Here is a 72,089-nt window from a genome sequence, read left to right as displayed (position 1 = left end):
TGGAAAGCATTGGGCTAGTCAATACATATTCTCCCATGGATAGCTTGATATTATGGCACTTTCCAGAGAAATTTATTGTTCCTCCATTTGCAATCATCACTTGACACTCTGGTGCTGGATATAGGAAGCAATTCAATTCTTTTGCTACCCTACAATGAATAAAATTGTGGGTGCTTCCTGAATCAATCAACACTATTACCTTTTTCTTCTTGATTTGTCCTTCTATCTTGATGGTTTGAGGAGTGGTAATTCCCGCCAATGCATTACAAGATATGGTCGGATTTATTTGTTCTTCATCTAGGCTTTGTTCCTGGAATATATCTTCTTCTTTTGACCTTTCTTGCTCCTTTTCTTCTTCCTCTTCACAATCTATGTAGAATAATTTCTTCTCAGCACACTTATGACCTTTAGTGTATTTGCTATCACAACTGTAACAAAGCCCTTTTGCTCTTTTTTCTTCCAATTGTTGTGGTGTCAACCTTATAGGTTGTGGAAGACTGGGGCAACAACACTTCCATCTTTATAGTTGTGAGTGGTATGCTTCCTGGTTGCCATAATTTTGCTTTCCATTTTTCTTGCTAACCTGAATGCCTTCTCTAATGAATCAGGTTCCCAAAGGCGAACATCATGTTGGATATTATCCTTTAAAGACCCTATGAACACATCAATCCTATGCTCCTCTGGAATATCTTTTACCCTTATGTTCAATTTTTGGAACTCCTCAATGTGCTCCATTATTGAACCCTTTTGTTTGAGACTTATCAATTGGCTAAAAAAAGTGTTGCTTTTTGTATCTTCATAATGTGCTATCAATTCTTCCGTAAAAATTGCCCAAGTGATAAATTTTTTACGAGAGAAAAGCCATTGATACCATACAAACTGATTTGGTTCCAAATATACAGTTGCCATACGTACCTTTTGTGTGTTTTGCACATTATTGAGATCGAAGAACTGCTCCATCTGTAATATCCATGTGGCGGGATCCTTGCCATCAAACTTCCTCATATCGATTTTTGGAATATGGTGGGTCTTCGATCCAACATTAGAATCTATGGAATCATGATTAACATTACTTTTGTTCACATCATGAGTTTCCTTTACAACCTTTTCACCATTAGTAAGTATCTCTTGTAGAAAATTTTTCAAATCTGTCTTCAAATCTGCCATGTCTGTTTTCAAATCTGTCTTCAAATTTGCCATGTCTTTCTTCAAATCTTTCTTCAAATCTATCTTCAAATCATCCATCTTAGCTTCCACTCCATTTATCTTAGATTCCACTCCATTTATCTTAGATTCCACGCCACTTATCTTAGCTTCTGTTAGCTTTTGTGAGCGTGACATTTGTTGCACTTGTTCTTGTAATTTTGATATATCATGTAGCATTTCTTCCTCTTCTTCATGAGTCATGCTAGAGCTTTTAGGTTCCTTACTAGGTGTTTGCATTTTCTTTCCTCGGGGCATCAGTTAGCGATAATAATGCTTTACTATGCCCTTTGAATTCCGTTAAACCAAGCTTACACAAAAATTAAAAAAAAAAACTACACACCTTTTTTTCACTTTATAGAAGCCTGATATTGAATCTGATGTATCTCTGTAATTTCGAATCATCCAGTTTTGAAATTGCAACCTGGATTAGCTTTCTGTGTCCTCTTTCCAATGCCACAAGTCTGACCCAAATTGGATTCTCCAAGGAAGAGTTATGTGAAATCTCCCACAGTGACTTGCTTTTAGACTAGTTCAGTAGAGCGAACTTGTACGACGTGCCACGAGTCACTGTTTCAACCTTTGAATCTCAAACATGCATACAAGAAACTACAGTCCGTCCTCTTTCTGTACCTTCTTACAAAATTTCAATCCTATCCCCAGAGAGAAAGTTATGACGATTTTCCCCAGGTCACCTGTTTTGAATGTAATTCAGGAGTCTGCAAAAAGACCAACTTCCTCAGATCATATCTCTGCAAATATCGCCCGAAAATATTTGAAATTTGGATCCAAGGTTCAGAGAAATTTCTTCTCAAATGGGTTTTTTTTGCGACTTCTTAAACGTCACAGAAAAAAAGTTATAGCGAAAATTCCACGATGACCTATTTGGAGCAGCGAAACCCTAGAATCCAAAGCTCTGATACCAAATGTTATGAAACCAGCTCACAAAAAGATAGAAAAGAGAGATCCATGCCTTAGAATTCAGCCTCTTCGAGGGGGCAACCTCCTTTAAATTACATAAATGAACAATTCTTGGATGATACAAATGACAAAACCTCCTTTCTATATATAGGAGTCTATGGAGTCACAATATAATCCAGCCGACCTAACAATAATAATATAAAGCCACAAAAATAACAATAGAGGGATTCTATGGGGCACAGAAATAACAACATGGGGGTAATAGGGGCACAACAATATAAATAAGGGGTCTAACTACAATAGTAATGGGGTAATCACTAGTATTATAGGGACCCAACATGCATTCCATATAGTATTTGGAATGTACTTGTCCATGTGTTTCTATTAGGTGAATCAATACATGAAAGCTTAGCATAAGCAAGTACTTGATCCCATTGTTTAGGATGTTTACCACCTATGTCTTCCCATCTATTTGTGGGTGATATGTTAAACTAGAATTCAAGTTAGTGACTAGTTTTTTCCACATTGTTCTCCAAAAATGGCTTATAAATATTATGTCTCTACCTGAAACAATAGTCTTAGGTAAAAGTGATGATAAAACCGATACTTGTTGTTATAAGGTTAGTATTATTACACTATGATTATACTTAGTTGTATTTGATAAGCCATGCAACCTTAAAGTTTCTCTAAAGAATAAATTAGCAACATTAGTTGCATCACTAGCCTTTGTATAAGCTATAAAATATGTTATCTTTGAAAATTTGTCTACAACCACATAAATAGAATGTTCAAAATGGAGCAAGAAAATCTAGTTTTGACTCTACCTTGGTCAAACTAGATTAAAATTAAAATTTCAATTTCAATAGAACACTTAGAGGGATTTAACTGACGTGACATGCCTCTTGACACTCAGTTAACTCAGTAAACTTGGTTGGAGAAGCTTGAGTTCAGTTCTACATGATTGATTGCTAATTTGTATCAATTTATTTCAGTTAATTTGAGTTATTGTCAATTTAACTAGTTATAACTATTAGAATAACTAATGGAGGTCAAGTTGTGGAAGTGGAACTTCAACCACACTCATTGATCAACCAATTAATTGATCAATCAATCCAAAATAATTGTTGCATGCAGAGAATTTGATTTACCCAATTGAGATGGAGATTCCAAGGGCAGTGTACTATCAGTTGTAAACTATTCCAAGTTGTACAGGTCGTGGATGTAGTCAGAGAAGGACCTTTAGGAATTTTGCAATCCAGATTGAGGAATTTCCTAAATAATAGGGGCTAATTCCTTGAGGAAAAATGCAAGGAAGTGGAATCTTGGAGGCTCGAAATTTTGGCTGAGTATTGGCCAAGGTTAGTTAGTTAGGCAGAGAATAGAAGATACAGGTGCAAGTTGAGCTCAAGCTTGAGAAGAGCATATTGTATTTATCTAGATTCTTTGATTAATGCAATACAAATAATAAGTGGTTTTGAGTAGTTGCTTTCCCCTAGATAAATCTTTGTGTATGTGTGTTGAACCTTGATGCATGATAATGATTTTTGTTCTCGGTCATGAATTTTCTTCCATATATTAGTAGAGTAGCTTCTAGTCTTGTGATTTAGAAAATTTCATGAGAAATTTAGAATCTACAAATTAATTTATACATGGTATCAAAGATGGAATCATTATAGAGGAGATATTTCTAAGTTTTCATTGCAGGAGATCGAATTTGAAAATCAAGGTTGAAGATTTTCTTTAAGAGTGAGAAGACGAATTTCAATGGACTAAGGCTTGAGTATGCCATTGAGGGAAGATTGAATTATGTTGCATGAAATGGTTGCATGGAGGAAGTACTGGAGGATAAGGGGTTGAATAAATTCATTGATAATGATATTATGAAACTAGTAGCATCAGATGCAAAGGACTAGTAGAATGGAAGGTGTGTTGCTAAGGCGAGGAGGATCATATTGGAAGGAGTACGAGACCATATTATCTCTACTACCCATGGGAAATAGACTCTGTATGCAATGTGGTAAGAGTTGACATATTTGTTCAAGAATAGTAGTGACCACAGAAAATTGACACTCATGGAAAAACTTTGGAATATCAAGATACAGAGGAACGAGACCATTCCATAGTACCTAAGTAGGTTCACAGAGTGTCATGATGAACTTGGTAAAGTTGATGTTACTATAGTAGAGGATGATTTGGTGAGCCTATCCCTTCTAGGCCTTCCCAAGAGTTGGCACAACTACCAAGATTCAATGAACAGGAGGGAGAAACTACCAAATTGGGAATTCTTATGGTCTAATTTGGTATAGGAAGAGATAAGGAAGAATACCAAAGATGGGAATTCATCCAAGGTTGAGGATGAGGAGAATTTTTCCTTGACTAGAAAGGCAAAGAAATGGAAAGGGAATAAATCCCAATCTAAAGCATAATCGAGTCATGGGGGTAAGAAGAAAGACTTATCCATAATCAAGTTCTTTCAATATCATGAATTTAGGTACTATGAAATGAAATGTCCACACAAGAATGAAAGCAAGAAGACCGCAAGAGGATAAGTGGGTGAAGCCTTGGCTTCACAACTCACGCTCATTTTAATCTCATTGCATGCATGACCAACATGGTGATGGGAAGCGTGTGGTATATTGACAGTGCTGCCTTGTTCCATATAACAAGGAATATATATTTTTTAGTGATTTGGAGGAGAAGGATCTCCATATGCACATCAAGATGGGAGATGATGGAAGGTAAAACATGACTGGGATTGGTACATTCAACTTTCAGAGGGATTCAGGCTTCCCTCTCAGGCTCAAGGATGTGATGATTATACCAGGTCTAAAGAATAATCTTGTCTCCATTACTGTGTTGGAAGATCATAGCTACAATGTGGTCTTCAACAAAGGATAGGAATTCTTGAGACATAGCCACGAGACAGGTGAAGTAGATTGGGTTTCGTGTGAAGAAATTTTACAAGCTAAATGTGGAGGATTGAGTTGCATTGAGCACAAAGGCAGAGAAGGTGCAGAGCCACGATGTCAGTGAGCTTTGGCATAGAAGACTTGGTCATTTGCATCATGGTGCTTTGAAGATCATGGAACAAGTTACCAATGGCCTCCCCAAAGGAGCACTAGAGAAGTAGCACACATGAAAAGGGTGTACCTTGGGTAAGTATACAAAAGCCACTTTCCATGATCGGGACAATAGAGAAAATGGAGTCCTTGAAAGGATCCACTCTAGTGTTTGTGTACTTTTATAAATAACCTCCACTACCAGGCACAAGTGTTTTTTTTATCTTTATTGATGATCTTTCAAAGAAGTGTTGGATCTTCTTCATGTAGAAGAAGGATGAGACTTTATCCAAGTTCTTAGAGTTCAAGGCACTAGTAGAGAAAGAAACAAGAAAGAAGGTGAAGGCTCCCACGAGCGTTAATGGAGGTGAGTACGTGTCGAATGAGCTTAATTTTTTTTGTGAAAAAGAAGGCATTCGACAAGAGTTGACAGCACCCCACAACCCACAACAGAATGGGGTGGCTAAGAGGAAGAAAAAAAAACATTTTGGGAGCACCACGGAGGATGTTGCATGACCAAATCTTACCTTTTCACTTGTGGGATGAAGCATGCAACACAACGGTCTGTTTGCAGAACAAAAGTCCACATAGGATTCTTGGCCTGGTGACACCAAAGGAGGCTTTCTCAGGGAGGAAGTCAGATGTGTTTCACTTAAGGATCTTTGGAGACTCTTTCTATTTCCAGGTCTCCAAAGAGTCAAGGAAAAATTTGGAGCCGACAACATAGTTGGGGGTATTTGTGGGTTACACAGAAACTCCCCATAACTACCATGTGTATTTTCTATCCCTTAGAATGATAGTTGTGTGACGTATGTCAAATTTGATGAATACAAATCCATGTTGTGCTCTCTTTGAGAGGGAGATTCAAATCCAACCATAGGAGGAGCTTTTAGCTCCAAAGGAGGAGCCTCAGGGTGTTGTAGAGCCACATTTTGAGGAGCATAAAGTGGACACATGCACTCAAGCAGAATCATCTAGAGAAGGTATGAAGAGAACCATTGAACATGAGAGAATTGTGCAGGATGCGTGGGAGAATGTGGGTGCTCCTTCAAATCAACGCAGCCAGAGAAGGTCACCATACGAGTACACTCACTACATGGCTCTTATGAATGAGCTAGTAGAGACTTATCCATCCTATTTTGAGGAAGCAGTAGAACAACCAATATGGGTTGATGCAATGCTGGATGAGTATGAATCCATTGTGAAGAGCAGTGTTTGGGAAGTGGTCGCAAGACCGGAAGACAAATTAGTTGTGGGCTTGAGATGGATCTTCAAGGTGAAGCAGGAAGTAGATGAAAGCATAGATAATTACAAGGCCAGATTTGTGGCCAAGGGGTTAACTCAGGTGGAGGGGATTGACTATGAGGAGACCTTTTCTCCAGTAGCAAGGTACTCATCCATTAGGTCAATTCTAACTCTATCAAAGCAAATGGGCTGGAATATCCACCAGATGGATGTAACTGCAACATTCCTCAAAGGATTTATTGAGGAGGAGGTGTATATTGAGCAGCCAAAGGGGTTTTATAATTTTGATAGAGATTCACATGTGTGCAGACTCAAGGGAGAATTGTATGGAATCAATCAATCACCTCGTCCTTGGTATACTAGGATCGATAGTTATCTCACCAGTTTTGGCTTCACTAAAAGTGAAGCGAATGAAAACCTTTATCACATTAGGGTAGAAGGTAAATTATTCATTTTTTTATTTGTTGATGACTTGATCCTTACTCGTGATGAGCAACTAATCATATCTTGTAAGGAGAAACTTACAAGAGAGTTAGAGATGAAGGACATGGGACTCATGCATTGTTTCCTCAGTTTGGAAGTATGGAAAGGAGATGGGGAATTGTTTGTCTCTCAAGGAAATTATGCCAACGTGATACTGAAGAAGTTCCACATGGAGAGTACCAAACCCATGGACACTCCTCTAGCAGGTAACTGGAGGAAAGAGGATTCCATTTCAGGTGAGGAAGGAGAGGCTACCATTTATAGGAATATTGTGGGTTAACTCATGTATTTGGTGAACACATTACCAAGCATGTGTTATGCAGTTAACCAACTTAGTCAAGCCTTGGTTAAGCCAACCAAACTATATTAGAACGAAGAAAATCATGTGTTGAGATTCCTCAGAGGCACCACTTAGTTTAGTCTTTGGTGCAGACAAACAGAGGGAGTGAAGCAACAAGGCTTCATAGATGCAGATTTTATGAGGAGTCCATCAGACAAGAAGAGCACTTTAGGAGAATTTTCAGTGTTGGGTCAGCAATAGTTTCTTAGTACAATAGGAAGCAGATATTTGTGGCACTTATCTCAGTAGAAGCATAATACATGGCTGCAAGTAAAGAAACATGTGAGGCTATCTGGATGAGAAAGATTCTTATTAGGTTATTTTGTCAGAAGATGGATCCTATAGTGATTTATTGTGAAAACAATATTTGTACCAAACTCTCTGATAATCCAATATTCCATGATCGATCCAAGCATATTGACATCCAATATCACCATCTACAATATTGTGTGTAGAGGTGGATTATGTTGTTGTAGTACATTCTGACAGAGGAAAAAGATGAATATATTTTGACAAAGGCCTTGTCAAGAGGAAAATTTGAGTTCCATAGAAGTAGGATTGGGGCATCTAATAATCCTTTCTTCTTGAGAGGGAGGGTTGAAAATGAACCAAGAAAATCTAGTTTTGACTTTGCCTTGGTCAAACTAGATTAAAATTCAAATTTCAATTTCAGTAGCATACTTGGAGTGAGTTAACTGAGGTGACATGGATCTTGTCACTCAGTTAACTCAGCAAAATTTGGAGAATCTTGATTTCAGTTCTAAATTATTGATTGTTAATTTGTAGCAATCTATTTTAGTTAATTTGAGTTATTGTCAATTTAACTATTTTTAATTGTCAGAAGAACTAGTGGAGGTCAAGTTGTGGAAGTGGAACTTCAACCACACTCAATGATCAACCAATTAGCTGATCAATCAACTCAAAATAATTGTTGCATGTAGAGAATTTGATTTACCCAGTTGATATGGAAATTCCAAAGGCAGTGTACTATCAGCTGTAAACTATTCCAAGTTGTACAGGTCATGCATGCAGTCAGAGAAGGACCTATAGGAATTGCGCAATCCAAATTGAGGAACTTCCTAAATAATAGGGGTTAATTCCTTAAGGAACATCGTAAGGAAATAGGAACTTGGAGGCTCTAAATTTTCCATAATTATTGGCCAAGGTCAGTCAGTTAGGTAGAGGATAGATGATACAGGTGTTGTTTGAGCTCAAGCTTAAGTAGGGCATATTGTATTCATTGAGATTATTTGATTAATGCAATGCAAATAGTAAGGAGTTTTGAGCAGTTGTTTTCCCCTAGATAAAGCTTTCTGTAAATGTGTTGAACTTGGATGCATGTTAATGATTTTTGTTCTCGATTGTGAATTTTCTTCCGCGTATTAGTAGAGTAGCTTCTAGTATTGTGTTTTAGAAAATTTCATGAGTAGTTTAGAATCTACACATTAATTTCTATATAGAATCATTACCTCTATGAGTTTGAAGAAACCCCAAAACAAAATTCATTCTCACTAAGTCTCATGGTCTACTTGGAATAAAAAATGGCTGATATAAACATGTATTCTAACTCCTTCCTTTAGTGTGGTGACATGCTCTTCACCTTTCAATAAATCTCTTCATATCATCCTGCATACTTGGTAAAAAATAAAAATCATTCAACAAATAAAATGCCATATCCCGTCCAAATGTCCTAATAGTCCTCCACTATGCTTTTCCTTTGTCAAATTGTCCCTCATTGAGCATTTTGTGATGCAAATCTTACCATCCTTGAACAAAACACCTTCTTGAATCATGTAACTCAACAACTAGTTTCTATCCATGCTCACTAGATTTTCACATGCTACCAATGCATCCTTAAAATGTACATCATCTCTATACATCTCCTTTATCTCATCAAATCATAAGGAATTTACTTTCAATTCATGTAAAACTAAATTAATTATAATTAATTCATCAACTACCTTATTTGATGAACTACTTCTGTGCTTGATTACAAAAGTGAAATTTTGAATAAATTCTACCCATCTAACATGTCTTTGATTCAATTTTGGTTGACTACTGACAAACTAAAAAGCATGATTGTATTTATACAAAGAAAACTCCTTAGGCATAAGATAATGCTTCCATATCTTTAAATTTTGAACTATAACATAGAATTCCTTGTCATAAGAGGAATGGTTCTATTTTTCCTCATTTAATTTTCACTTAAATAAGCAATCAATGTTCTCTCTTGACTTAAAACAACTCTAATAGTAGCTCCACTTGAATCTATCTCAACTTAGAAAAAAATCTTGAAATATGGTAAATATTAGACATGTTGTTATATTATATTTTGTTTTCAACAATTTTAAATTCCTATCAACCACTACTTTCCATTCAAGTGGTTGTTTTCCTTATTTGATGGTATCTACAATAGGATCACAAATTCTATTAAGCTCTTAATAAAATTTCTATAAAAAAATTATAGATCATGAAAAATTCTCACCTCAAAGACATTTTTAAGAACAAATCAATTAATAATTTATTTTAAATTTTTCTTGATCCGTCTTCAAAATATCTTCAAAAATCACAAAACCAAAGTATGCCAATTCCTACTTCATAAAATTGCATTTCTTTAAATTAATTAAACGTTTCTCTTATTGTAAGGTTCTGAAGACTAACATGAGATGTCTTAAATTGTCCTCCTTTGTTTGATTCTATACCAAGATATCATCTAAATAAACAATGAAAAACATAGTAGTAAACCTTTTCAATATCTCATTCATCAGCCTCATGAAAGCACTATGGGTATTAATGTGACTAAAAGGCATCACTAACCATTCATACAATCCACGTTTGGTTTTGAAGGTAGTTTTCCATTCATCCCTTTCTATATTAATCCGCTTCTAATGGTATCCACTCTTCAAATCTATCTTAGAGAAATACTTTGCACCACTTAAACATTCAATTAAGTTTTCAATGCATGGAAGGGGAAATTTGTACCTGATTTTAATTATATTTATGGCTCTAGAATCAATAAACATTCTTCATCCACCATCGTTCTTTGGGTTGAGAACTATTGGAACATAACATGGACTCAAATTTTCCTTGATGAGATCCATATCCAACAATTCTTGAACTTGTCTCTTTACTTCTACATTCTCTTATGGAGTCAGTTTGTACGCTACTTTATTGGGAGACTTGATCCCCAGATTAAATCTATATGATGGCTAATGCTTCTAATAGGAGGAAAACTACTTGGAGATTTCATCAACAACGATATCAATAAATTCATCCAATATAAATTTGACTTCTTTAAGTAAATCATCTAAACTTGTGCTATTAAGAATTACCTTGGTCTTCCCAACCAATGAAAAATGTACCTCTACCTTTTTTACTTCTTCTAGTAACTCCTTTCCACTGATTAGCAAGACATTAGGACCAACTTCTTCCTTCACTCCTTAATCTTGCAAAAGACACAATGTGTGTCTCTAACCATTCTTTTAAAGTGTATAGGTGTTCCTTCTACCGTCATGAATATCCTTTTGGTCATATTTCTATGGTATTCCCCACAAAAAATGAAAAACATCATGTTGTAAATACTAAGGGCTGGGGGCTGAATTAGTATTTTGGTCAATTTCAACAACTACTATAAATTTTTAACTTTCAATTTGTTTCTCAATCTATCATATAATAAGTATCATAAAACATACAACCACATCATAAACATCATGCACATATGAAATATAGATTTGACATGAAAACCCATAAAGGGAGAAACCTTCCAATCTTATTTTCTTTGTTTTCAATCTTCGATTACAATATTTCACCAACACCAACCAGTAGGAGACTTCCATCCCATTTTGTTAATTTTCAAGCATTGAATTAAAAGAGAATCAACCTCTAGTTGTTTTTACTGGAACCATCCAACATGAAGCACTCACTCCCTATATTTAGTTGTGCTAGCACAAACTAGCAAAAAACACTTACTCCCTTGAGCTCCTTACATACCAACAGATGACCCTTTCATCGCATTTTCAAAGTGGAACCTGGAAACCTTCATAGAATTATGATCAAATTAATTTCTCTAGCCTGATATCTGTAGTATATACTCAATACTACAATCTAATAAATACATTTACAGTAACCAAATATTTCATTTTGCTCAACAGTCAATCATTCCACCATACAACCTTACTCTTGATTCAACCCACACACTTCTGAATCTATGACAATCTTAGCCCATATACAAACTTCATTTCTATAGTTATTAGCCTTATCAATACATTCTTTAGGTAAAAAAAAATCTTACACAATCTATGCTTAAACATTCATTAGAACAACCAACATTTTCACAACAATTGTTATGTCTTTTATAGCTTCCATGCTCCCAAATACCATGTGCATCGAATATTAGTTTTAACCCTCGTAATTTCATCATTGGTGGTATCAATTGGAATCGGTGATTAAATTATGGTTTTATTCTTGGTAATATCATTCATGGAGCCATGTCTGGGAAACTTTGTGTCATGTGTCGTGCCCTTTCAATGGTTCTCTAGAACATAAGTTTCAAGAAATATCTTCATGGTGCACCAGGAAGTTTTCCAACAAATGATGAACCATTTTCCATCTCCCGGTGATAGTCAACCACCACACCACAACATTGATAAGCCTCCACAAACCTTTTTACTAACCTTCCATAGTGCACTATGAATTTTCTCATCCAGTAATTGACATATCTCTCTCTCCCAGGTTCCATCGTCACAACTATTCTCAACACAATACATTTGTGAAACTTTTTACTAGACCTATATGGTGCAGTGACATGTCATGCTATATCATCACACTAACATGTGTCACCCTGTGAGTGCTGCCATGTGTCATCCGACAAAGGGCAACTTGGACACCCAAAAGTGAAACATTTTCATGCCATATGTCACTTTCCATGTCATTCCACGTCATATCTATGCTGAGTTGTCCTCCAACTAGTTTTTATATCATTCTTGTCATCCAATCACATACCACTAGGTGTCTTTGCAACTGTGTCCTCTTAGTATGAAAGAGAGGTGCAAGGACTCTGTGTTTTTCACTATTTTTCAATGTTATTCAAAAATTTCCAAGGCACGTATTTCCTGTTGAATACCATACTTCCTTTGTTGGAGTATTTATTCATCACATGGCTCTCGTCAACTATGGGACTACGACTCTTCTTATTAAGACTTATGATTCAAAAACTATGTAGCAGACTTTCGATTTTCACATTAAACAACACACACATTTGTTGCCTCATGCCTTCTATATGTTGGTGGAACCAAGAGGCTTTGGAACCTTTCCAAACTTAAAAGTTCCATAACTCCCTATCCCTTTGGATATTTTGAAGCTTCCATATATTGTTCTAAAGTTCTTTCTGAGGACTATCCAATCATGCACTTTGAAAGGGAACTTGAGCTAATGTATTGGAGACAAAAATATCTCAAATATATACCTTCAAATCAATAGTTTGTAAACACCAAATATACATCAGCGATAATTACTTGACCTAGTGACAATTGCCTTCCCGCTCAACACTCTCCAACAAGCTCCCTCTTAGCTTGACACTCCTTTACTAGGTTATTTTTTAAGGATTTAGTATTTTTCCTATATATAGTATTGTAGATGACTATTCTGGTTTGAAAATTCATATAGAATGTAGGTGAATATTCAATAAAAATCATGTAATCTACTATTAAAATTGGTAATTTTTTAGTGAATGTCATATCTTTAATCATATAAATGTTAAAAATAGGTGAATTTTTAACCAAAATTGTGAATATTTTTTTCTTCAGAAAATTTCCAAAAAATAGCCCATTTGTGAAATTTCACCCCTAAAATTTTCCCTATCCTTTACATCAATGAATACTCCTTTGAAATCAATGAAAATACTTTATGTAACAATTTTCCCCTTTGGCATTGATGGAAACACATCCAAATATTGTTGGTCATTGATGACAACAACACTTAGTATTACTCCTCTTGACACTTGGACACTACTCCTTTTGATGTTTAGACACTTAACCCCATTCAAAATCAATGGTACAAAGGGTAAATAACTGAAAGTTACCCCCCTAGACCACATGTCTAAAAGGAAATAACAACACTAATGGATGACAAGGTATTCCCCCTAAGTTGATGCTATAACTTATCTTGGAGTTGTGTGCATACAATAATCCAATCCTCATGTGGGCTACTACCATCAAGCCTAGATGAGAAACTTATGGAAGATATGAGGAGGATATCATCCCCAATCTCTATCTAAGATACTCAAATGATTCTCATGGAAGAGGCTTAGTAAATATGTTTACAATTTTCTCATGTGTAGGAACATATTCCAACTTGACTACGTTATCTAACACTTGTTCTCTAAGAAAATGATATTTAATAGGAATTTGTTTTCTTATTGGTTGCATCACTATAACCTTTGATATATTAATAACACTAGTGTTATCACAAAATATAGATATAGGTTGAGTACAATCTAACTGAATGTCTTTTAGACTTTGAATCATACAAAGAAATTGTGCACAACATGATGAAATTGCAATGTACTCCACTTTAGTGGTAGATAAAGAGATTGAGCTATGATTCTTATTAAGCCAAGAAACTAAGTAATTTTCTAGAAATAAAGCTCCACCACTAGTACTTTCATGTCATTAATGTTACTTGCCCAATATGCCTTAGTATAAGCTTGTAGAGTAAAATTTGTATTCTTAGGTTACCATCGTCCAAATAAATTTCCTTGTAGATATTTAAATATCATTTTAAGTAATTTGATATGAGTTTCCTTAGGGTTAGATTCAAAACATCCCATTATTCCAACAACATGCATGATATTGGGTCTTGTAGTTGTGAGATAGGGTAGACTGCTAAACTTTGACCTGTATTTAAATTGATTGAGTTCTAGAGATTTGTCACCATTGTTGAGGCTATAGCTTGTTACCATGGTATTATTTACATGTTTACAATCATCCATTGCAAATTTCCTTAGAATCTCCTTGAGGCACTTAGTTTGACAAAGAAATTTTCCTTTATTTGTTTATTGTACTTGTAATCCATGAAAAAAGGACAATTCACCAAGTACAGACATTTCAAATTCCTCTTGCAAAATCTTGGCTCATTGATTCAACATTATTGCCAAAAATTATATCATTAACATACACAACAACTACCATATATTATCATCTTCAACTTTGACAAATATATTTCTATCAATTGATCCTTTCTTAAAACCTTATTGTTGCAAGTATTTTTCTAACTTGTAGTACTAGGCCCTAGGATCTTGCTTCAATCCATATATCTATTTCTTAATCTTACATCCACAATCCTTATTATTTTTTATTAATAAACCTTCAAGTTTCTCAATATAAACCTCTTCTTCTAGATTTCCATTTAATCAAGTAGACTTAACATCCATTTCATACACTTCAAATTTGCGGAAGCATGAAAATGCTAAGGACATTCTAATGAATTCAATTCTTGCAACAAGGGAAAATGTTTCTTCAATAATCTATTCATTTTTTCTGAGCATAACCTTTATATACAAGTATTTCCTTTTTCTTGACCGCATGTCCATATTCATTTAACTTGTTTTTTAATATAGATTTTGTCCTTACTACATTTTTATTCTGTGGCCTTGGGACAAGGTCACGTGTTTTATTTTTCTCTATTTGATTCAGTTATTCATGCATCACTTTAATCCAATGCTCATCTTGGATTTCCTAGTGAAAAATATGAGGTTCAAGTGTAGATAATGAAGCTAGATTTTCATGACTATATGAGCCTATAAGCTTCCTTTCTGTTCCTTATTTTTTTATCTCCAAGAATTTATCTTTCAAGATGATGTTTTTTTACATACCTAGATGGAGTCTTTTGTTGTTCTACTTCTTATTTGTCTTCTTACTTTGAGTCTTCATGTTCTTCTCGATGTTCATTCTCTTTCACCTCCTTTGTTGGTGACTCATCGTCATTGAATTCATCATGTTGTAGCTGCCTTTTGGGGAAAGCAATTCTTTGATCAACTTTTACATTTATGTTTTCAACAATTTTGCATAGTCTCTTATTATAACATTTTTACCCCTTGCTTCTGGAAGAATATCCATGCAGGATACCTTCATCTCCCCTTGGTTCAAACTTGTTGAGTTTTTCCTCATTCCTTTTGATATAACATTCACTTCCAAAAAATTTAAAGTGTTTAACTGAAGCAAATCTCCTGTACCATAATTTGTAAGATTTTTTATCACTGTTTAACCTAACATGAGCTTTATTGAGAATATTAATTGTTGTTTGTGTAACCTCTCCCCAAAATGTATGAGTTACTTTTGATTCATCGAGCATGGGTCGAGCCATTTATTGAATTGTCTTATTCATTCTTTCAACTACCCCATTTTATTGATCAATTTTAACTATCAAAAAATGTCTCTCAATCCCATGTTGTTCCCAAAATTCATAGAATTCGTTCGATGTGAATCACCTCCTCTATCATATCTCAGGAACTTAATTTTCATATCCATCTGGTTTTCCACTAGAGCTTGAATATTTTGAAATTTTCAAAAGCTTCATCTTTAATAAGATGAGCCAAAAATTTAGTTTGTAGTCATCAATCAACAACATAAAATATTTCTTACCTTATGGGGATTTCTTCCTTGTTGGTCCACATATTGTCAGTATGAAGCAGTTCAAGAGGCCCTTTTGTTGGATATTACTTTTCATTTAATTAAATTCTTGACTATTTACCAAATTGGCAAGATTTGCAAGCATTGTTTTTAGGTGCAACAATCTTAGAAATGTTACAAAAAACTCCCCTTTTACTCTGTATAACTAGTTGATGGAAATTGAGATTCCCTAATCTCTTGTACCACAACTAACTTTCATCATTTTTTCATAAATAACAGTTTTTATTATCTCCTTCCAACACATAGATGTAACTTTGAGTTCTAACTACTTTAATTGTGGTCTCTCATGTTTCCAACTCTTTGACCACATACTCATGAGATCTAAAATTTACCTCATGTCCTTCATCACACAACTTACACTTAATATATTATGATTAATACCATCTACAAAAAAATATTTTGAGCTTGGGTTTTTCCTTTCTTTAAGGCAATTGTCCATTTACATTTTATACTTGTTGGAGAATTATTGCCAAAGGTAACATTTCCACTTCTGATGTCATTGAAGGATATAAACTCACTTATGTCTCTAGTCATGTTTTTTGAACATCCACTATCAATGTGCCAATAATTTTCTTGATTTTTTGCATATAATATCAGTCACATTTTTCTGGATACGAAGTCTTATTTGTTACCAGATTTTTTGAGTTCCTTCTTTCTATCGTTCTGATAAGAATACATTAATATGGTTTTGAATTCATTGGCCTAATGTCCAAATTTGTTACAAACAGAACACTCAATTTCATCCATAAGAGGATAAAATGCATTATTGAATGGTTTTCTAGTCCTTGTCATTTTGTTTAGATTTTACTTCAACTTTTCTCCTCTAGATCCGATAGCTTTATATGTTGTGCAGTGAAATTATTTGTGACCAAAATTATGAAAAATAAAACAATGACCATAAAAAATGCATGGGTGCCTAGGTGTGAAGAATCCTCTTGGAAGAATTAGTCCTTGATTGTGGAGAGAATGAGAATCTAATCTCTATTTATTTCTTACTTCTCTGTAACTTGCGTGAATTGGCTTATTCTTTTTTTTGGTCATTAATTCCATTGTTGGATTTATTATGTTGGCCATTAGTTCCTTTAAGAGAATTAACGTATCTTTTCAAATCGTCATATTTTTAAGTCTAGGGATCTAAATCACTTGTCCGAAAGTAATTTCAAGATCACTTGTCTTAAAGAAATTCCAAGACCATTCAAAAAATGTAACATCCAAATGGTGTATCCTAGAAATGATAGAGAACTAGAACTTGAAACTTTAGTCAGTTCTGATTTGAGAAAGCTCCTCATACTTTTAAAAATCCCATGGCATGAAGCTTCTTGTTGGGTGTGGAGCATGATTATCATCCTAATTTAGAGGTCTTTGTTTCAGCCGGATGTATGCCCCAGGAAGATTGTACACCCCTCCATGCGGGGGTGACTTGTCCCCCCAGCAGGGGTTTGGGTGGGGGGCCATCCCCCTCGGCTGGAGGGTTCGGGGGCCAGCGGTCCCCTGGGGGGTATTTCGTGGGCAGTGCCCCCGAAGCTAAAAACAAATGTAAAATTGCCTAGTAAAAGTATAGTAATTTCTAGTCAATCTAGGTCGTTCATTAGGCAGATGATCTGACAGTAGAATTTATGTTTAGTTTAGGGTTTTTTGCCCCAGAAGGCAACCCCTCTCTTTTTATGAGGGTATTGTATTGAGGTTGTGATATATGTGTATTTTCAGAGCGAGAAACAGAGATGTGAGACTGTGAGAGAAAACAGAGGATATTACAACGGATTTGTTGTAGGTTGTGTCTCTTCATTTTGCTAGATAATAGAAAGGAAGGACTGGCTGTTTGAGGTGTACATAACCCAAATTGGGTGAACCATGTATATCTGTGTCTCTCTTGTTTTATGTGTTTTCTGTGTTTATATTTCTGCAATATTTTATGTGTTCCATTGCTCTATAATATATAATTTTCTAACACTTCCCACAAAATACAATGTAGAAAAATTACAATGACTTATTTGAAGTAGAAAAATACTAGGTTCATATGTTCTGATACCAAATATTATGAACCATTCATATTAAAAATGGTTAAAATATAGTAATTGTAGTCCACTTCAAGGGGAAACCTCCTTTTCTAATGTATACAATGTATGATACAAAATATGATGATCTTAAAACTAGGTCTACTTGGTATGTATATAGGAGATAAGGGTTATGGTTATAATAGAAGGGTATGATAAAAGGTTCTAGCCTACATAACAATATAACAATAGAAATGTAATAACTTAATATCTAGGGCTTAATGTGGTCGTTTTGGGATAATATGGGGTTTGTCTAGGGATTAAATCAAGATTTCAATACTCTTGCATTCATGGCATAGCTAGGACATTTGACTAATCTCTACACTTGAATTTGGGTTTCTCTGTCTCAAACAACACAATTCAAAAAAACTTTACCTTTCATGACTTGGCTTTTTTCATAAACAAAAATTACAATCAATACTCATAATCTTGACTTTACTCATAATCTTGACTTGACAACTTTGTTAACTTTATTACTCTTTACATTAATAAAATGTATTTACTTTAGGATGTTATTATCTTTTGCAATTTAAATATTTTATTACATATTTTCCCCCCTTTCTCTCCAATGATTATTTGGATGTATATAATAAAAATTCACTTTGTAATAGCTCAAAATAATAATAATAATAATAATAAATTCAACCAACCTTGGTATACTGCATTAAGCACCTCATTTTCACATGGAATTTAACTTGAGTCATATCTTCAACCTTATTTTCCAACAACAAAAATTGTCAACACATTTAGGCCAACGTGAAATGCCTCTCATCTTTTCTATCTCTTTAACTTTGTAATTATGATAGAAATCAACACATGTGAAGAAAACTAGATTTCACTACAAAATTTATTTGGATCTTCCTTTCAAATAGCTGACTAATTTAATTATATGGATTGTTAAATAACTTTTAAGGAATTCATGCATGTTGGCTTCATTATGGTTAAATTGGGAGAACCACAATTATCAAAAGATAGGGAAAATTTTAGGGGCTAATATTCGCAGGTGAGCTAATTTTCCATGCTTTTTCCAAAAAAAGATTCGTCAGTTTCCATTTTTTCCAAAATGATTTGCCCAAATATTATAGTATAGCATTATTTTACGTTAAAAATTTCCAAAATATTATATCCACTAATATAAAATCATTGGAAATCTAAATATTTCTACAAAATATCACCAAAAAGTTTACAATTTGGATATTAGGGACTAGCAAGATTCACCAAGGTTTATAAACTTTAAGATAAAATTCCATCCTTAAATTTTTCCCTGTAGAAAGATGCACCCACATTAGAAAAATTCAAAATTATCAAAGGGTGAATGGAGAGACCATTGGAAGCCTTTGTTGAACTTTGGATTGTTAAAGATCCAAAGGATTATAATCCACATTCTCAAGATTGGGGGTATGGGAGATTTAGCATCAACATATTCACCTCCCATGAGAACCAAGGTAGGTTTTTTAACTTTTTCTCATTGTTTCAAATTTTCATCATGGAGGGACCATAGATAGTTTACCAATTCCCTTTGAATCCCCTAGTAAATATTTCAATGTTTTGTTCTAAAGGGTTGTAGGAAGTATATCATCGACTATTACACAAGAAAATAAATATACCAAAACATCCACTACATCCAAATCATCTATTGATTTGAGAAATTTTCTAAAACTTTTGTTAACTTTCTCAAGTTTAAATGGATCAACATAATAGAACATACATGCACCTAGTTTGGTTCATTGATCAACATGACATACAATTTGTTCTACTTCACTCCATGCCCACAGTTTTGAACATATTATAGTTGAAGCATCCCTCAATTTTGGAACTTCTAGAATGATGAGAGTCATGGTGGGTCAAGATGCTCTATCACCCCTCTCACAAATCCTATCATGCAACCAACAATCAACTTGGAAAGAAAAGTGTGGAGTTAGAATTAGAATCATATACACACAATTTTTATTTTTTTAAATAGCATCAATCTTTCTCAATAGATAAGACTCTTTTCTCAACATAATATTGGAGATGAGCATCTCTTATATTTTCCAAACTGGTCACAAAAAGTACCATATGTCAAAACCCTAGGCTATATATAGCAAGCATTATAGTAACATATCAAGGTAGATCCAAGTGCCAAAATTGCTATAGGTGATTTTGTCCTCTTGCAATTTTCTTTTTCTTGCAATTGTAAAAAAAATGACTAAAATAAAATTCACAAACTTACATGCCTATTTTTATTGTAAAAAGAGCAACACTCCCATTGAAACCTTAATCTGAAACAGAAAAATGACCTCTATAGACCTAGTTTATACATTCTCTTCACGACCACCAGATTTTTGTTTTGATTTGATTCTTTAGAAAATGTACCTCGGTCTTGTGCTATATCCTACATCCAAAATTATTTAGTCTGGAGTTCGATAGGTGTTGTGATGTGATCATGAAAATTATGGTTTGAATTTGTTCCAAGAGGATACAATACAAACATGTGACTATGATCTAGGCTTCACCATGGATTTTACATCTAAAATACCAATCTCCTTGATATATCATACAATCTCTATCAAAAATTGCATGCCCTTCAAAACTCACACAAACCTGAATTTCATATCGTAACTATCTTAGACTACCACTAACCAATTCCCTCCTTTTTTACCCATTGGCATGCCTTAAAACACTTTCATACACATGGCCCAATAGACTCAAGGAATCCATGGAAAAGGAATCTTACTTTGCTTTAAAGTATTTTACCCATAACTTGTATGGGAGCAAGTCCCTTTTTCCTGACCTTCAATTTGCATGATTTCCTATACCAATATGATCGATGTTTTTTCCAAGTGTGTACTACCGCAAATCAACATTTCTGCCCATATTTGATATTTTTTTTTATGTACGACCCTGCATCATGATTCTTGAAGTGGTTTCTCCTTACCACAAATAATACATGATGAAAAGTGGTTTTTGGTCATCCAAAAACCTTCACTACAAAGTGGATTTTAGACTTCATGAAATTTATGGGGTTACACTTCACCTCATCAAGCAAACAACAACATATCACTCAAGTACATAAAATTTCAACTTTTCATTTCCTTAATGAACACATGACCAAGGTTATTTTCTATCCCTTAAAATCATTATCAAGGAGGAGGAATAAACTTTTAGAGATGTTATGCTTCTTGAATTTATTGTATCTACATCTCAAAAAACACACAATACTTTTATTTATACCCTACTTCACTTTTCTTTCTTCTTTCACTTTTTCTTTGTGTCATTCTCTTTGTTCTTGCATCATTCTCTCCTTCCTTTTATCCTTTTTATATTTTTCCTTTTTTTTTTTAAATCCTCTTTCTCATCCTTTTTTCTTAAATTTATTTTTAATTTGTTTCTCTTTCCTTTTCTTCATTTTTTCAAATCTAGGAGTCTTCATTATACTTTCTTTTCAACTCATTGTTCCTACATCATCTCTATCACATTATGCTTCTTTTTTCACCTTTTTTTATGGAATTTTCCTTCTACTAAGACGTTTATTAGTCCCTTCCTTTCCAAGGATTATAATATTCACCTCAAGATCAAATTGCATTGACTGTGCATTATTTTGTGGTTTTTTGCAGTTTTAACCAAAGTTTCAGGAAAATGCTGAATATTTATATTTTCAATAAATTCAAAAATAATTTTCTAATTTTATGGAAATATTATTTCTAATTTTCTATTTGCCTAGAAACTTCCACTAGGACATAATTCCCTTGGTGGGGATCGTTTTATTTTTGGTATTTGTCAGTGCCTGACAATCGATGTAAAAATTAAAAAAAAAAGTTAATTTTTTGAGTGGTCATTTCATGTGTGAGTGCTCTGACACTAAAACTAACATGTAATCTATTATGTTATTTATCTTCCCAATGATGATAGAGCTAACATGGTTGCAAGTTCTTTTTGTAGGTAGGGTGGGGGGTTACATAATTCTCCACTTAATATTTCATTGTGCGAAGATACTTTTACGAATTTCCACATCTTATATCATATGAATGTTTATTGAGGATGGGGTATGTGTAGGAGAAAGAGGAATATTATTATGTTTTATTGTGTGTATATTTTATTGTGCACAAGGATGGGGTATGTGCGGGAGAATAAGTGTGCATAGGGAAATTTATTCGGCAATGACAAAATTAATGTTAAATGCTTTCCTTGTGTGGAAATTTTACTGTGCAGAGGATGAAGTATGTGTGGAGAGAAGCTGTGTAGAGCTATGCTTTTATATCTATGAATATTTGTGGAGGACGGGGTATGTGCAGGAGGACATAATAATTAATATTGTATATATGTTTCAATGTGTGGAGCTTTTACCATACGTATGATGGGGTTTATGCGGGAGAACGGGTGGTGCATAACGAAATTAATGTTAAACTATTAATGTTAATCTATACGATTTTTGCACATAATAGATTTTCTATGAAATCATGCACATATGCATTAATTTTATATTGGAAGTATACAGGTTTCCTATTTATCAGAGGAGAAACATCAAGTTGATAAAAATCTGGAAAATGGGGTATGTGCGGGAGAATGAGGGGTTTCATGAGTGCTTTGAAAATTTTTTATTGCTCTAAGCATTGGTTTTAGCATTGAATCTTTATGGAGGATGAGGTATGTGCAAGAGAACATAATAATTAATATTATTGTGTTTCATTCTGCGAATTTTTTATTGTGTTGATCTTTTATATTCAGAACTTTATTCGGCTAGGACGAAATTAGGATGGGGTATTTTTGGGAGAACGGGGATGTATAGAGAAATCAATGTTAAACTATTAATGTTAATATTTTATTATTATTATGTTTCATCGTGAAAAGCTTTGATTGTGTGCAAGATGAGGTATTTATATCGATTTCCTGAATTATTTTCCCAATGATGACAGATCTAACATGGTTGTAGGTGCTTTTCATAGGCTGGGGGGGTGGGGCTACACAAATATCCACTTAATATTTCATTTTGTGGAGATACTTTTACAAATTTATACATCGTACATGATATGAATGTTTAGAGAGGGAAGGGTGTGTGTGGGAGAACAAAGAATATTATTATGTTTTTTTGTGTGGAGATTTTATTGTTTGTAAGGATGGGGTATGTGCAGGGGAATGGGGGTGCATAGGGAACTTTATTCGGCAAGGAGGAAATTAATGTAAAAAGCTTTTCTTATGTGGAGAGATTGGGTATGTGCAGGAGAACGGGGGTGCATAGGGAACTTTAACTACAAGGAAAATACCTTCTAGTGGAGGTTATAACGGAGGTTTTTAGTGTTATATATTTAGAAAAGTTGTCAAGAAAACCTCCACTACAACATCCATTTGTGGTAGCAGATGTTTTTGTGGAGTTGATAACTGAACTTAATCACAACTAAAAAATCTGGGTGACCAGAGGTTTTCAAATATTTTCTTAGTGGTGCACTTACGGGACAATTCACATCAGTGCGCTACTAATATAAAAGCATTGGTGTTGTAAATTTAAATAAAATCACCAAAACTATAAAAAAATGTTTGGAGAATCAGTGCATTAAATTTATAAAAGCACCGGTGCGTTAATAAAAAAAAGGCATTGAATCGTACAATCTATGATACCATGCATTGGGCCGATGAATGAAAACAACATTAGAACCTCAAAAGTATATCATCTCAGTGCTTATGTCTTGTGAAAATTCCTTCGGCAGTAAATTTTAGGAATGGCACTAGGGCAGGCAAAAAATTCTTGCAGCCCTAGTGGTTTCATCTTCTCCAACGCACCAAGTAGTTATGTGTAACAATGCACCGATGCTGATGAGTTTCATAAAAAACACTAGTGCTTCAAAAGTATAATGCCTCGGTGCTTATGTGCTTGTAAAAGCCCCGATGTTGTACATTTCACAAAAGGCACAGGGGTAGGAAACAAATTATTGCAGTACCAGGGCTTTTACGTAATCTAATGCACCGATGTGTTAAAAGTAATGATGCACTAATGCGTTAAACATGAATCACACTGGTGCATGAAATGTATCTTCCTGGTGTGCATTTATTTTACAAACACACTGGGATACTACTTTTTATTATTCTGTGTATATTTTTACTTGTAGATTCCACAACTTATGTGATATGCTAAAACACAAGACAAGAATATACTCTACTCTTCAGCAGAAACCAAAATTGATTGATGAAAACAATAAGCAAAAAAGGATGAATATCAATCGCACATAACACAATATTTCTCTGGGGAAATCAACTGCTAAAAACCCCGACTATCTATATTTCATTAACTAGAAGATCTAAGAAGAAAATACAATGCTTGTTCAACCCGAACAGTTCATGCACTAGTACAATCTATCTCTCTGCCTTACAAGCTAGCTCAAGCCAACACTTAGCCAATTATGTTGCCTGCCAAGACCCTACTTCCTTGTGCATTTCCTGAGAGAATTATCCCATATTTAGTTGGTAAATCCACTCTCCATAACTGCACAGTCCAAATATAGGTCCTCAACTGATTGCATGCACTATTTGTATAACTCAGAAAATTATACAACTGATAGTACATTGTCCCTAAACTCTAATCTCAATTGGGTCTTCCTCTGAAATGACATGGATGATTTATTTATGATTGAATCTTCAGTTAACTAGTGTGGCACTGAGGATGCATTGGTTCACTTCCCCACTACTAGACTCCTACTAGTTCCTCCAACATTTAGAACGAGTTTAATTGATTATAACTTGGTTAGACTAAGTTATCTAATTAAAACTCAAAATAACTTAACTTGGGCGCCTAAAATTTAGCGATCACTCTACATGAATTTAGATAGAATTCCAACTTGAATTTCTAAGTCAATTAAGTCAATGTAACTTAATTAACTATTACAAGTTGCTATGAGAATAGAATTTCGATTTAATTCATAATTTAATTCAAGGACAATTCAAATTGGAATTTCTTGTTGCTATTTTTAACACTCCCTCTCAACCACAAAAGGTATTATCAGCTACCCCGATCTTGTGTCTATGAAACTCGAATTTTCATATTGACAAAGCCTTTGTCAAAATATTTGCATCATGCTCCTTTGTGGGAATGTACTCCAACAACATAATTCTCCTCTGCACACAATCTCGAAGATGATGATACCAGATATCTATATGCTTGGACAAATCATGAAAAACTAGACTTTCAGAGAGTTTGATATAACTTTGACTATCACCGTAAATCACAGTTGGATCCATCTACTGACCAAACAAGCCAACCAGAATCTTCCTCATCCAGATAGCCTCACAAGCTGCTTGACTAGCAGTTATGTACTCTACCTCTACTAAACTGAGTGCAATTGATCTATGTTTCCTGCTGTGCCAAGAAACAACTACTGACCCAATACTGAATATCCCTCCTTATGTGATCTTCCTATCAGATGGACTCCCTGCCCAATCTACATGAGTGAATCCTTGAAGCTTCACTCCCTCTATCCATTTGTACCATAAACCATACTGAGTAGTGCCTCTGAGGTATCTCAACACATGCTTGGTTGCCTTCCAATACAACTTGGTCAGCTTAACCATCGCTTTACTTATATAAGCTGGGTAACTTCATAGCACATGTCCGGTGAACCCACAAGCTGCTTGTAAATAGTAGTTTCCACTACTTCATGGGAAGTAGCATCCTTCTTCCTCTAGTTCCCTGCTAGAGGAGTCTCCATGGGTTTACTTCTCTCCATGTAGAACCTTTTCAGTATCTCATTGGCATACTTTCCCTGAGAGGCAAAAATTTCCTCATCACCTTGCCATACTTCCATACCCATAAATTAGTGCATGAGCCCCAAGTCCTTCATTTCGAACTCTGTTGCAAGATCCTCTTTGTAAGACTATGTCAACTTATCATCACCTATCAGAATCAAATCGTCCACATATAAAACAATAATCAACAATTTACCTTCAACCACAATTTGGTAAAGGTTCACATCTACTTCACTTTTGGTGAAGCCCAACCCAGTGAAGAAGTTATCGATCCTGGTGTACCAAGCATGAGGTTCTTGCTTCAGCCCATACAATGCTCAATTGAGCCAGCACACATGCAACTCTCTATCGAAGGTCTCAAAAAATTTAGTATTCTCAATATACACCTTTTCTTCAATCATGTCATTATGGAATGTTGTCTTTACATCCATCTGATGTATCTTCCATCCCATATATGCTGACAGTGCCAACATGGATCTGATTTATGAGCACCTTGCAACAAGAGAAAATGTGGCATTGTAATCAATCCCCTCCACCTAAGAAAATCCTCAATCCACAAACTTGGCCTTGTGTTTCTCCACACTACCATCCGTTGCTTGCTTTACCTTGTAAAGCCATCAAGAACTCACCACTGACTTGTCCATCGGTCTTGGGACCACATCCCAAACATTGTTCCTGACAATGGAGTTGGATTCCTCAACCATGGCATCAAACCAAACCAGTTGTTGCACTTCTTCCTCAAAAGAAGATGGTTCAGTCTCTACACATCCGCTCACAAGAGCCATGTATCTAGTGTACCTCTCAGGTGACCTCCTCTACCTACACTGTGATGTGGGTTATCTAACATTATCTCTAGCATCATGCAATAACCTTTCAGCCTCTCTAGTGCACTTTCTCCCATCTCTAGAAGAATATGTAAGAGTGGGTGTCTCAACCTCGTGCTCATTTATATGTGGCTACTCCACATCATCATGATGTTCCTCCTTAGGAGCTAAGATATCCTCAACCTCATGTAGTTGTAGCTCACTCTCAAGGGAACATCTCATGGCCTTCTCTTCATTAAATTTTACATCCCTATGAACCATTTTCATCCTGTTGGTCAATAGGTACACCCAATAGTTATGAGGTGTATCAATGTACCCCACAAATATCCACAACTTTGTTGTTGGTTCAAGCTTCTTCCGTGCATATTTGGTTACATGGCAGTAGATGCATGAACCAAAAATATTGAAGTGTCCAACATCTAGTTTCTTCCTTGAAAAATATTCTTCAGGTTTACTCATCCCAAGAATTCAATGAGTTTTTCTGTTCTACAAATAAATAGCTATGTTGCATGCCTCAGCCCACAAGTGTAGTGGTAGGCCCTAATCATGCAACATCACCCATTCTGAACATTATACAACTGATAGTACATTGTCCCTAAACTCTAATCTCAACCGTTTCTTCCTCTGAAATGACATGGATGAGTCATTTATGAGTGAATCTTCAGTTAACTGGTGTGGCACTGAGGATGCACTGGTTCACTTCCCCACTACTAGACTCCTACTAGTTCCTCCAACATTTAGAACAAGTTTGATTGATTATAACTCGATTAGACAGAGTTACCTAATTAAAACTCAAAATAACTCAACCTGGGCGCCTAAAATTTAGCGATCACTCTACATGACTCTATATAGAATTCCAACTAGAATTTTCTAAGTCAATTTAACTTAATTAACTATTACAAGCTGCTATGAGAATATAATTTCGATTTAATTCACAATTTAACTCAAGGACAAATTAAATTGGAATTTCTTGTTACTATTTTTAACACTCCCTCTCAACCAGAAATGGATTATCAGCTACCCTGATCCTATCTCTATGAAACTCAAATTTGCATCTTGACAAAGCCTTTGTCAAAATATCTGCATCCTACTCCTTTGTGGGAATGTACTCCAACAACATAATTCTCCTCTGCACACAATCTCGAAGATGATGGTACCGGATATCAATATGCTTGGGTTGATCATGGAAAACTAGATTTTCAGAGAGTTTGATACAACTTTGATTTTCATAGTAAATCATAGTTGGATCCATCTACTGACCAAACAAACCAACCAGAATCTTCCTCATCTAGATAGCCTCACAAGCTGCTTGACTAGTAGCCATGTACTTTGCCTCTACTGAACTAAGTGCAATTAATCTATGTTTCCTAATGTACCAAGAAACAATTGTTGACCCAATACTTAATATCCCTCCTGTTGTGCTCTTCCTGTTGGATGGACTCCTTGCCCAATCTACATCGATGAATCCTTGAAGCTTCACTCCCTCTATCCATTTGTACCATAAACCATACTGAGTAGTGCCTCTGAGGTATCTCAACACATGCTTGGTTTCCTTCCAATACAACTTGGTCAACTTAACCATCGCTTTACTTATATAAGTTGGTTAACTACATAGCACATGTCTGGTGAACCCACAAGCTGCCCATAAATAGTAGTTTCCACTAATTCACTGGAAGTAGCATCCTCCTTCCTCTAGTTACCTGCTAGATGAGTCTCCATGGGTTTACTTCTCTCCATGTAGAACCTTTTCAGTATCTCGTTGGCATACTTTCCCTGAGAGACAAAAATTTCCTCATCACCTTGCCATACTTCCATGCCCATAAATTGGTGCATGAGCCCCAAGTCCTTCATTTCGAACTCTCTTGCAAGGTCCTCTTTTTAAGACTAGATCAGCTTATCATCACCTATCAGAATCAAATCGTCCACATATAAAACAATAATCAACAATTTACCTTCAACCACAATTTGGTAAAGGTTCACATCTACTTCACTTTTGGTGAAGCCCAACCCAGTGAAGAAGCTATCGATCCTAGTGTACCAAGTATGAGGTTCTTGCTTCAGCCCATACAATGCTCAATTGAGCCAGCACACATGCAACTCTCTATCGAAGGTCTCAAAAAATTTAGTATTCTCAATATACACCTTTTCTTCAATCATGTCATTATGGAATGTTGTCTTTACATCCATCTGATGTATCTTCCATCCCATATACGCTGACAGTGCTAACATGGATCTGATTTATGAGCACCTTGCAACAGGAGAAAATGTGTCATTGTAATCAATCCCCTCCACCTAAGAAAATCCTCAATCCACAAACTTGGCCTTGTGTTTCTCCACACTACCATCCGTTGCTTGCTTTACCTTGTAAAGCCATCAAGAACTCACCACTGACTTGTCCATCGGTCTTGGGACCACATCCCAAACATTGTTCCTGACAATGGAGTTGTATTCCTCAACCATGGCATCAACCCAAACCAGTTGTTGCACTTCTTCCTCAAAAGAAGATGGTTCAGTCTCTACACATCCGCTCATAAGAGCCATGTATCTAGTGTACCTCTCAGGTGACCTCCTCTACCTACACTGTGATGTGGGTTATCTGACATTATCTCTAGCATCATGCAATAACCTTTCAGCCTCTCTAGTGCACTTTCTCCCATCTCTAGAAGAATATGTAAGAGTGGGTGTCTCAACCTCGTGCTCATTTATATGTGGCTACTCCACATCATCATGATGTTCCTCCTTAGGAGCTAAGATATCCTCAACCTCATGCAGTTGTAGCTCACTCTCAAGGGAACATCTCATGGCCTTCTCTTCATTAAATTTTACATCCCTATGAACCATTTTCATCCTGTTGGTCAATAGGTACACCCAATAGTTATGAGGTGTATCAATGTACCCCACAAATATCCACAACTTTGTTGTTGGTTCAAGCTTCTTCCGTGCATATTTGGTTACATGGCAGTAGATGCATGAACCAAAAATATTGAAGTGTCCAACATCTAGTTTCTTCCTTGAAAAATATTCTTCAGGTTTACTCATCCCAAGAATTCAATGAGTTTTTCTGTTCTACAAATAAATAGCTATGTTGCATGCCTCAGCCCACAAGTGTAGTGGTAGGCCCTAATCATGCAACATCACCCATTCTGAACATTATACAACTGATAGTACATTGTCCCTGAACTCTAATCTCAACCGTTTCTTCCTTTGAAATGACATGGATGAGTCATTTATGAGTGAATCTTCAGTTAACTGGTGTGGCACTGAGGATGCACTGGTTCACTTCCCCACTACTAGACTCCTACTAGTTCCTCCAACATTTAGAACAAGTTTGATTGATTATAACTCGATTAGACTGAGTTACCTAATTAAAACTCAAAATAACTCAACCTGGGCGCCTAAAATTTAGCGATCACTCTACATGACTCTATATAGAATTCCAACTCGAATTTTCTAAGTCAATTTAACTTAATTAACTATTACAAGCTGCTATGAGAATATAATTTCGATTTAATTCACAATTTAACTCAAGGACAAATTAAATTGGAATTTCTTGTTACTATTTTTAACACTCCCTCTCAACCAGAAATGGATTATCAACTACCCTGATCCTATCTCTATGAAACTCAAATTTGCATCTTGACAAAGCCTTTGTCAAAATATCTGCATCCTACTCCTTTGTGGGAATGTACTCCAACAACATAATTCTCCTCTGCACACAATCTCGAAGATGATGGTACCGGATATCAATATGCTTGGGTTGATCATGGAAAACTAGATTTTCGAAGAGTTTGATACAACTTTGATTTTCATAGTAAATCATAGTTGGATCCATCTACTGACCAAACAAACCAATCAGAATCTTCCTCATCTAGATAGCCTCAGAAGCTTCTTGACTAGTAGCCATGTACTTTGCCTCTACTGAACTAAGTGCAATTAATCTATGTTTCCTAATGTACCAAGAAACAATTGTTGACCCAATACTTAATATCCCTCCTGTTGTGCTCTTCCTGTTGGATGGACTCCCTGCCCAATCTACATTGATGAATCCTTGAAGCTTCACTCCCTCTATCCATTTTTACCATAAACCATACAAAGTAGTGCCTCTGAGGTATCTCAACACATGCTTGGTTTCCTTCCAATACAACTTGGTCAACTTAACCATCGCTTTACTTATATAAGTTGGTTAACTACATAGCACATGTCTGGTGAACCCACAAGCTGCCCATGAATAGTAGTTTCCACTACTTCACTGGAAGTAGCATCCTCCTTCCTCTAGTTACCTGCTAGATGAGTCTCCATGGGTTTACTTCTCTCCATGTGGAACCTTTTCAGTATCTTGTTGGCATACTTTCCCTGAGAGACAAAAATTCCTCATCACCTTGCCATATTTCCATGCCCATAAATTGGTGCATGAGCCCCAAGTCCTTCATTTCGAACTCTCTTGCAAGGTCCTCTTTTTAAGACTAGATCAACTTATCATCACCTATCAGAATCAAATCGTCCACATATAAACAATAATCAACAATTTACCTTCAACCACAATTTGGTAAAGGTTTGCATCTACTTCAATTCTTTGAAGCCCAACTCGGTGATGTCGTTGTCGATCCTAGTGTACCAAGTATGAGGTGCTTGCTTCAGCCCATACAACGCTCACTTGAGGCGGCACACATGCGACTCTTTGTCAAATATCTCAAAAGCTTTAGTCTACTCAATATATACCTCTTCCTCAATGATGCCATTGAGGAATGTTGTCTCTACATCCATCTAATGTATCTTCCATCCCATCTGCGCTAACAGTGCCAAAATGGATCTGATTGATGAGTACCTTGCAACAGGAGAAAAGTCCTATTCTAATCAATCCCCTCCACCTGAGAAAATCCTCAATCCACAAACTTGGCCTTATGTTTCTCCACACTATCATCCACTGCTTACTTTATCTTGTAAAGCCATTGAGAACTTACCACTGACTTGTCCACCAATCTTGGGACCACATCCCAAACATTGTTCCTGAGAATGGAGTCGCATTCCTCAACCATGGCATCAACCCAAACTGATTGCTGCACTAATTCCTCAAAAGAAGATGGCTTAGTCTCTACACATCCACTCACAAGAGCCATGTATCCATTGTAACTCTCAGGTGACCTCCTCTACCTACACTGTGATGTGGGTTCTCCGACATTATCTCTAGCATCATGCACTAACCTATCATCCTATCTAGTGCGCTTTCTCCCATCTCTAGAAGAATCTACAAGAGTGGGTGTCTCAAACTCCTGCTCATATATATGTGGTTGCTCCACATCATCATGATGTTCCTCCTTAGAGCTAAGAGCTCCTCAACCTCATGTAGTTGTAGCTCCCTCTCAATGGAACATCTCATGGCCTTCTCTTCATCAACTTTTACATCCCTGTGAACCATTTTCATCCTATTAGTCAGCAAGTACACCCAATAGTTATGAGGTGTATCATTGTACCCCACAAATATCCACAACTCTATTGTTGGCTAAAGCTTCTTCCGTGCATCTTTGATTACATGGGAGTAGACTGATGAACCAAAAATCCTAAAGTGTCCCACATCTGTTTTCGTCCCTGAAAAATCTTCTTCCGAAGTACTCATCCCAAGGATTTGATGAGTTCTTTTGTTCTACAAATAAACAACTATATTGCATGCCTCAACTCACAAGTGTAGTTGTAGGCCCTAATCATGCAAAATCACCCATTCCAATCCCACAATACTCTCGTTATTCCACTCAACAACCCCATTATGTTATGGGTTATGAGGTGTTATCAACTACCTCCGAATTCCTTTTGATGCACAAAAAATTTTAAACTCATTTGAAACATACTCTCCACCATTATCACTCCTGGGAGCTTTAACCTTCCTTCCAGTATCTTCCTCGAACAGTGCCTTAAATTCACAAAACTTTAAAAAAGTCTGATCTTTTTTCTGCATGAAGAATATCCAACACTTACGATAAAATCATCAACAAATATAATGTAATACATGTGCTTCGTCGTGGATGTTGTCGAGAATGGTCCACACACATTTGAGTGGACTTGATCAAGGATCATCTTTTCTCGACTATCTTTGTCATGAAATGAAGCCTTGGTGTACTTTCCCAATGTACACCCTTTGCATGTGTGAACCTGCTCAAGTGTACCCTTGGGAATACTGGTAGAAATTTGTTGCATGATCTTCAAAGTGCCATGATGCAAGTGACCCAATCTCATGTGCCACAACTTATCGATGTCTCAGCTCTGCACCTTCTCATCTTTCATGCTCAAGGTAGCACAATATTCTACTACCAACTTGTAGATATTCTTCACTCGAATCCCTATCCTCTTCACCTATCCCGTGGCTATGTGATGAAGGAATGCCTTTCTCATATTGAATATCACATCATAGTCTCTATCCTCTAACATGGCAACATATACCAAGTTCTTATTCAAACCAGGGAGATACATAACATATTGCAAAGTGAGGGGAGAACCTGACTCCCTCTAAAAGATAACTATATTGATCCCAGTAGTGTTATACCTCCCGTCATCACCCATCTTGATATGCATCTGGAGATCCTTCTCCTCCAAGTTACTAAAGAGTTCTTTGTTACTAGTCATGTGGAAAGAAGCTCCACTATCCAGGTACCATACACTACCCATCATTGATAACACCATACAAGTGATGAGGGTAAATTCCAATTCGAATTGCAAGGCAAGAGCCTCACCTGCCACTCCTCCTGAGGGCTTCTTATCGGCCTTCTTGAGTGGACATTTTGTGGCAAAATGTCCCAGCTCGTGACAATGAAAACACTTGACTTTCAACATGACCTTCTTCTTTCCACTATGACAAGAATTTGATTTAGAATGGTATGACTTCCCCTTCCCTTTCTTTGCCTTACCTGCTAAGGCACAATTCTCCTCATCATCACCATTTGATGAGGATTTGCCTCTGGTGTTCCTGTGTATATCTTCTTGTACCAAATATGACCACAGTCGCTCCCAATATGGTAGCTGCTCCCTCCCATTAACAGAGTCCTAGTAACTTTTCTTGATCTTGGGAATTCCTAGAAGAGCTAGGCTCACCATATCGTCTTCGGAAATAGTAATCCTGACACTTCCAAGCTCATCCTGACAATGAGTGAACTTAGTTAAGTACTTCATAATTGAGTCGTCCTTCTCTATATTGATCTTTCTAAGTTTGTCCTCCAGTGCCACTTTCCTATGGTCACTACTATTTTGAAATAGGTTTGTCAATGTCTTCCACATTTCATATGGAGTATCCTTACCATGGAGGCTCGAGACAATGTGATCTCGAATTCCTTCAGGGATAATCCTTCTCACCTTTTCCACACACTTTCTCCATTCATCCAGACCTTTAACATCTGATTTTCGTGGCTTAGGAATGTCATGATCTATGAATTCCTTGAGACAATTGTCTTCCAGTATTGCCTCTATCCTGTCCTTCCAGGCTATGTAATTCAAGCTACCCTCCAAGGCATACTCAAGTCTCAAACCGCAGAAAGCCATATTTCTGATTTTGAAGTATGAACTGCAAATTTGATTTCACCTCCACAAAAAAACTCAAATTATCCTCTTCTATATTGTCTTCATCTCTAATACCATGCAAATTTTTACTTGTATATTCAACATCTTATGTGATATGCTAAAACACAAGACAATAATCTACTCTACTCTTTAGCAGAAACAAACATTGATCGATGAAAACAATAAGAAGAAAAGGAGGAATATCAATCACACATAACACAATATTTCTCTGGGGACGGTAACTGCTAAAAACCCCAACTATCTATATTGCATTAACCAAAAGATCTGAGAACAAAATACAATGCTTGTTCATCCTGAACAATCCCTGCACCAATACAATCTATCTCTCTGCCTTACAAGCCATCTCAAGCCAACACTTAGCCAATTCTGTCGCCTTCCAATCTCGTACTTCCTTACACAATTCCTAAGAGAAATAACCCATATTTAATTGGGAAATCCACTCTCCATAACTGCACAATCCAAACATAGGTCCTTAACTGATTGCATGCACCATCTGTACAACTCAGAAAATTATACAATTGATAGTACATTGTCCCTGAACTCTAATATCAACTGGGTCTTCCTCTGAACTGACATGCTTGAGTTATTTATGAGTGAATATTTAGTTAGCTGATGTGGCACTGAGGATGCACTGGTGCACTTCCCCACTACTAGACTCCTACTAGTTCCTCCAACAGTTAGAACTATTTTAACTGACAATAACTCAGTTAGATTGAGTTATCTAATTACAACTCAAAAGAACTCAACCTGGGCCCCTAAAATTTAGGGATCACTCTACATGAATCTAGATAGACTTCCAACTCAAATTTTTTAAGTCAATTAAGTCAATTTAACTTAATTAATTATTACAAGTTGCTATGAAAATAGAAATTTAATTCATAATTTAATTCAAGGACAAATTAAATTGGAATTTCTTGTTGCTATTTTTAACATTCTAAATATCGTTGTTGAAAAAATCGTATTTAGAGTGACGCACATTAATATAGGATGCCCCTGTATTCGTTTTCTCTTTTCTAGAAACATCGAACTATGAGAGTGCAATTATTGTGATATATAAATCCGTTAGTCATCAAAAAATCAACATATATCTTTTAACAACATTCTTATAAATTTAATTTTGATTAGTGCATTTGTATATTTTGTTGGGATTAATTTGTTATATCATCATATTTCACATCCCTTCATTATAATATTTAATCATCCATATATTTAATCAGTGGTGTAACATTTCACAGTGACATTAGACAATGCAATAAAATAAATTAAAATGTATTTTATTATATATGAATAATAGGCTTTTTGTCATACAAAATGGGATAGTTATTGGTAACCCCTTGTCTTTCAATTGGGACACTATGTCCATTACATTAAACAAAATGTCTTATTTTCACAAACAATTATTTCAAAAAATACAATAGCTTGCATTGATATCCAAATATATCATCATCCTTCAGTGGAATTGCTATCAATGCTCGAGTTGCTTCCATGACTTGGGTTATTTGGATGAATGTTTTGTTGATTGCATTGATTGTTTTCATCTTCTTCAAGTTCCATCTATAAACATAAAAATAAAGTGTAATCAGCGTTTCTACATTGGTGAAAATAATGAAAATTGAAATAAATAATATACATCAATGTAAATCGAAAAGCAAAGTACCATAACAAGAAGTAAGTCCTGAATTATACACATTCTTTCAAAACCAAATCTCATTCCTTCTTTCAACAACTCTTCTGCTCGCTTAGTTCCATACTTTGTTTCTTGCAAGTTTTATATCCCATAATAAATCATAGATTTAATATAAAGGATTTTTTTCTATTAATTATAAAATCAGAGAAGTGATACAACATAAATACTTACAAGTTCTACAATTAATTTTTGATATGCCAACATATACTCACAACCCATATTTAACCCAATGTCAATCAACTCTTTTGACGACTCTTCTTTGTATGTTAGCACCTATTTGAAGACATTCAAGGATGACTGGTGTAAAAAAACTTAAAATATACAAAAATGAAATCTTAAGTTGTTACAAGGAAATATTAACAATTGCTCACAAACTTTGATATCGACCCTTTTCTTCTTTGTCATCTTGTTTCATGTGCTGAATGAGTTCCATTTTGTTTTGTTTTTTGCAAGGAAATACTTGAAAATTAATATTTAATGCTAAATTATTTGTTTATATGGACGTAATAGAAAAAATCAATGATTACATGCAATTGAAGCATGTTGTTGTTGTAATAGAAAAAATCAATGATTACATGCAATTGAAGCATGTTGTTGTTGAGATGACTCCTCCTGTGATGCGATTATCTCCATTTCTTTGGACATCTCCTTGTACACCTTTTTGAACATTCCTACTAGCACATTTCAGATATCAGCTCGTCGATTATTTGGGATTTTCATAATTTTCATGAAAAAGTAATAAACTATTTTTATATTGATATATGAAAACTAAATATAAAAAAATTGATATTAATAAATGAATTCTTTGTAGTAATATATACATATAATTCTAGAAAAAAATTAATTAGGAATATTACTTTTTGAATAATTTTTTTTTTGTTGTATGTTTCTTCTATTGCAAGTTTGACACGTCTCATTAACTATTGCTCTAGAAACACTTCCTGTAGTTTAAATATAACTTGGTTCTTGGAATCATTGGATTGATTTCTATATTGTAAGTGGAAAGTAGTCTATACATTTGTTCCACTATATCCCTCATAGTTATGTAAAATATTTCCCCCCTTTCATTAACCTCTAGCACCACTCCAAATGAGCTAAAGACTAATTCATCGTTATTTACATGTTCTATAATTTGTTTTTTCTTAGAATGACAATATTTTCTTTCGTTATTTACATGTTCTATAATTTGTTTTTTCTTAGAATGACAATATTTTCTTTCGTCATTGGTCCCTATAGAACATTAAACATAGGTGAATTAATAGATTGTTTGAAACATAATATATAATATTCTTAATTATATTATTAATGAAAATTCAGATAAAGAAAAACTCATATTGAATAATATTTTTTCATTCACCTGATTCATTCTTTTGCAATTTTTCTATTAGGATTTTACGCTCTTCTACACATAGATCAGAAAGAATCTTATCGAGCTTCCTCATTTTGTGTCTCTAAATGACACACACTAACCAATACATATTAGTTAAACTTACATATAGTTCAAACATATTAATTTTGTAAAGAATTTACAAAGAAGTTGTCTTTTCTTCATTTTTAGATCCGCTATCATTGTATCGATCAGTATTTTTGTTACTTGACAACTTCTTGGTCATTTTCTTATCAATATACAACCCGTGTCAATTAATACAAAAGATATTAGATATATTTTCTAATGAATCACATAATTTTTAGCCAAAAAGAGGTTTGGTAACCGGTGCGGTTATATTCATAAATGCACCCGTGCGTTTAATTTAGTAAATGAACTAGGCCATTTAATTATTGACTTTAAATTATGATAGTGTGATATGTAGCACCATCACAGTAAAAAAAAACATAAAATATTAAACACAAGCTTTTTGGATTTAAGATTCCTACTTGATAGAGGCAAACTAGTGTATTATATTACACAGGGCACACCGATAAATATAAATCATTTAAAAAAAAACAAATAGGGACGGTAGTGTTTGGATCCAATTAAATAAGTAGTCCCCCTTCCTTACATGTCAAATTCCATATATATAGTAACACAAACTCATTAAATATAAAATGCCTAAAATGAAAAGCCCTAATTGTGAAGTGATAAAGGGAGTTGAATCCTCGGGTGAAATTTTTCAAACACATAAGAAAAAAGAAGCAAGGGTTTAAGGTAAGTATTTATTTTTTTCAATTTTAATTAAATTTAAATAGGAAAAAATATTATTAGTAAAATCAATAGTAATTTTTTAACTATGCAGGGTTTTTAGTGAATCACCATACCTTTCAATTTCTAACCTTCTGAATAATTCTGTTGTTCCAAACTATTCTATTTCTCCACAGTGCTCCCAATATGTCTCTCTTGCAAATCTTTTCCTTGAAATTTTGGGAAAAATAATGAAATTGTGAATAGCTTCTAACTATTTATAAGACTTTATGAAATTAGGTTTAGAAAAATAAATTACCATTTCTTTTCAATTTTAAAAAAATAGAATCGCACCCTTTTTTTAATCTATTTTTCAGTTTTTCAGAACATTGGTGTGTTTCATAGTAAAAATCATCAGTGTGTTTAAGAGTAAAGTGCACCAATTAAGATTACTTATTATTGTGCTAAATTTTTTTAACACACTAATATGATAAAATTCCTTTTTTATTTTCGAAATCCAGGAAATCGGTGTGGTTATTATTTTGACACATTTTTGTGGTTATTATTTAAACCCGTCGATGTAGTTAATTTTACAAGAGAACCAATATGCTTTAAAAGTTGTTTGAATTTTTATTTTCACATAAAATGACATATTCATGTCAAATTATTGTTTAGGATGCATCCATTCAGTTTTTCAGAACATTGGTGTGTTTCATAGTAAAAATCATCAGTGTGTTTAAGAGTAAAGTGCACCAATTAAGATTACTTATTATTGTGCTAAATTTTTTTAACACACTAATATGATAAAATTCCTTTTTTATTTTCGAAATCCAGGAAATCGGTGTGGTTATTATTTTGACACATTTTTGTGGTTATTATTTAAACCCGTCGATGTAGTTAATTTTACAAGAGAACCAATATGCTTTAAAAGTTGTTTGAATTTTTATTTTCACATAAAATGACATATTCATGTCAAATTATTGTTTAGGATGCATCCACATGAGTTACAGTAGTTCATAGTATATTTTTTCTACTTAAAGTTGTGTTATTCATGAAAATGGTTTGAAAACTATATTGAAATTCAAATTGTGGTTATACGGTTCTCGAAATTAATTTTAGGTATATACACACAAAAAATTACTGCTGATTTTTCTCAAATGCAAGGATAAAATCTCATAATATGAAATGGCCAATGCTTCAAATTCCAACTCATTCCATATTGCTTATATTCCTTCACGGGGTTCTCCCTTGTGTTTCATAGTAAAAATCATCAGTGTGTTTAAGAGTAAAGTGCACCAATTAAGATTACTTATTATTGTGCTAAATTTTTTAACACACTAATATGATAAAATTCCCTTTTTATTTTCAAAATCCAAGAAATCGGTGTGGTTATTATTTTGACACATTTTTGTGGTTATTATTTAAACCCGTCGATGTAGTTAATTTTACAAGAGAACCAATATGCTTTAAAAGTTGTTTGAATTTTTATTTTCACATAAAATGACATATTCATGTCAAATTATTGTTTAGGATGCATCCACATGAGTTACAGTAGTTCATAGTATATTTTTTCTACTTAAAGTTGTGTTATTCATGAAAATGGTTTGAAAACTATATTGAAATTCAAATTGTGGTTATACGGTTCTCGAAATTAATTTTAGGTATATACACACAAAAAATTACTGCTGATTTTTCTCAAATGCAAGGATAAAATCTCATAATATGAAATGGCCAATGCTTCAAATTCCAACTCATTCCATATTGCTTAAATTCCTTCACGGGGTTCTCCCTTTCCATCATCAATAAGTTTGGATTTTATTTATATTTTGATTATCTAATTGATTTTTTTTTAATCCTTGTCAATTTGAATAAAATCACATCCAAATTTGTAGGAACCTAATTCAGAATTGAGTTCAAATGAAAAAAGTATTCCACTAGTTCAAAAATGCTAGAATCTCTTATTAGGAGCAACATACCGCAAGTAGTTGGTAAATGAAAATGGATAACCACTTTACCCTACCAATTGTAACATGCCATCTTCTAGCTGCAATCATAGATCAAGGATAGTAATAGTTGCTTGATATAATGTAAGTTCAATAAACCAATTGCATTTTTCTTATTAATATAATTGATTCACTAATGTTCAATATTTTTTGAAATTAGGATTCTAGTGATGATAAGCGAACCACCTACCATTTTCAAGTGCACCCCACTACAATGTCAAATTGAGAGAAGGAAACATTAAGAGAAAAATTTGGAGCTGAAGCATAAAAATAATGGTTGAATCAACCACCTATTCAGTTCCAACTATTTCCAAAATCACTAATTAGGAATGATCGTAACAATAGTAGTTTTTCATTGATAATTAGCAATGGAGGAAATGAAATAGAGATTGGTATGGATGATTACTTATGGGATATGAATGTCATGGAGACAATGTTGTTAGATGCATTTCAGAACAATGAGCTAGGGGACGATGCTCATATCATTGATACATTCTTCGAAAGCCTAAAATCTGCTTCTACCACCCCTCTCTTTGAACTTGGTGTCTAGTCAAATTGTACCTAGATGGGGACAATGATGTTACTATACAAGTCAAAAGAAAATTTTGGCATGTCGAATGCATGTTTCTCGACAATATTGAGGTAATTGACCATCATCAATTCCCTTATATTTTGAGAAATCTTGTTACACAATCAACATTAAAAATGGTCAATTTTATGAACATTAAATATTAACATTTACATTTTTATTTCCCACCAACTGTAGGTTATTCAAAGACAATTTTCTTCTGACTGATAATGTCTTGCTCAGTAGATACAAAGAGGCAAATCAGTTGTTGAAAATGTTGGGTTTTCGGTACATATCATATCATGTATGTCTCAATTATTGTATTCTATATAGAGGAGAATATGCAGATAAAGAGATGTCTCTGAAATATGGGCATGGAAGGTACCATAAAACAAAAAAAAAGAGTAAATCACATGGTCCTCCTCATAATATATTGAGGCACATTCCTATAATCCCAAGGATTCAAAGGCTCTTTCATTGCAAAGAATTAGCTATGTTGCATGGATGGTATGCCTCACACAAAAGTGAGTCAAGAGTTATGTGAATCTCAACAGATTTGATAACCATGAAGCATATAGAGGATACATGGCCTAAAAAATTCAACGATGTGTAAAAATTCTATGACTCAGCATATCCATGGATGGCGTCAATCCATATTCCCCCCAAAACAACAACTATTCTATTTTTCATGTAGTAGTGATCAATAACAATATCCCCGCATGGGTGTCCATGAAGAATGAACATCTTATGTTGGGTCTCATAGTCCCTGGTAGAAGACAATTGAAGAATATGGATGCCTATTTACAACCATTGGTAGATGAATTGAAGGAATTATGGGAAGGGATACATATATATGATGTATCAAGACCCATCACAATAGAGAGGAGTTTTATGTTGTATGGCATATGTGCTTACACGACACATGATTATCCAGGCTTAGGAGTTTTCTCTATTAAATTACATGTTTGTTGACTTTTTAATATATGTAACATTATTGTTTTCATATCAATTTAATTCACTGCAATTGTTCTGATCTTAATGATTCCTAACGTGCCTTGTATACAATAATCTCATAGGTCTTGTAACAAAAGGGTATCATGGATGTAAATTTTTTGGACGTTCTCTGAAGGCTGCGTGGTCCAACCACCTACGAGATCCAGCACATGAATCCTCCAAGGTATTCCTCCCAGCAAAACACCCTTACAAAAGAGCAACATATGCTTTTAATGGTAAACCAGAGAGAACCCAAAGGCCTCCAATATTGACACTAGCTAAATGGATTAGAGCATATGAGAGAGAGAAGGAGAAGGAGACTACATAAATGTTTGATTCAAATGGAGAGCCTATGTTCGATGATCCATAATTATTCGACACCTATATTAATAAATTTCCCATTGGGATGGTAAGGAAAATTGTCTTTTATGAGCTCCCATATTGCGAGCATATTAAGATTTCCCACTTACTATATCCCCTACATTTATTGAAAAATGTTTCATCTTCTTTATGGAGGCACATATCGTCGAAAGAAAATGACACATTGGCTGTTAGGATAGATCTTATTTCTTCAAAAACTAAAAAGAAACATTCGCCAAGACAAGAAAGTAGAGGAGAGGTTGGTCCCTCTTGGTCTTTAAAAGAAGGTAATGTCCCATGTATTTTAAATAAAGATAACCTTTCTTTGGAAAATTAAGTTATAATGGATGTGAGGGCGCCTTATTTATATGGGTCTTCACTACGATGTTGCTTCATTGTGGAAGACCATTTGTCAGGGTTGAAATCACATGACCATTTGAACATTCTAAGAGTACATATGTCAAAAACATGATTTTATTATTCGTTATTATGTTTATGTCGTGGTATAAAATATAATTAATTTTTGTATGTGTTTACTTTGTAGTGTCATTATCCTTTGCTTATGCATGGATATGTTAACCATGACTTCCCCCAAGACCTACGACATGCCATATCTTAATTATCTACATTTGTAAGTTGGATCACATCAAAGGAGATCCATATGGCTAACATTCCATGGTGGCGTCAAGAGATAGTTGAGATTGTTTGTATGTTTGAGAAAGAACTTCCAACGATTTTCATGGACTTGCAGGTTCATCTTCTAATTTACCTAGTAGACAAGTTTGAATTATTTGGGGTGGTTTCTTGTCATTGGATGTTCTTCTTAGAGAGGTACATGAAGAAATTGAAAGGTTTTGTTTGAAAAAGGGAAAAACCCAAGGGGTCTATCAAAGAGGGGTACATATCATATGAGTCTTTCTATTATGCCAGCGAGTACATGAAGTAGATGGAAAACACACCAAGTGCGGTAATTTGGGATGATGAAAGGGATGAAGACAAAAGAGAAGTGGAGATTCTCAAAACGAATAGAGAAAGGTGCATGATAAAGAGTAAGTAACTTATCATTTGTTAAATTTCTAGATAATAACTATTCACACTGAAATTCATAATGTATATATTGATCTCATACGTACTATATATGTATGTTTGATTTCATTAGCGAATTCAAAAAGTGAATCCATCAATAAATTCATTCTTTACAATTTGGAAGCGACATAGCCGTGGGTCACATTGTATGTACAAAAGAGGGGGAAATGGGATACTGACATGAATGAATTTAGATAGTTGAATTGTAGAACAATTCTTTATCCTAATCATTTAAAAGAAAATATGCCAATGATATGCCCCAATAATTGGGTTGTTGACTAAGTCAGAGAGAAATACAGTGCATCTAATGGTTACCTACGTGTTGGAGAGGATACGCTAAACATAAGGATTGGGTACAACAACTCAATAATAATATCTTTCTATACATTTTTAATTTCATAATGCACCTTTGAATTATAAAATATATATTTTATATTTTAATTATGTTCAGGTTATTAGACACGTAACAGTTTTTTATAGGTGCATTTGTTCTCATCTATGTGGATATATGGACATAATTTTCATTCGGAGGATGTCGATGATGGACGCATGGCACAGCAATGTGGATTGGAAGTTGAGTTCAACCAATCTAGTTGTGCTCGCCACCGTGATCAAAACCTAATACAGGGGACATTAAGTTAAGTATGAAATATACAAGAGATCATTGAAGTGGAGATCTCTTCATCCAATGTGTTATTTTTAGGTGCAAATGGTGGGACACCTTTGATCGGAATAATGTAAAGGAAGATCACGATAGTGGGTTGATATCTATCAACTCTAGAAAGATGTGGCATGAAGATAGGGAGCCTTATGTTTTCCCCAAACACTGCAACAAAGAGCTTTTTTACCCATATGTGTTGGATAGGGATTGGTGTGTCATATTAAGACACAATCCTAAATCAAAACATGTTTTTAGAACCTATGACATAGCATGTGTGTTTGTGGCATACTAAACAGTACCCTTAATTTGACTACATATTGGAAAATACCTCTAAAAGTCACATTATTTAACCCCATACCAAGACAAACCCAATACACCTTCCCCACTTAAAAAAACCCTAATTTCACTAGATATTGTAGGTATCCATATTTTCATTATAAAAAATTATACCCCTTCATATTTTTTCATTAACTTTGAGCTCCATTTTTTATACCTCCCAATATAAAAACCCTTTATCCCTTGTTATATGCTCATTATATTATGCCATTTTTTCCTCAATATATATCCCCCAATATGAATGCACGTGGTATGGTATTTCCCCCCCAATGAAGCTCCCTTGGATACATTATAAAATTAACAAAGCTATATGAAAAAGGGAAGATAGATGGTGACATTTTTGTTTATGACTAGATATGATATATATTGAACATAACTATATGCATATGGTCCGCTGACATTCTAGTTATTGTGTTTGAATTTCATGGGTTCGAGAAAGACAAAACGATATTCCATATTATGCAATTTGGTACTAGTGTATGACATTTGCATTATGAACCTCTCAAATAGATACTACAACAAAAAAACATTTCATGTCCTATTGAAGCAGCTAATGAAAAGCAATGTATAGAAGAATCCAATTAAAAAAGTAGTGCATTAATATGCATCAATTTGAAAACATGGACATGAATGAAAATGGCATACAAAATGACAAAAAAAATTATGAATGCAAACAAGAGATCATTACTCTCAATGCATTGAATCAAAAACGTATAATAAACAAAGACGTTTTTGAAACAAGTGCTCTTAGAAAATTATGCAAGCCATTAAATTCTAGATCTAAGAACTTGGACATTAATGAAGATAGTATGGAACTTACTACAAGGCCTATCAATGTAAGAATAATACCATGTTCTTTGTTGCATGAAAATAAAAAAAATCATAAGAAAAAAAATTCATTGAAACAAGTCGAATTACAAGACGATCGAAACGATGAAAGTCAATATAGGATAGCATATTTGCTAAAGAACATAAAGAATTGTTATAGATTTTTTATTATACATCTGAAACAATGGATGAAAAATAATACTTTAAGAAAATATAAGATGTTCTTGTTTATGACTGTGTGACTTGCAATCAAACTTGGTTTAAAAGAGATGTCATAGAAAAACAAGCCAACAATTTGTCCAAAATTAAGTGCATATTCAAAAAATGTAGAAAGGCGCTAGACAATGACAAAGTTATCAAATTTGTTGTAATAAAAAACTTTCCATAGTGAAAAAAAATTATGAATGGGAGGAATGACTGATATCATTGTGATTACCATTTTTTCAAATACGAGAACGTGAACAATGATTTAGAAAACCACAATTATCATTGACTGGTCAAATAATCAATGTACCTACTGACATATCTTGAATTCAAATTGCACTTCCTCATGACATAAATTAATCTAGTATTGTGGCCATGGTAATTAAAGGATGTTTAGTGTTTAAAATAATATTTATTGTTAGGCGAATATGTGTTCATGATGTCATGAGGGCATTGAGACGATTGTGTAAAAATCCACTCTATAGACTAAAGAATGTCAAAATAAATGAAAACTGGAAACAAGTCTTTGATCAAAACAAAGATGCATATTCATTTGAGATATATGCAAATACAAAAATTAGTGATGATAATGATTACTATGATCAAGAGGTGGTAACAAAAATGCAATTACGTGGATTTAGTGATTCATATAGTATTTATGATCTTCATAATAATCAAATGAACATTGCTATGGGAGAAGGCTATAAGCCTTTAGGCATAATTAGAGATAATCATTCAGAAGAGATGAGCTTTACCTCATTGTTTTACAAAAAAAAATGATTAGAAAGTGTTACGACAAACTTTACATATAAGGATATTGCTAAATGGGAATTTTTGCATCACGATCATGATTTTGTGTATCATATAATGAATTTATTTTACAAAATAGTGTGAATTATCCTCAATCAAGTATTTAGTTGTATTTGGATTCATATAAGAAAATGACAATTAAAAGGAAAAATAATAATAGCTAAGGAAGTTAAAACAATGACAAATTTGAAACACATTCTTGCATCGAACATTTCCTATATGGATTTTAAATGAATACGAACATCATCGAACTATTTTTAACATTTGCGCAAGAACTTATATGCAATGATTTGAAAGTTAGGTCCACCCACTTTCTTTGTTTCATTTAGCAGTGTTAAACATATCTAGGAGCCTTTAGTAAAGACTTTGAAACAAATACATCGAGAAAAAAAATTCATGTACTGAAAATGAAGTAGATGAAGATGATATTGATAGCAAGTGACAATAAATGACCATGTTACATGTGTATGATATTACAGAAGCAAAATGAATGCTTTATGTTAGTTAATTTCACATGAGTCCAAGTACTATGGTGATGTTGTTACTATTTTTTTGTAACAAAATTCCAAAATCGAGGAAGCCAACATGAACATGGATTGATATGGATTTAAAATCCTCCCATATATGGAACAAGTACAAATATTGAAATCGAAAAGTTCGTTGACAAGTACTTTTCATGCAATTCAACTGTACTACCTACAAATCTGAAAAATATTGAACATCGTTGTCACACAAGCACATGTAGGAAAGGAAAAAAGATGCATCGCAGGTTCAATTTTCCAATACCACCAATGCCAAGAAGACAAATAATTGAGCCCGTGGGATTCGACAATAAAAAAGCAAAGGTGAATGCAAGAGCCATATTTGATTCACTAAAGCATATGGAACATGATGAGACATATACATTTGATAGTTTTCTAGAAAAAATAGGTATAATTGAATCTGTTTATATCCATGCAATTCAGTTTACTATGAAATGAAAAACATTTTTTTTGAAAAGAAAAACAACAAACATTTGGACTAATAGCTTTTCTCGACATATTTTTTTAATATGGGGTGCAAATATTGATGCTCAATTTGTACTTGACTCATATGCTACAACTAGTTATTGTAGTTCATATATGTTATAGCTAGATAAAACAATGACATCGATTTAAACATGTGCAAAGTGAGTGTCAAAAAAAATATGGTGATATCATAGAAACAATTGCAAGACTTCAAAAATATTTAGTGAACTTACAATAATTTTTTGCACAACAAGTTGCATGTATGTCGATGCCATTGAAAACTAGTTCAAGAAAATGTATATTTATTAATACTTCAACAATATATGATAGAACTCTTTTACTAAAGAGACCAAAAGTCCTAAAACGCCAATTGGATGATTTATAAAACATAACATGTTTATGAATTCTTGATCACTATGTTCAACTGCCATAAAACATTAAACTTGTATATTTAGTGGAATTTTCATCATGTTATATGCTACTGGGAAAAAAAGAGAGGAGGTGTTGAGAGTGTAGGTTTTAACCCCATACAGAAATTACCTGCATATGAATTCTAAAACACATAAAATAAACAATGTGAGAGCATAACACATAAAACACATATACACAGATATTTTCCCCTGGATCCCAAAACTGGGACTACTAGCTTGATTTTTCATTATGTTCCTTTCAATGTTACAATACATATTTATACATGTCGAAGCATCCAATACCATGGACCGAAAAACCATCGCATCCAAAACCATTTACCGAAAACCATCGCGTCCAAAAACATGTGCAAAAATCATGCACAAAACCATAAGTGGGTCCGCCAACCTAACATAAGGTCCAAAACCAAAATTTTCTAGGGCGCTGCCCCGGACCCCATAAAGTGGGGTTACAGGTGCCCCTCAAACCCCCTGTGACCTCCCCCCCCAACCCCTAGTTAACTACGTGGGCTAGTCATGGAAAGAATATAACACAACCCAACATTCTCCCACTTGTTGTTTTCTTTCCATAGGGGGCCACAAGACAGCTTAGTCATTTATCCAGCCCTGCAACGCCCATTGTTTCTCTACACCAAGAGAACTTCTCAGAGCTCATAGATTTTGTCAATGCATCTGTAGTGTTCTTCAAAGTGTCCACCTTTAACAGCAACACCTTTTTGTCTTCTATCATATCCCTCACAAAGTGATATTGAACATCAATGTGCTTTGTCTTTAAATGATATGCAGGGTTTTTTTCCAAGAAAATTGCACTTTGGCTGTCACAGTCTATCGTTATAGCTCCTTGTACTAACCCCATACTTGAACACAATCTCTGCAACCAAACTGCTTCCTTGTTTCCATGAGTGGCTACCATGTATTCTGCCTCTGTAGTTGATAGTGTCACTACAGATTGTTTCCTAATCATCCAAATGACTGCACCTCCAAATAGGTTAAACACATACCCACTTGTAGATCTTCTCTGATCCAGATCTCCATCCCAGTCTGCATCAACAAAGCCACGAATATCCAAAACTATATACAATCCTGGTCTTCCTTGGTAGCACAAACCATAATCACTAGTGCCACGCAAATACCTGAAAATCCGCTTCACTGTTGTCCAGTGCTCCTTCCCTGGTTTTGACATAAACCTGCTCAATACTCCTACTGCATGTGCAATGTCTGATCTAGTACAAACCATTGCATACATCAGGCTACCAACTGCACTTGCATATGGAACACAGGACATGTCCTCTTCCTCTTCTAGTCTCTTGGAACACTGTTCAGCAGATAACCTCACACCTACAGGAATAGGAACCTTCACCTGTTTACTATCCTACATATTAAACCTCTGCAGTATTGTCTCGACATACTTCCTCTGGTTTAACCAGAGCTTCCTCTTTGCCCGATCTCTTTTAATTTCCATGCCCAAAATATAGTTTGCAGCACCAAGATCTTTCATGTCAAATTTGGAGGAAAATTGGGTCTTCAAATCCTGGATAATTTCTTTGTCATTTCCAATCAGCAACATATCATCCACATACAAGACCAGATAAATAACATGGTCACCAATTAATTTAAAATACACACAGTGATCCTCTTTGCTTCTGTTGAAGCCAAGTCCCTGTATAAATGTATCAAATTTCTGATACCACATCCTTAGTGACTGTTTTAACCCATACAAAGACTTCTTTAACTTGCATACCAATTCTTTCTTACCCTTCATCACAAAGCCTTCAGGTTGCTTCATGTATATTTCCTCTTCCAGATCCACGTGAAGAAATTTTGTCTTGACATCCATTTGTTCTACCTCAAAGTCAAAAGCAGCAACAACAGATAATAGCAATCTAATAGAAGCTACCTTGGCAATAGGAGAAAAAATATCAACAAAATCAATTCTCGACACCTGGGAATAACCTTTTGCTACCAACCAAGCTTTGTATTTCTCCACCTTTGCTTCTGCATTTGTCTTCTTCTTGAACACCCATTTGCTGCCAATGGGTTTCCTTCCAGCCGGAACCTCCACCAGACCCCAAGCCTTTTTTTGTGCAAAGATGCCATTTCATCAACCATGGCCTCTTTCTAGAGTTTTCCATCCTTTGAATCCACTGCTTCCTTCACAGTTCTGGGATCATCATCAGTAATAGACAAAGAAAAATTTGAACAAAAAGCAGATGGACTATACCTTTCTGGCTGCCTTTTTTCTCGAACTGATATTCTCACACCCGGAGTTTGTGGCTCTTCATCTTCTGATTCCTCCTCTGCTGTAGAGTTTGATTCTTCCTCCTTTAGCTCAAAATATATCTTCTCAGGCTCCTTTGGTTGGAATTCATGTTTAATAACATCTTTCACCTCTCTAAACACCACATCTCGGCTGTACACAACCTTCCTTGTTACTGGGTTCCAAAGCTTATAACCCTTTAAACCATCCTTATACCCAATAAATATTCACTTTTCAGATTTACTATCCAACTTGGTTAGTTTCTCCTCTGGAACATGTACATATGCATCACATCCAAATACCCTTAGATGTGAAAGAGAGGGTTTCTTACTAGTCCATACCTCTTGTGGAGTCTTATCCTCCAACGCTGATGAAGGTGACCTATTAACCAGGTAACATGCAGTATCCACCGCCTCTGCCCAGAATTCCTGTCCTAACCCGGCACCACTGAGTATGCTTCTTGCCCTTTCCATCAACATCTTATTCATTCTTTCTGCAACTCCATTTTTCTGAGGTGTATATGGAGTAGTCTTCTATCATGCTATACCACACTTCTTACAGAATTCTTCAAATTCCTTGCTGCAAAACTCTCTGCCATTATCTGTCCTTAGCACCTTTATCTTCTTCTCTGTCTGATTTTCCATGAGAGCCTTAAATTCTTTAAACCTGTCAAAGACTTTAGACTTCTTCTTAAGGAAATATATCCATGTATTCCTTGAGAAGTCATATATAAATGATACATAGTACACAAAATTACCTAGTGATGGAACCTTCACAGGTTCAAACACATCACTGTGCACAAGCTCTAATATTTATTTCGCCCTCTTACTACCAAAGGGGAAACTCACCCGATTCTGCTTCCCATATACACAATTTTCACATAAATCAAAATCCAAAGAGCTATTACTCATACCTTATACCATACCTTTACCATGAAGTATTTGAAGGCCCTTCTCTCCAATATGTCCAAGCATTTGATGCCACAGCATGGTCTTTTCTCCAGAGACCACTAGATTTTCTACTCCACTTTCAGGAACCACAAAACTATTGCACCCATCAACAACCGTGCCACCTTGCCGCTTGTACAGAGTTCTAATCCGAACTCCCCGCATCAATAACAATGCTCCTCGAACCATCTTGCAGGTATAACACTGTTTTTTACCTGCATCATCCAACTTGCTTATAGAAATCAGATTTCTGACCAATGCAGGAATATGCAGAACACCCGAAAGTATTCTAACCCTTCCACCTTGCAGCTACAACTTTACTTTTCCATGACCAATGATTCTAGCCTTCCTATCATCCCCTAAGAATACATCACCACCATCGTATTACTCATACTCGCAGAACCACTCTCTATGGAGAGTGAAGTGAAAGGATGCACCTGAGTCAATTAACCATGCCTCATGATCTACTTGTGTACTTGAAGAAGCCAAGTACACATCCCCACCTTCATCTGAGGTGGTTTTTGCCTCTGTAGAAGGAGCATCATCAGATCCCTTTCCTTTATCACGAGCTTTAGATTTACAGTCCCTTTTGTACTGCCCTTCCTTTCCGCATTTCCAGCACACCACCTTTACAGGTTTTCCTGGAGATTTAGATCTCCCTCTAGGTTTAGATCTCCCACTCGATGATTTATTTTTGTTTCTATTCTAGGACCGTCCTCATACAGACAAGGCATCACCATTCTGGCTCTCCATATTTTTCCGTCTCATCTCCTCCGTCAGCAAGGCTGAGACTATTTCATCAAACTGCAAGGTAGTTGCATTGCTACCTATTGCAATAACCAAACTATCTCACGAATCTAGTAGAGAACACAACAAACTGATGCACTTATTTTCATCTGAAATTTTAATATCAACAGACGCTAACTGACTTACCATAGTATTAAATGTGTTCAGATGCTCTATCACTGAGTCTCCATCTTTCATCCTCAGGTTATACAACTTTTTCCGCAAGAACAGTTTATTCACCAGAGACTTAGATTGGGACAAAGTCCCTAACTTGTCCCACAAACCTTCGTTGTAGCTTCCCCTGATACATTCAACAATACTGAATCTGAGACACAATCATATTGTGCTCTTTGCCTTCCAATCCAACTTCTTCCATTCTTCATCGGACACTCATGTTGGTTTAGTACCCGGATCTACCACAATCCACTGATCTTTATCCACCAACAAATCCTCCATCTTGAGTTTCCACAACTCAAAACTCTGACCATTAAATTTCTCGATCTCTATCTTTCCACTGCTCGCCATCTTCTTTCACCACTAGAATCGATCTCGCAGATCTCCCACTGAACAGGGTCTACCACAGGCCCAAGCGAAACCCCTCAACAACAAAGGCATCCCCTTGAAGCCAAAACAGCTCTGATACCAAATGTAGGTTTTAACCCCGTACAAAAATTACATGCATACGAATTCTAAAACACATAAAATGAACAATGCGAGAGCATAACACATAAAACACATATACACAGATAGTTTCCCCTGGATCCCAAAACCGGGACTACCAGCTTGATTTTTCATTATGTTCCTTTCAATGTTATAATACATATTTATACATGCCGAAGCATCCAATACCATGGACCGAAAAACCATCGCATCCAAAGCCATGGACTGAAAACCATCGCGTCCAAAAACATGTGCGAAAATCATGCACAAAACCATAGGTGGGTCCGCCCAACCTAACATAGGGTCCAAAACCAAAATTTTCCGAGGCGCTGCCCTAGACCCCATAAAGTGGGGTTACGGGTGCCCCTCAAACCCCCTATGACCTCCCCCCCTCTAACCCCCAGTTAACTACGTGGGCTAGTCGTGGAAAGAATATAACACAACCCAACAGAGAGACCATATGTTATAATGTACATAAAGTATAATAAACATATTGATGTTGATAACTATTACATAGAACAATTAATGTTATACGTCCCATATCATATTGACGATAACATATTTAAACAATGATATTCGAGTTGGGAGAATTCATATTTCTTAGTTAAGAAAATCATAAAATGTAATGAGCAAAAATTCATGAAGGAAACAATGACAATGTGGAATGATATTGATAGCATAATTGTTGAGCTTGAAAACAAAGAGAGCGAATTGTTTGAAAGAAATTTACCTCCATGTGAAGAAATATAGAGTGAATAATGTTATTACGAATATGATATCGAATTAGATATTCAATTTTTACAAAAGACTACAAATGAAAAATCAATTGTTGAGAGACCTTACCAACTTATAAAGAAGCCACAAGTACTAGAAGAAATGAAATTCTATGAAATTATGAGAATGTTTAACTCAGAATAGGAAAAGATAGTGAAATAAATAGTGGATGAGAAAAAAATAATTGAAATGACCCCTTGTATGTACTTGTAATAGGTGGTGCAAGCATTGGAAAAACATTTACTATTATAGAAATATTCCAATCTTTAATTTGCTTGTACAAAAACATGTTTGGATATGACCCCACTCAATTAAAACGAATCATCACAACATATACATGGAAGGAAATATTCAATTTCGGTATTATAACATTGCATTCTACATTCCATTTATGATTTAACAAATCAGAACATATTTCACATAAAGGTGAAAAATTATACACACTAACAAAATATTGTGGACAAATTTGTGTTATGTTGATTATTGAGGCATATTTGATAGGTTCAACATTATTATACCATGTTAACAAATTCTTACATAAAATTAAGCATACTTCGTTGACTTATTTTGGAAATATTGATGTAATATTTTTAGATGACTTGTTCCAAGCATAATTGATCAAATATTCTTTGATTTTTGAGCAACCGATTTTATCGGATGAAAAACAAGGAACTATAATACAAAAGATGGCTTTGTTAATGGCATTGATGGAATATGCAAAAAATATATGAAAATAAAAATAATATTGATGTGTTATGGATAAATTTCATAAATCCATATATAAGTAAACTTAAAAAAAAAAAAAAAAAATTATCCTGAATTGTATTGTTGAAATATGTAACTAGGTTCGATCTTCATAATGACATATGTAATCATGATTTTTTGTATTTGATGTAAAGATACAATAAATTTATCATTGTCGTTCCTGAGGCATGGGTTTCACGCTTAAGGGAAATTTATTTATAGGTCAAGAACCCATTGAATGCTTCTATGGCTTTTCATTGAGTTTACAAGTCAATTGATTCATTGTCATGTATGGGCGACCCTTTTGGGCATGTTACATATTGTAAAGAAAAAAATTATTTGTGTCAAAATAGAGTCAAATACCCTCCAAGACCTTGTCATAATGCTACAACAAGTCGACCTTCAAAAGATGAATAGTTGGCCTAGGAATAGTGACAAGTCAGCTTACAAGTTGTGATAGGAAGCCTATATATATAGAGCTCAACCTCATTTGTAAAGGGCATCAATCAAGTTTATTGGAAGCATAAGACGCATGAATATATCTGGAAAAGAAGAGAAAATCAAAAGAGGAACAAAACCAAATCTTTGAGGACTATTTTGGGGCTAATTCCTTTCACACATGCAAAGAGGCTAGGGTAGAATTTGTTTCAGTAGAGCTGAAGTACAGTCACCATATAGAAGCCGAATTCAAGATAAAAAGAAAACTAATTTAAGAAGTTGAATTATCAAGGTAGGAAGTACTTCCCAAGTGAAGAAAAGGAAAGATCAAAATTGCCTCAAAATTTGTCACATGTGCAAGAGTAGTAATTGCAGGAGGTTGAAAGTTACAGGTAAGAGAGGTTGAAATCACAGTCAAAATTGCAAGTCGAAATTCTTGGTCAAAAGAGAAGTGGAGGTGGCTATATGACAAGATTAATTTGGTTTGACTTGGTAAGAACGAAGTGCTTCAAGGAGAATTTTGACTTGGCCTTGGAGGGGTCTCTGTAAAGGGTCATAGGTCTTGTAATTCATCATTTGAAGTTCTATAAGAAGAGAATAGTTCTTGTGGGTTTTCCTCTCAAGAGGAGAGGTTTTGGCCCTATCTGGTAGCCTATATATTGTGTCCTCTTGTCTCATTGTTATTTTTTTTTTTGGTAGTTTTTTTATGATAAGAACACTAATTATAATCAAGTGAAAGAAGAAGCTAACCAAGTTAAGTAAAATACATCACAAGTAGTTGCCCCTCGATTTATCAACATGCATGACAGAAACGTTTCATTTAATTAGACTCCAATATTGTGTGTTTCAAAACAGTTGACATGTAATAGCGATAGCTTTACAACTATAGTGTGCAAGAAATTTATTATACAACTAGCTTGTACTAGAACAATTCACTGATCATTAACATTGAATGGACTTGCATTTGATCCAAGTGGCATATCGACACATGGACTAGTTTACACAACACTATCAAGTGTTAAAACGATTCCATCATTTTATCTTATTCAGAACCTAATACAGAAGAATTTTTTGTGAATAAAAAAATATTAGAAGAAATGAAATGCTTAAGAGCTAAAGCATCATGGAAATCAGTGTACATAGCGAAGACGATAGCAAGTGCAAATACTTTAATGATTGCAAGTTTGAATATGTGAAACCTACATGCTCATGTGAATGACACTATGTGTAATGAATATTTAATGAATGTTATGATCCTCTGCATCTAGGAAACACATTGAAAATTGCCACTGTCCAATACTGAATTTCATAAATTCAATTTGAACATATCAAATTGTCTTCATGAAGTACTTAATTGCATACAAGAAAACATAGAAATCGTATCAACGAAAAACATTTTCAATAGTATAATTGAAATTTTTTTGTTGGAAGTATATGTCCAATGTTGGATATGCATAATAAATCTATATGTTGATCCATTTGTATCTGTTTCTGCAATCATTGTTGAAGAAATAGAAATAGCAAGGGCACAATTCAACTTGGTGATTCATTAGAGAAATTCTGAGGTAAAAAATGGGCCTCAAAACAAAAATGTACAATAAAATCCAACTTTATAAGAACCAATAGGATTCAATATGATGATGTTAACCAAGGGGGATGATTCACCATTTTTAAAGTAAAAATGTAAAAAGATTAAAAAAAAAATACTACTTTTTCAACTCATATTTTCAACTTATCTCCCGACAATTTTACTCAAATTTCAAGTAGGAGCACTCGTTGGATGTACAATTCAATTTTGCATCCAAGGAGTACCCATGTTGCATACTTCTAATGAAGACTAATACACAAAAAATGTGAAATACATGAAAAAAAGTGATTGCAATCACGTTTTTTTTATGTAATTCACATTTTTCGTGTAGTAGGGTCCATCGAAGGTATGCAACATGGGTACTCTGATCCAGGTAGATATTGGTGGCCACCCACCTATTCTACTTGGACCCCAAACATTGTCTCTTTTTGTTTCTCCATTTCCTTAATTGTAGCACAGTTTACTATTTTTGGCATTTTTTCGGGTCCTGAACTTTTGGAGTTGTTTTAATACCCTAAACAAAATTTTTTGGGAAAAATGAGAGACCAAAAACATCCCAAATTGGTTTGTCAATTTTTTAATGACCTCCTCTTCGATATCTTCGAAATGAGGTATTATGATAGCCAAATGGAGATCGTATGCCAAAGTTATGACCCCGGGAAGTTGATGTACCAATTTACCCAAACGGGGCCACAATTTTGGCGCTCCGTCTCCTAGGGTTAGGTTTTTGGATGTTTAGGGTTTTCCATTGTTTCTCAATAATAAATAGGCCTTTGAGCCTCATTGTAACATAGTTCAGAGGATCACGATTTGCCTGTAAATTCCGCTCCTCAGGGAAGAGTCAACAGAAAGGAGCCAAATTGCGGATATTTGTCTGACGAAATGGATGACTTGAAGGAGGAATTAGATAAGAACGCATAGCCCAAGGCATTGGTCTCCCCTAGTGAGGATCTTGGGATCTCTGTCTCATCCTCATTCCATTTCCGCGGCCAGATTGCTCCAGATCTCCTCTCTGCCGAAAGCAAGCAGTGAATCTGCTCCTCATTCTCGCCAGATTTGCTTGCAGAGATTCCTCTTTTGAAACAGCCAGATCTGTCTGAAGAATCTCAGGAATTTCAGATCCAAGTCAAACTACTGGGCAAGACAAGGATGCATTGGGTTCGAGCAACAGATCTCGTCCAGGATCTTCTGCAAAAACTCGAATGCCGACTGGGGATCCCCTCCTCCTTCCTTAGATTGTTATATAAGGGTAAGCAACTTATGAATCCCCTTCCTCTCTCTTTTTACAGCATTCATAAGGACCCCTCTATTGGGGTTTCTTTTCATTTAAGAGGTGGTTCCTTTGGGAAAACCTCCTCTGCCCCTTCTTTCTCTTATAAAGATGCAGCTCGCAAAGACGCTGCCCAACCTCAGTCCTCTCCGAAAGCAGCGCATCCAAATGGGGCTCCAAAGCAATTTTTGGTAGACAAATCAGAGGAAATTCCTTCCATCAATTTCTCTCATTCTGAGATTGAAAATCGCGTACAGATTTTTGAAGAATCAGCACTCATTTGCAGATTTAATGGGCTTTGGCCTCGCACAGCAGATCTATACCAATGGATCCACTCCACTTGGACTAAAAAAAGCAAGATTTACTTATGTTCAAAAGGATTCTTCATTGTGGTTTTTGACTCAAATGAAGATTACCAGAAGGCTTTAATGGGAGGCCCTTGGTTTTGGGGTGCAGCTGGGCTTTTTCTCACCCCCTGGTTTCCAGACTTCGACCCTTCTACAGCAGTCATCACCAAGCTTCCCATTTGGGTCAGGCTCCCAAATCTTCCGGCTCATCTATGGCATGCATCTGTTTTCTTAGCCATTGGAGATACTTTAGGACGCTACCTGGCTACAGACACCTCAAGAAAGGAAAATGGTCTTTACACCTTCGGCAGACTTTGTGCAGAAATAGATATCAGCAAAGGACTACTGGATCAGATTAATCTCAAGATTGGAGATTTCCACTGGACTCAAACTTTGGATTACGAGAATACAGCCTTCCGATGCCTCCATTGCCATCAAACGGGGCACCTCCAGAGTACATGTACTCAGTTCCTCGATAAAAAGAAGAATCTGAATCGCAAACCCAAATCCAAGCGCTAGAATCCTTGTGAGCCTCCCCGTTCAATGTACGATCTAGATTTCTCTAGTTCGGATGAGGAGGAAACTGAAGTTGTTTTGCATAATGATGAGGACACTGAAGTAGATGTGCAGAATGTTGTGATTCCGATGGAAACTCCATCGAGCGCTCCAGCAGTCCCCTCTGACCCTCAGTTTTCTCAGAAATGTTCTCATTTTTCTTCATCCTCAGATTCTGATAAGGATATTCCGCCGCCAGTGCAGAATAGTCTTCAACTTGTCATGGCTCAGCCAAACTCCACTGGGTGGGTCAAAGTAAACAAGAAAAAAGGCAAAAAATGTCGTGTGACTGGAAATGACCCCTCGGGGTAGTTCTCTTAGCTGAGTTCTTTCTTTCTATTCTCTTTTGTTTTCTTTAGCCCTTTCATGGTTTGTCTCTAAGGCGTGAGGTGGATAGCCTATCACCTGTGGCTCCCTTGCTTTTCTGCTTCGCTTGCATGCAAGCTTGATTGCACTATATTTTTCTTATCTTAATAGAATTAGTCTTTATTCAGAAAAAAAAAAAAACATAGTTCAGAGGATGCAGCCGCCTATTGGCTTAGTGGGGTCTGACCCAGGTTCAGAGATGATTTAGCCAAACAAATCTCGGTACTACTGCCCTTTCGGCAATAGTCCGTGGAGCACGGACTGAGGTCTCACCCGAAGTAGTATGGGAGGGTTCTAGAACCAAGTTTCTACACCCTAGGGATGTCTAATGAGTTCAAGTGGTCCACGATTCGACCATGCGCGTACGTCACTACGCACACTTACTCGTACCTCACAGCCTGAGGTTTTGCCTTCACACAGCCCTCCTTAGGGGCCGAACACTGTTATTACCCAAGTCGTTACTAGTAATTCAATATTAGTTGATTAACTTGGCTTATTGGTATGCTTTCGGATATAATATTCAAAATTCATATAAGTGCGCACAGTAAATAAATAGTATAATTGCAAATGGTATCAAACATGTAATAACTCAGAACAATAGAATTGGTAACAAAACTTCTCTTTATTACTCTCTTCCTTTAGTTACAGACTCAACTTTGCCCTGCGCACTCAACTGCGGACTCTACCAGGCCTCTGTGCACTCAGTTGCATAGCCTCTTCCTACTACTACAACCCAAGATACACTTAGACTCTTGCTCTATGCTTCGCTATCTTATTCTATCCATCCATCGTCTGATCTCTTTACAACTTAGAGCCTCGCTCTACTTATACAATCCCATGGTCCGTGGACCATGGGTAGGCTGAAATTACATTCAAAACTTAGGGTGGACAGCCCTATGACTCTAACATACATTTTGCATTCCGCGCCCACAATTCACAGAGTCTTTACAACAATAACAACTCAAAACTTGGGCTTTGAGCCCCACAACATGTTGTGGGGGGATTCCATGCCCAATAGGCCCCCAACACAAACATCGTGACTCACCCTCAAGTCACTCCATCGGCACGGCGATCTTAGTGCGCAGTCCCTCCAATTGGTCTTGAACGGTTCCGATGTCTGCAGTGCACTGAGCTGCGGCTTGTTGAACCTGTTGCATCCATTCTTCTAAGACCTCGGTGACTGAATTTGTTTCCATACATCCGTACTGATATATGTTTATTGTCCCACGCCCTTTTCTGTCTCCCTGGAGTGCGAAGACTGTGTTGTTGTCGGTTAGTCAGATAGTTGGCCCACCTGTGTAAGACTTCAAGTGGCTGCCATTCACTTTTCCTGGGAAGGGTTCTCCATTTAATTTGACAAGCTAGACCATGCCTCTATCTGTGACTTCCTTAACCACATATGGTCCTAGCCAATGCATTTTGATTTTTCCTGGAAATTTTTCAAACTTACTATCATATAGCAGTACTAAGTCATTTACTTTCAATGTGTGCAACTTAATATGGTGATCATGCCAAGCTTTTTCACGTTGTTTTTGAACCTACTGATGAAAACCTGCCAATAATCGTTCCTCCTCAAGTTCTTCCAATTACACGAGTCTTTCTTCCAGAGCTTCGTGGTCCGTCATTCCTATGAGTGCTGCTATTCACAAACTAGGTACGATATATTCCATTGGCATGACAGCTTCCACGCCATAAACTAACCAGAAAGGTGTTTGTCCCATCTGTTTCTTGCACATTGTTCTGTAATCCCATAGCACTGTGGGTACGCGTAGGCCCCAATCACTTCGTTGTGCATTGCACACTTTGGTCAACGTGGTTTCCAGTATTTTTTTGAATGCCTCTATTGTCCCATTCACTTGTGGGTGATACAGTGTATTCTTCTGATGATATACCTGGAATTCTTCCATGAGCGTGCTGATGGTTTCATTCAGGAAATGTGTTCCACGATCACTCATTAAGATTTTCGGACAGCCAAATTGGGTCAACACATTGTCAAACAAGAACTTCACAGCCGTAGCGGTCATGCAATCTTTGACCAACTGTGCCTCTACCCATCATGTCAGCTACTCCGTTGCGGTGATGATGTAGCGCACACTCGTCTTTCCCTAAGGTTTGATTGGTCCCACAAAGTCGATTGCCCATTTCTTGAACAGTTGCAGTGTCATTTGTCTATTTAATGGCATCTCATGTGGTGGAAGAAAGCAGGATGTGGTGGAAGAAAGCAGGATGTTCTTCGAAATTGCTGAGAATAAACAGAAATTGCACGACACATATGAACAATTTCCCGCTGAATGTGGACGCCAGGTGTCAACGTTAGAAACAAAAGGACGACACAAGTCTCACTCAAAGGAAGGCCTATCGGCCTAAAGATTCAGTTGAAAATCAAAAACTTTCTGGGTAGATTACATGATGCTCACAATTTTAGGAGTATGGGAGTAAAAGATATACAAAGCTGATGGATGAGAGATAGATTTTGGAATGATAGGGCTTGGAATAAGTGAGAAGGAATCCTTCCAAGGGCTTCATCGTGATGATGGGAAGACGGTTTATAAACATACATTTCCCTTTTCTTGACATAACATCTGTAAAGGATGTGACAAGAAACCTCTCCCTCATTCCCCTATGTCAACATAGTTGCAAGCAGCGAGATATTCAACAGACAGTTACACTTCATGTTCCGCCTTTGCTGCTTAACAATAGAATAACTCTTAGTGAGACCATTTCATTAATTTATCTTAAGACCATGGGGATATTTGAATAATAAATCAGGGAATTTGCAAATATTGTTTAACAAGTTTCAGAATCCAATTTAATACAAAATTTAAATAGCAAACTCGAACTAGTTTTGTAATTGGAAGCCAGACTTTTCGGAAGATGTAGCAGAAATTTATTATAATTGCTGATAGTAACTTAATAGCAATATTTACATTTAAGCAAATAACGGGAATATATTTTGCGGACTAAAAAGTAGGAAGGAAATCTGGTTACACATATATTATCATGGAAATCTCAAGTTGTTTAAGTGTTCATGTATGAGTTTACCATACCCTGTTCTTAATAAATTGAATCGAATATTCACACTTTCCGTGTCATGAGGCATAAAAAGAACCCATAAACTCGACCTGAGTAAATGCGAGATATATGAAATTTCATTTACCACAAGGTTCTCTTATGCAAGACTAATGGAAGAAACAAAAATATGGAGCAGCTTTCATAGACAACTACAGAGTCCAAACCTAAACAATTATGCAAACAATATAATCTATAATTACTATTATCACTTACTTTATCAAGCTTCTCGAAGGTGTCTGCACAGCGTGGAATTTGATAACACCCCATGTAACTACATAGATTAATTATAGAACATGAATAAAATATTACAAATTAAATGGCTTAGGGAACCCAACTTTCGTATGGTAAATAAATTAGGGAACCAACCCCCTAAGTAAATGAGTTTTGACTAAAGAGGTCAAAAATGATCTTGGCTTGTAGATACTCCCGCATCAGAGTCATGGGGAATAAAATAATTGTTCATCATCTTCTCAACACTTGTGTTGTACTCGATAATATTTGTTGTTGTCATCCATGTAGCATCTTCTGCCAGTTGTTGTTTCAATTTAACAAGATATTGAAGATACTCTTTCCCTGTAGTTTTCTTGACTATTTTCTATTGGCATTGTGGCTTTCATTCTTGTAGTTGGTTTGTGTTGGCATTGAAATCAATCTTATGATGGTCTAGATGATGCATTGATGTCAACCTCTTTCAAAGAGCATAGTCTTGTTGACATTGATGACAACCTTGAGGTGGCCTAGTTGATCAGTTGATATCTTAGTCTATTTTTCTTACTTGCAGAAGTGCTAGAGAGTAGTACAAAGGTGTTGAAGGTTATGCAGATGTCTGAGGAAGAGTATAGGGCTTCTTGGCACTAATTTCAACCCTTGACTTGTTGGAAGCTAGGTCAACTTGGTGGTGACACTTTTCTAATGAATGGGCCTACTTGTTGAAGTGTCACAAAGCTTAGTAGAGGTCTACAAGTGTGTGCAGGTGTTGAAGAAAGTGTGCAAGAAATTGGAAGAAATTATAAGCAAAAGATCTGATTTTTTTCCTTATGATTTTCCACAGCCGCTGGGAGAGAGTGTCCTCAGTGTGGTTGTATCCTTTCAGCGATTGGGATGCAGTGTAAAGAGTTCAGATATAGTTGAGAATTTGATGCAGGAGCATCCGGACACGTCAATGAAAGAAAATTAGAGGAAGAGGACAAGTGGACAACCACATAGACAGCCAAGGCAATCTTGAACAAGATTCAGTTAATAAACTAATTTTAGTTAAAAATTAGTTATAACTGAATGTATGTATAAAGAACTGAACGATTCCTGAGTGAATCAAGAAGAGGAAAAAACCGAAAATCCTGTGTGAGAGAGGAAGCAAAATGTAGTCGCTGGAGAGTTTTGATTAAGGCTGAAATGCCTTAAGACTGTAATTTTAAGTTTGTGCATAATACAAATGCGTTTGTGAATTTATGTCTTTGTGTATTTCTGTTTGAATCGTTTTCTGGTTTTCTTTTCTGTTGAAAATGGAAGTGTGAATGCCCCATGGACAGCGCTACAGAGATTGCAATCGACCGACGATGTGGAAAGCGAATTATGAAGCCTTTTGTGGAAAAACCAGTTCATGGAGATGATCACAGTGTTATGATTTACTACCCAAGCTCTGCTGGCGGAGGAATGAAAGAGTTATTTCGGAAGGTTGGAAATCGTTCGAGTGAGTTTCATCCAGATGTTAGAACAGTACGAAGAAAAGGGTCATACATATATGAAGAATTCATGCCCACTGGGGGAACAGATGTCAAGTTTTATACAGTTGGGCCTGACTATGCTCATGCAGAGGCCAGAAAGTCTCCCGTTGTTGACGGTGTTGTTATGAGGAGCCCTGATGGGAAAGAGGTGAGGTATCCAGTTCTATTGACACCGACAGAAAAGAAAATGGCAAGAGAAGTTTGCATCGGCTTTGGTCAAGCGGTATGTGGATTTGACCTTCTACGTTGCCAAGGAAGATCTTACGTTTGTGACGTAAATGGATGGAGCTTTGTAAAGAATTCTTATAGTATTATGATGCTGCGGCATGTGTCTTGCGCAAGATGTTGAAGGAAGAGCGGCAGCAAGAATCCGCAGCTGATCAGCAGCTGAAGAATATGAATGACTCGTTAGCCAATAAGGAAAATTGAGGCTGTGAGGAGTTCCTGGAAGGCTTCGTGGGCCCATAACCCACAGGTCCCAGGATCGAGTCTGTAAAAAAATACTGAAAACGGAGACCCCCAGACTTCGTTTTCATCAAGTGGTATCAGAGCGGGAAGATTTCCTGCGGAGAGGAAGAAAGAAGGTACGAAGGAAACAAGAGGTACAGTTTTTAATTTTTAATTTATTTTGTGAAGGTGAGGAGATTGCAGCAAACCTAGAGCAGGAGTGCTCAATTGGTTCGAGAGGAGAGAACCGCGGAGATGCCGAGAGGACTAAGCTCAGGAGCGAAGCTTGGTAGGGCATCTGGTAGCAGGGAGGACTTGCTATTGCAGAGGTTTGGTTGCAGCTCACAAAAGGCAGTTCCACTGAAGAAGAGAAACAGTGGGTAGAATTGCTCAGGAAATGCATATGACCAGGAGGTCATAATTTTGTACCTCGGGAGCATATGACCAGGAGGTCATAATTTTTTGTACCTCGGGAGTATGATGCAGGAGCATCCGGACACGTCAATGAAAGAAAATTAGAGGAAGAGGACAAGTGGACAACCACATAGACAGCCAAGGCAATCTTGAACAAGATTCGGTTAATAAACTAATTTTAGTTAAAAATTAGTTATAATTGAATGTATGTATAAAGAACTGAACGATTCCTGAGTGAATCAAGAAGAGGAAAAAACCGAAAATCCTGTGTGAGAGAGGAAGCAAAATGTAGTCGCTGGAGAGTTTTGATTAAGGCTGAAATGCCTTAAGACTGTAATTTTAAGTTTGTGCATAATACAAATGCGTTTGTGAATTTATGTCTTTGTGTATTTCTGTTTGAATCGTTTTCTGGTTTTCTTTTCTGTTGAAAATGGAAGTGTGAATGCCCCATGGACAGCGCTACAGAGATTGCAATCGACCGACGATGTGGAAAGCGAATTATGAAGCCTTTTGTGGAAAAACCAGTTCATGGAGATGATCACAGTGTTATGATTTACTACCCAAGCTCTGCTGGCAGAGGAATGAAAGAGTTATTTCGAAAGGTTGGAAATCGTTCGAGTGAGTTTCATCCAGATGTTAGAACAGTACGAAGAAAAGGGTCATACGTATATGAAGAATTCATGCCCACTGGGGGAACAGATGTCAAGGTTTATACAGTTGGGCCTGACTATGCTCATGCAGAGGCCAGAAAGTCTCTCGTTGTTGACGGTGTTGTTATGAGGAGCCCTGATGGGAAAGAGGTGAGGTATCCAGTTCTATTGACACCGACAGAAAAGCAAATGGCAAGAGAAGTTTGCATCGGCTTTGGTCAAGCGGTATGTGGATTTGACCTCTACGTTGCCAAGGAAGATCTTACGTTTGTGACGTAAATGGATGGAGCTTTGTAAAGAATTCTTATAGTATTATGATGTTGCGGCATGTGTCTTGCGCAAGATGTTGAAGGAAGAGCGGCAGCAAGAATCCGCAGCTGATCAGCAGCTGAAGAATATGAATGACTTGTTAGCCAATAAGGAAAATTGAGGCTATGAGGAGTTCCTGGAAGGCTTCGTGGGCCCATAACCCACAGGTCCCAGAATCGAGTCTGTAAAAAAATACTGAAAACGGAGACCCCCAGACTTCGTTTTCATCAAAATTGCTAGTTTTGTCCATGCGGTTGTGGGCTTACATGAGTTTTTCTCCACATTCCTCGTGCATATCAAAAAAAAATTGACATGGTAATTCCCAGAAGCTTCAAAATTAATTGGGTAAGCATGAAATTGGTTGAATAAGTCCTCCATTGGGTGTGAATGTTAAGGTCCAACCTTAACCCCTTTATTTATGTAAATATCCGAGGGGTCTTGTTAGAGTTCTAGTTAGTTAGTTGAGTCATTAAAGCTCCTAAGCAATTATCCGCATTATAGAAAAGAGATCACAATTAGTTATAAATGGGCCATAATTAGTAAATAAAGTGGTTATCCTGTATTATGCAAGGGACCACTAGTAATTAGGGTTTTGGATGTCATAAAGCTATAAATAGTCTTAGATATCAAGGGAAGAATCACTGAGTCTTCTTGTAATCAAGCCCTACTCTATTGGAGGTTTCCCCCTCAAAGAGGCAAGTGAACATTTTCTTTTGCTTCTAAATAATAAAATATATTTGCAACTTGTCTCAATTCATTTGACATTTATGTTTTTCTGGCAATATTGTTTCATATTTCTAGCATTCGAGTATTCTTTGCATGTCAAGTGCATAACAAGTGGTATCAGAGCACTTTCCAGGGCCAACTATACCTCCAATTTTGGTAGAATTTTTTTAGGCTAGAAACGTGTTCTAGCGTATTTAAATCACAGGATCTGTCATTGAGCACATAAACCTGTGGATTTGGGGAGGCATGTAGAAATTTCATCATAGATCACCCGATAATGCAATATACTAAAGCAAAATACTTGATCTACTTCTACAAACAAACTTGCGGAATCTTAATCGAATATGAGCAAGATCAATTAGAACACTTATAACTGAGAAAGAGAATTCAATCACACATGAACACAAAAGAATAACCCGGGGAAAGCCTCAGCCTAAAACCCCAATCTCTGTATTATCATACAAGTGGAAATATGTTCAAGTTACAAAAAGAATAAGCTCTCAAGCTATCCTGCTCTCTCTGCAATCAAACAATACTGCTCATAGACAGTCAAAGGCTCTCACAACCTTCTCCTCTTCCCTCCAAGCCTCATATTTCCTTGCGCAGCTTTTCCTAGGGTCCAGTGCTTCCACTTGTGTGAATTCCCAACTCACACTGCTCACTTGGCTTAGAATTAACTGCACAAACCTAAAGGAGATAATTCCTTCTGCATGGATGAGTTTCCTATATAGGAAAAATCCTCCAACTGATAGTACACTATCCCTTCCTCTGATCTCAACTGAGTCTCTGACTGAACTGACATGCATGAGTTATTTATGAGAGAATATTCAGTTATCTGGAGAGCAACAGTTACATGCATGTAAGCATTAACTAACTAAACTCACAATTAATTCAACAAACTATTTGAACTAATCTAACTGGACTTGACTCAGTTAACTGAGCCAACTAATTACAACTCATCCTTATCTCTTTAATTGATGAATAAATTCTTCAATTAATGGAGAAACTGTTGCATGTCCCCACATAGACTTCATGTTTGATTTTCTACAACTAATTAACTCAAGATGAATTAATTATTATTTTACAAACAACCGCTAAGATCAAATTCGAATTTTAATTCTCAATTTTAGTTTAAGGACTAACTAAAATTGGAATCTATCTCGAAATGCTATTTATAGCAATGCTATTTTTAGCACTTTCATTTTTCATTCCTTGTTGCTATGTCCAACACTAGTATCTGAACTGCTATTTATAGCAGTGCTATTTTTAGAACTTCTATTTTTAGCATTTCTTGTTGCCATTTTCAACACTCCCTCTAACCAAGAAAGGCATTCAACTCGAACTTGAACTTGAACCTTTGGAACGTTCTGCATGCAACACTTCTCCCAAGTGTTATTGCTCCAACAACTATACAAACAAAAAAACTCCCAACTGACCTCTTTGTTGGGCTAGAAACATCCTCTGATGCTGAAGCTCCATCTGTTGCTGACAAGTGCTCCCTCTCTGACCTCTGAGCTGCTGCAACACTCCATGCATCTTGCACTGTTGCACACCTCTCTGTGCCATCCAGCACTGGTGCAACACTCCTGTGCCTCTCGCATTGTTGCAGCCTGCTAGCTCTGCACTTTCTTACGATTGCTGCACTGTAGCTCTCTCTACCGCTCCATCTGCATCTGTCTTTACCCACTCAGTCAGTCCTGCTACTCCTTGTTGGGGCTCCCGTAGCAAGGTCTAACCAAAGAGGTTGGGTACCTCAATGATCCTGCTCCAGAAAACAGGTTGCCTTTTATGCCAAAAGTAAATACATGATATAAATACTTCAATATTTTTCAAGCGTTTCCTAGATTCTATTCAGAGCTAGCAAACACAAGCACAATGATGTTGCTACGTTCATTGCTTGGATACAACCTAACAGGCCAAAATATTCAGCACAATGATAACACCCTCAACAATCAGAAGCAAACCTCAATCATCATGTATTTAACATTCAAAAGATAAGAAGGTTATGGTAAAACTAACAACAACAGGTTATTTACATAAATACCAGTAACAAACATTTTACAAAGTTCCAAACATAGGCAATAAACCAATCAACAAGAACGTTACTCCATAATTAAATTTTATAGTGCAATGTGTGATGGCCAACCCACACGAAACTGAGTTCAAAATTTCATTCTACATATATAGTCAAATTACTTAATCCTTTATTGCTTGCTGAAAATATTTTGTTGCAAGGAACTTTCACATGTTAGCTCAATCTTAACATTACTTTCTATTCTTTTGGGTCATGGAACAGTATTATTTCCCATCAAGCCTAAAACAACATGATATCCTTGTCAAATTGCATTATACATTTTTCAAACAACAACAAAAAATATGATTGATTGCCACTATGGCAATAAAAATGCTTAAAACATAAAATGAAGCTTGTAAAGTAAACACAGGATTTGAGATCTTAAGTCATTGCTAGAATTAAGACGACATATAATTCACAATATTAAAACAATCAAAATGCATCCACCTCAAATACAAATAAAACATCACCTTTGCAAAATAATACCACCAGTGAATAATTCAGGCGGGATTGCTTAAATGTTTAAAAATGTATTAATTTGTGTATTAAAGATTAAAAGCAAATCACAGTTACCAAAATGATTATAACAATGAGAGGAAAAATTATTAAATCCCAGCAATGAATAACTATTATCTCTTACCACATTTAGGCTTTTCAGTTGTATTAAATATTATGGAAACATATTAATTAATTTAACAGTTTCCACTGTGTGATGGTATACGAACGACAAGGTAATTCCATCATAGAATATAAGACATAGCATCTTCCAAACAAATTTAAAAAGGTTGGTAATACCATTTATGAACCAACGACAACCAACGACAAGGTAATTCCATCATAGAATATAAGACATAACATCTTCCAAACAAATTTAAAAAGTTCGGTAATACCATTTATGAACCAACCACAACCAGCGACATCGTCCACCAGCAGTGGGAGTATGCGAGCAAGCGGTTTCCCATCGTAAAAAGCAGGAGCTGGGGCACAATCAAACCCAAAGTGCACTAAAGGAAGGCCCCAGAGCTTTCAACCAAGCGGATAACAAATGGGCTAAAGGAACGGCTAACAGGCTTGGAGCACTAATTAATATTGGCAGGCATATTAATTAGATAAACTAACATATCAGACGCACCCATACCACGTATGTCCACCGTACACGTCAGCTAAAACGAATAGGAAAAAATGGAGTGGCTTCGACGAATCGAGTGTGGGTTTTCAGAGAGTTAGAGGTTTTAAGTTCAATTCTCGGTGGCCATGGCTTCTCCGATGGAAGGATAATACTGTTCTAGATTTGTGGAAAAAATGTGTAGAAAATGGCAGTGCAGCAATGTCCGAGGAAGCCAAATATCTGGAAATAAAATTGAGAAGGTGAGGTAGTAAAACACAGTAGAGAGAAGAAAATTGTAAACGCCATACCAATCTTCTAATTTATTCATAGATTTGAAAATCTTCTGAGTTTGAGTCTTCTACGTCATATGTTTTGGCTTTACACTTTAGCTTTAGCTTTCTCCAACAGATTGCATAATTTAACAGAGAAAATAACTGCTGGAGGAATATGACTCTCACAAACCCTACTCCCACAAACCCTGCTCCCATCTTACATATAATGCTCGTAAACCAAGTTCCAATTTACGTGAATAAATTTTATTTGGGTATGTCCAGAATGCAATTTATGGGTTTAGAATCAAATAGAGTTTGATGATTGTAAAAACGCCCAAAATGGAAGACACCGAGCTGTTTGTTTGCCCAGAGTCTTGAAATTATGTTTCATTATGATTGATTTTCAAGAAGAATCACATGCTAACCTAATCCTCATCGCACTTTCAGAATAAATTTAGAATAACTTCTGAATTGTTAACTGAAAATTTTTAAATCTACAACAAATTGATATAATAAATGTTATCGACAGAACAAAACAAGCAATAATATATTGAGAAGGAACTGTGGCTTACCTCAGGAGTATCGCTCCATAGCAGTGATGCTCATGCTGCCCGTTGCAGAGTCTCTATCTGTTAGCAAAATATCTGAAAGCAGAAAGAAATAAACAAATAAAGCACCATCAGACCTCAATGAATTATTTACAGATTGCAATTGAAATCAAATCTGAACAAGCACAGGGACGAAGTGGGAAGGAGATTGAGAGTTATGTTATTTCTTTATTGTTAAAGAAAAACTTCAAACAAAAAAATAAACTAATAAAACATCCTTAATCTAAAAACTGTGCAAATAATTAAAATTATCAAAACAAAAACACGAGAATTAGATATGGAAAATTGCAATTACTGTTGATATTAAGAAATCAAATCAAATTTAAACAAAAGGATCCAAATCTCCCTCACCTCATCCATCTAACCAGAAGAGGAATGGAGATTGTCTTGGCCGGTTTGGTTCAGCGAGCACCCACAAATACCTCTGCCTCAGGATCTTTCCCTCTCTACTTTTTTTCAGGAACTTTTTCCTCTGTGCTCTGCTCTGCTCTCTTTGGTTCTCACTCACAGACGTTGATTTCTCGCACAAAAGCATAACAATAATGATGACATACAGCACAAACAAACAGGCATACCCACACACAGAAAAAAGAACGAACACACAGAAAGAAAAATTGGAGCGCTCCGCACATTCAATCATGGCACACCAGACTACCAACGCCTAAGAGAAGATCAGAGGAAAACAAAATACAGTCAATGAAATTGGGGCATGAGTTATATACATATATATAGTGAGCCGGCCATCTTTTACGGCTTTTCTTAACGGTTAGTTTTCATGAATCTTTCGTGGCTAAGAGTAAATTTCCTGCAGTGAATATGCTTTTCAAGAAAGCCTGATGATGCGGTAGGATATTCAAAATTATAAAATTGCGAAAATGCTTTTCAAGAAAGCTTGATTGTGTGGTAGGGTATGTGATGAATTCAAAATTCTAAGAGTGTGAAACGGGTTTTTCTAAACAACTCCTAAACAGCGTTTTTATGAATCTCCTAATAATGGTTCAGTAGATGGTTATAGCGCCATACATGGTCTCGTTTTATAAATCTCCTAATAATTGCTCACTGGATGGTCTCGTTTAATCTGTCTCGAAGATGTATAGAGTCCTTTCTCACCAATATTATAAATAGGAATATTATAAATAAAGAAATATTGAAAGAGATTTCTAAAACAACTCATTGATTTAAATGTTTTATTTAAAATGTTAAAAAACAAATTACTATGAAATGTAGCATCCATGGCTTTACTTTCAAGGTGTTTCAAAACCCCGGTTGTCAAAGTCCGTCACACTGTACAAGGCCCTCAGCAAGAGACACAGGGTACATCTGACCCTCTACTGGACCACCCTACAGTGCCCAGATCAGGGAAAAGGAAGACAAAGTGTGTGAAGGCCTCCGGGAAGGACTTCACTCTCAAGTTCGGCGAAGGTCTCAACATGGGCGAGGTGGTTAACACGACTGGAAAAGTCTTGGTGGGTAGGGTTAGAGGCCACGCCTACACTGCTGAATGCCTCAATCGTTGGGTCAAAGAAATTTGGGGAAATACCTTCAAGGACCTCCCCAAAATTCAGATTCTACCCCGTGGCTGGTTTGCACTGCATTTCTCTCTGGAAGAATACACCACTCTGGCTCTATGCCATTACTAGCACATTGAAATGGCCCCAGTCTTATTGAAACGATGGAGCCCGCTCTTCGACACTAAACGAGAGCAGATCAGGGCTGGGCCACTTTGGGTCAGATTACCTGGCATCCCCTGCGATACTGGTCTGAAGATGTCTTCGTCCGCATTGGAAATGCCCTGGGCACTTATTTGGATTACGACAAATCCTACATTCAATCTAGGAATAGAACATTAGCTCGTGTTCTGGTGCACCTGGACACAAGAGAAGGTCTGGAGGAAAAAATTACTTTGCAATGGCAGCGTTTTACCAGAATTCAAATCCTGGATTACGAAGGTGTCCCCTTCAGATGCCAAAGATGCCACAAAGTTAGGCATTTTTACAAGGAATTCCCTCTAGTGCGAAAGGACACGGACCCTCCTATGGGAACTAAAGACACTGCAGGAAAGAACACTGCCCCCAGCCCGGGGCTGACTCCACCAGCTGCTGCAACAACAATTGGGTTGGAAACACCTACATTTCAGGCTGCATCCAGGGGACCTTGCACCCCCTCCCCTCCGATGACTAGGTCGCGGGCTGCTGCAGAGTCTGCTCGCACCTCGGGTACTCCTCCTTCCCTAATCTCTGCTTTTATTTCTTCACATGCATTCTCTGCATCGCATGTGCATTATGCATCTACATCTGATGGCACCCTCACCTCCATTCCCTGTCCCCTAATCCCAGTATTACCGACTTTCTCCACCACCCCCCCATCCTTCCCCCTTGACCTTCCCCCTGCCCCGTCATGCACCCCATCTCTCCCCTCTGATACTCCCCACCCCTACAACCTAAGGTCTCATCTTTCCACACCCCAGGATGGTAAATCCCCATCTGGACTAGGCCTATTACCCTCCCCTCCACCCCACAAGTCCATCTGTGGTCGAAAATCACACCTATCCAAAGCTATTCTAATAGCGGGGCGGAAGGAAGTTGCCTCTGGCAGACAAGCCTCTCTTGAATGGGTACTTAGAGCTTCAAATACCTATGCACAATTGCCCCCATGAAGTGGCTCTCTTTCAACTGCAGGGGCATGGCTAGCTCGCCCAAAAAACTAGCCCTCAGAAGACTTTTTGAATCCGAGTCTTTAGATATCATTTTCTACAAGAAACCTTGGGAGAA

At 36.1% G+C, this 72,089-nt stretch overlaps 1 long non-coding RNA gene across 1 annotated transcript; it reads right to left on the bottom strand.

Moving 5' to 3' along the window:
• Positions 1–35,382: 35,382 nt before the first annotated feature.
• LOC149143856 (uncharacterized) lies at positions 35,383–69,889 on the bottom strand. Its single transcript, XR_016265303.1, has 3 exons — positions 69,670–69,889; positions 69,283–69,354; positions 35,383–35,646 (listed from the first exon to the last, which is right to left on the bottom strand). It is a non-coding gene; the product is annotated as an uncharacterized LOC149143856 (long non-coding RNA).
• Positions 69,890–72,089: the final 2,200 nt, after the last annotated feature.

Source organism: Pinus tabuliformis, chromosome X, assembly GCF_031772625.1.
Source record: "Pinus tabuliformis cultivar Carrire ecotype Pingquan chromosome X, CPIR1, whole genome shotgun sequence".
NCBI lineage: Eukaryota > Viridiplantae > Streptophyta > Pinopsida > Pinales > Pinaceae > Pinus > Pinus tabuliformis.
This window is presented reverse-complemented; position numbering and strand designations above follow the sequence as displayed.